The 71,411-nt window shown below is 37.0% G+C and overlaps 5 protein-coding genes and 1 pseudogene across 5 annotated transcripts; 4 read left to right on the top strand and 2 right to left on the bottom strand.

Moving 5' to 3' along the window:
- The first annotated feature begins 1,952 nt into the window (after window positions 1-1,952).
- Window positions 1,953-4,500, top strand: LOC125201668. The gene is made up of 3 exons (XM_048099880.1): window positions 1,953-2,764; window positions 3,626-3,743; window positions 3,831-4,500. Exons 1-3 carry the CDS (start codon window positions 2,007-2,009, stop codon window positions 4,044-4,046), a joined length of 1,092 nt encoding a protein of 363 aa, XP_047955837.1. The 5' UTR covers window positions 1,953-2,006; the 3' UTR covers window positions 4,047-4,500.
- Window positions 4,501-4,621: 121 nt separating this feature from the next.
- On the bottom strand, window positions 4,622-9,528 carry LOC125189074 (probable LRR receptor-like serine/threonine-protein kinase At1g53440). The gene is made up of 24 exons (XM_048086268.1): window positions 9,456-9,528; window positions 9,183-9,354; window positions 8,808-8,879; window positions 8,647-8,715; window positions 8,492-8,563; window positions 8,346-8,417; window positions 8,182-8,253; window positions 8,006-8,077; window positions 7,857-7,928; window positions 7,726-7,797; window positions 7,585-7,656; window positions 7,416-7,487; window positions 7,283-7,348; window positions 7,149-7,211; window positions 7,039-7,077; window positions 6,915-6,964; window positions 6,477-6,841; window positions 6,214-6,409; window positions 6,022-6,138; window positions 5,848-5,957; window positions 5,558-5,768; window positions 5,252-5,489; window positions 5,026-5,176; window positions 4,622-4,963 (listed from the first exon to the last, which is right to left on the bottom strand). Exons 1-24 carry the CDS (start codon window positions 9,526-9,528, stop codon window positions 4,622-4,624), a joined length of 2,910 nt encoding a protein of 969 aa, XP_047942225.1.
- A 3,753-nt stretch (window positions 9,529-13,281) lies between these two features.
- LOC125201567 (probable leucine-rich repeat receptor-like serine/threonine-protein kinase At3g14840) lies at window positions 13,282-19,769 on the top strand. Its single transcript, XM_048099739.1, has 23 exons — window positions 13,282-13,470; window positions 13,574-13,748; window positions 14,962-15,033; window positions 15,135-15,203; window positions 15,334-15,405; window positions 15,488-15,559; window positions 15,663-15,734; window positions 15,819-15,890; window positions 15,965-16,036; window positions 16,132-16,203; window positions 16,281-16,352; window positions 16,486-16,557; window positions 16,673-16,738; window positions 16,823-16,885; window positions 16,967-16,999; window positions 17,096-17,133; window positions 17,213-17,788; window positions 17,937-18,089; window positions 18,158-18,276; window positions 18,360-18,570; window positions 18,652-18,889; window positions 18,967-19,117; window positions 19,201-19,769. Exons 1-23 carry the CDS (start codon window positions 13,389-13,391, stop codon window positions 19,552-19,554), a joined length of 2,976 nt encoding a protein of 991 aa, XP_047955696.1. The 5' UTR covers window positions 13,282-13,388; the 3' UTR covers window positions 19,555-19,769.
- An 839-nt stretch (window positions 19,770-20,608) lies between these two features.
- Window positions 20,609-25,159, top strand: LOC125189068 (annotated as a pseudogene).
- Window positions 25,160-54,404: 29,245 nt separating this feature from the next.
- LOC125201574 (probable leucine-rich repeat receptor-like serine/threonine-protein kinase At3g14840) lies at window positions 54,405-63,298 on the top strand. The gene is made up of 24 exons (XM_048099750.1): window positions 54,405-54,533; window positions 55,160-55,334; window positions 55,533-55,604; window positions 57,759-57,827; window positions 58,139-58,210; window positions 58,295-58,366; window positions 58,450-58,521; window positions 58,614-58,685; window positions 58,765-58,836; window positions 58,973-59,044; window positions 59,123-59,194; window positions 59,286-59,354; window positions 59,722-59,787; window positions 59,910-59,972; window positions 60,054-60,086; window positions 60,163-60,200; window positions 60,326-60,705; window positions 60,859-61,054; window positions 61,358-61,486; window positions 61,631-61,749; window positions 61,837-62,047; window positions 62,146-62,383; window positions 62,474-62,630; window positions 62,736-63,298. Exons 1-24 carry the CDS (start codon window positions 54,452-54,454, stop codon window positions 63,099-63,101), a joined length of 2,967 nt encoding a protein of 988 aa, XP_047955707.1. The 5' UTR covers window positions 54,405-54,451; the 3' UTR covers window positions 63,102-63,298.
- A 6,055-nt stretch (window positions 63,299-69,353) lies between these two features.
- Window positions 69,354-70,106, bottom strand: LOC125189063 (glutathione S-transferase T2-like). The gene has a single exon (XM_048086243.1). It carries the CDS (start codon window positions 70,104-70,106, stop codon window positions 69,354-69,356), a length of 753 nt encoding a protein of 250 aa, XP_047942200.1.
- Between the last annotated feature and the right edge of the window lie 1,305 nt (window positions 70,107-71,411).

Below are 71,411 nucleotides of genomic sequence, written 5' to 3'. Positions count from 1 at the left end.
TTTTGGGTATTAATAAAACTAGTAGTACCAAAAGTGATATTAATATCTTCTCTCATTCTCCTCACTCTTTATACTATTATTATTAATCAATATTATCATTATTATTTTGATATTATAAATTAATAATTAATTTATTTTTTAATATTATTTAAATATATTATAAATTAATAATTAATTTATTTTTTAATATTATTTAAATTATTTAATCATAATTATAGATAATTATATTTAATTATTATAATAATATATTACTATAATAGTAAAAATCAGTAGTAATTAATAAATAATAACTATTATTTTATATTAAATTAATAACTAATCAATATAGTCTTAAACAAAATTTAAAATTGTTAATTGTATTCATAATGATAAAGAGTTGAATTTTTTAGTTAGGTGTTTCGACCCCAAAATAAGTATAAATAATTTAATTAAAAATGCTCAATTAATTTAATTATTTTAAATAATTAATTTAATTAGTCGTTTTGTTATTGATTTATCTTATGAATGCAATTAGATATATGTATAAAACACTAAAAAGAAAAAAGAAAAAAAAGAGAAAAGAAAAAAGAGGAAACATAAACTAAGAAGAAAAAAAGAAGAAGAAAGGAAGATAAAATACTAAAAAGAAAGAAGACAATGATGAAAAAAGAAAGAAGAATAAACTAAGGAAGAAAAAGAGAAAGAAGAAAGGAAGAAAAAAAATCACAAATTCGGTTCTATTTAATTGAAATTTCCAAAAATATACTCCATAACAAAAAAATCACATATTTGGTACCTAGGGTTATTTTTGTCATGAGGTACCAAAAACGATACTCCCTCCGTCCCAAGATAAGTGACTCAAATTCCTTTTTGAGACGTCCCAAGATAAGTGACCTATTTCCTTTTTTGGTATTCTCTCTCTTACTTTTTCTCTCTACTTTATTAACTCTCTTACTTTATTCACTTTTCATTTTACTAACAAAACCTCATTTCCTTAAATCCCGTGTCGAAAATTTTGTGGTCACTTATCTTGGGACGGAGGGAGTATAAAATAAAGATCACGTATCATTTTATGTGTGAAAGTGAAAGATCAAGTATCGTTTATGTAGTTCACTCTAACAAAAATTATACTCCATTAATCCATAATTAAATGTCACATGGCGTGAGTTTTAAGAATTTATTTGATTTTATAAAATAAAGTAGAAAAAATTAGTGAGATGTGGATTCTACTTTTATGGAGCATATTGGTTTTATTACTGTAAAATATGAGTGGAATTAGTTTGTAAAATGTATTTATGTATGGTCCTATTTACTAAATATAGTAAAAATGAAATGAAACATTTATAGGCTAACAAACGAAAAATAAAAAATGAAATATTTTAATAGCAATCTGAGAGTGTATAAACCTAGAACCATATTCCACTAATTTTTTTTCACCAATTTTTACCTTATCCGAGTCCACTCATTTTAATTAATTGTTGAGTAAGGGAGTAATTTAAACAATGAATAATGTGCACGGTGTAAAGTTACAAATCAATAACGTATTAATGGAGTTCCTTTTTTTTTTTTTTTTTAATTATCTGAACCAACCAATTCTTGTTTTTTTAATTGTAATTTGTGATTATTATTTGATCTAAAACTACTTCAAATTTATTTGATCTAAGCCTACTCGTTTGCGTACTTTCAAACCCTTTCATACAATTTTTTCCTAACAATAATTACCCTTTATTTATTTATTTATTAAAACAATCCTTTTATAAAATACGATTACTTTTTTTCCTAACAATAATTACCCTTTCATACAATTTTTTAAATTACAAAACCAATTATTTTCAATTATAGGGTATACAAATGCGCTCACACTTTTTAATCTAAAATTTTTGTTACTTTTAACAAAACAAAACAAAATTAAATAAAAAAATATAAATAGTGTAAAACCCCAGAACACTTCTTCTTCTTCGCCAAAAGGCCCAAAACCCAGAATTTCATTCCACTGCAAATTCTCCAATTCCTGCTATATTTCCTCAATGATTTCGCTCAAAATCATCCGCACTCTTCATGTCACAAATCATACTCTCACCTTCATTTCATCCAATCCTTCCAAATTTACTCATTTCTCTTCAATTCCCCACCGCCCATTCTCGCGTTCGGCTCAATCCGCACAAACCGCCGATGAACAGACTCGCAGTTTCGCTCAACCCTTGAGCGGTTTCTTCAGAAAAGTCCTCTTCGGCAATGAAAGTGCCGACATCAATCGCGCTGCCGCCGAAAATGCGGAGTCGGGGGAGACAATTGTGGCGGAAAAGCTGCGAAAGCTGGAGGAAGAAATTAGGGATTTGAACGAGAAAAAGTGCGGGACGGCGGAGAATCTCGAAATTGTTAATGAAGAGAAGGAAAAGGGGCGGAAATCTGATTCTGCAATCGCGCCGAAGACGAAGAAGCTCAGGTTATCGGCATTGTTTAAGAAATCGAAAAAGAGGTCGAACTCGAAATCAGTGGCGGATTCGAGATCAGAATTGAAATTCGTGGTGGATTCGAAACCGAAATTGAAACCGAAACCGGTTGAGCGAACTGCGTTTGGGATGGAGGATCCAATGGTTCACAGAGAGCTCTCTCCTGATATGAGATTGTTTGCTGAGCATTTGTATGCGAAAGGATACTTGAAGGATGCAAATTTCATGAACCGAGATAGGTTTGATCCGATGGATTTCGAGGTCAGTTACGCCCGGGAGTTTCTGAAGTTTGCTGCTGTGAAGTTTGGGGAAGATCATCAGTATATTTCAAGGTATGTAATTAGTTCAAATCTTGAGCTTCATATAAAGCTACTCTGTTTGATCTGATGAATTCATGAGTTAGTTCAGTTCAGCTTAGTATCAATTGAAAATGCTGGTAAATGGAGTAATTGAAATGGTGTGAGATTGAGCAATGGAATTTTTTTGTAAATGGAATTAAAGATTGGATATTGATGATGATGATGATGATGATGATGATGATGTTGGTTCTCTTATTTGGTGCATCCAGTAATCTTGAGGTTATCAAGTTCGATTTTTGTGTTGTTTTTCTGAATTTCAGGGATATTACGATGCCTTAATGCTCTTCTAAGGTTTTGACGATGTAGTCGGTCTTTTAAGAAACTAAAGATTATGCTTTTGATTACCTTAAGTTGGAATACACTACAAGAGGTATCAAGATTTTCAGTGTTGATGTGAAGGATCTGTGGTTATATGTCATATTTAGTGAAATTTGATGTTATGATTTAGTTGTATGGTGCCAAAGTTTAAGATGCAGTGTTTACTTTTGATCGTATCACTTGCACGCAGAGTAAAAGAGAACCTAAAGAAAATTAGTTTATGTATCTTAAGTGCTGCGATTGGTTGTATGTATTTGCAATTTCGAAGAAGCGAGAGAGATTGATGAACATTTAAATCAACGACTAAAGAAAGTTGCTACTTGGATTTATATCGACTGGTGATCGAGTCCTGACGTGAAAATCTTCAATCATGATTGTCTTAATGCCTCCTTCTCTGAAGAAAATCTCCTTATGTGACTGTTCTACATTATTTGAGCAACTCATTTGAAGCAGTGGATCTGTTTAAACTCATATTTTCTGTCAGAAATCTTATGTCCTTGTTAATTACTGTCACAGATGGTTGTCTGCTGGGGATTTAAAAAAGGTAGCCCTTTTTGGGTGTCCGTCTATCGGGCAGAAGACTGTTTATGATGCTAAACATATTCGCGCTTTCTTCAAAATTGACGAACCCAAGGCAAGTTTCTATGCTATAGCATGCTTAACTTAACTGCTCTTGAACTTTGTTAATTCTGTTAGTTTTTCTTCCTCGTTCTGCCTTTAGGTTTGCCAAGCATGCACGCTGAAAGAGTCGTGCAAGCATTCAAATAAGAGTAATAAGAAACATTCGACCAAGTTATGTTTGGATAGTGTGATGAAGGTCCTCGTCATGTATGCCATGGAATCTGTCCCCCAGAAGTTGATCGTGCCCGAAGATGTCAGGAATTCTGTTAGTCGGTTACTAAAGGAGATAACGAGTCTTTCTCAAGAAAAGCCCTGAGGCTTCCCCGACCATTCGTGCACTGGCATATCAGATAAGTCCAGTTTGATTATATTGCTCCCTTTTTTTGCATGCTGACCGAATAGGAAGTGTAGGATGTTGCACACTACGAATTAGTAGTAGATGCAGTCGGTCACTACACAACGTGACGTTTTCTATAAATGCCGGGTTTCTAAGATATTTGGTGCGAAGGAAACGCAATGGTTGCTATATGTTGAGAGGCCTCATTCTTGTGAGCTCCTTGTGTTTAGATTTTATAGGATTCTTCTTCAACATGCTTATTCAATCTGCAGCTCCACTTTCTTGAAATTGTCTTGTTTCTGTCATGTAAGATAATTAGGTTTTTAGATTTTATTTATCTTAGTATTGGAAGATACATGTGACACTGGATTACCTTCATGTTCACTCCTATGTAGTTGATTGATTGGGATTTGAATAAATATTTATTAAAGTATATGACATTTTTGATAAACCAGGTTTGGAAGGTTTTGGTAGATTTAGATTAATATAAAATCTTTCTAACATCACAAATATAAATTTGAATTTAATGTTTCTAAGAATGCGTTTTCAAGATATCAACAAGTTTGGACAAACAAACCATCCAAGTATTCCCCACTTTCCTCTTTACTAATAGAATGGGACACTGAGCTACCAAACCATGGTCCATCCATTAACAACCCACTTCCCCCGAACGCCTCCTCGTCCGCCCCATCGCACTTGACAGCTGGCGCTTGAACCGGGATTGCACCTTGCAGCATCCCCACCACCGAGCTCATGGAGGGCCTCAGAGTCGGGGAGGGGCTAGCGCACAGCAGCGCCAAGTTCAGCATCTCCATCGCCTCTTCCTCCGAGTACCCCGACCCAAGCCTCGGGTCCACGAGCTCCAACAGACTCCCTCGTTCTTGCAGCACGTACGCCTTCACATTTCAAGAATGTCATCAAATGTAGACAACTACATGAAAAGAAGAAGCTTGCTTACCCAATCAAGAAGGTACAAATACTCCTCTTCTGGCCTAAAACAAGTGTTGCTCTTCCCACTTACGATCTCCAGCGCCACGATCCCGAAGCTGTACACGTCCGCCTTGTCCGTCAGGTAGCCCCTCATCGCGTACTCGGGTGCCATGTATCCTCTGCAAACGTATTTCATATTTTCATCCACATTGAACTCATTCTTGGCAACATGATTAGCTAGAAAGATAGCTTACACGGTTCCAGCAACGCGCGTGCTGATATGCGTGTTCCCCTCCTCACCAAGCTTCGCCAAACCAAAGTCGGATATCTTGGCATTCAGATCTTTATCTAGAAGAACATTAGTTGCCTTTATGTCCCTGTGGATGATCTTCAGTCTCGACTCTTCGTGGAGATACGCAAGCCCCCTTGCAATCCCTAGACATATCCTTTTCCTAGTCGACCACCCGAGGTCCAGCCTCTGTTCCGGACAACCTTAAACGAACAACCATAGAGTCACACCACCACCAACAACGATATCCACCCGGGAAACACATACTTACCAAAAAGTGCCCGGCCGAGACAGTTGTTCTTGAGGTATTCATAGATCAATATCAGCTGGTTCGCTTCGATGCAGCATCCAAAGAGCCTGACAAGGTTAGGATGTTGCAAGGCCGATATCATGCCCATTTCATTTAGGAATTCACGGTTTCCTTGCTTTGACCTGGACGAGAGCTGCTTAACCGCGATGGCTGTGCCATTCGACAGGGTACCCTGAGAAGGAAGCGCTCTTTGTTATCCCTCACTGTCGTCACAAGGAAAGAACAAAAGGCTTACGTACGTATTTACTTACCTTATACACAGGCCCGAATCCCCCTTCGCCTATCTTGTTAGCGTTATCAAAGTTGTTTGTAGCTTCTTTGATCTCTTTTAAAGTGAAGTAGCCATCGAGTCCTCGGAGTTCTGCATCAAGTAACTAATGATGAACTTGCAAACGCGGGTAAGCGAGAGACTGCAGTTTTATTACCTTTATCTTCGCCTCCTTTTCCTCCGACAACACACAAAATCAACAGCACGGCCGCAGCAGAAGAGAGGACGATTCCAGTAATGGCTGTGGCAGTTACTCCGGTGCTAACATCAAAATCTGCAAGGAACGAAAAGCCAGTCTCGTGATTATGCAGAGACGAAATGTGGACCGGGAAGGGTCTGGATTACGTACTAGGCGTCACAGCGATAGCAGATATCAACGGTCCATATACGCCTCTGTCAGGAATGGCGGTCGTCCCTTTTCCTCGCCAGTACAAGTGGATCTCCAACGTGCCACCGTTAACGAAGACATCAAAGTCTCTATATATACCTTTCCTAACACCCTTAGCTTCCTCTGCTATGTTGAAGTCCGTCAAAACCACGCGCCCCTGCAATGGAAAGTCGGTATAATTGGAAACGAAGCCAAGAATTCGAGAAAAGCAGGACACGCCTTACTTGTATCGCCACATCAAAAATCCTTCTCCCGTTGCTGCAAAACTTGGAGTCATCGGAGAAAATTATTTCAGCGAAATGGAGGCGTACTCTATACATTCCTTTGCGCAAGCAAAGGCCGTAGTACTTAAGTGAAGAAGGCGAAAGACGAGCTGTTTCATAAATTGATGCGTTCTGCGAAAACATTGGAGTGTTGTTTTCCGCAATGAATCTCCCCCTGTCGTTTCCTAAGTAAATGCCAGTGCTGCTGTATGCCCATTTATCAGTGGATTCAAAGTGCGATGGACCTGCATCGATTGCGTTCTCTTCGTATTCATTTCCTTCGAAGTTAACCTTTACTCCTCCGCAGTTTATGAATACCGAGGTGTCTGGAAATACAGCGAAAATGAGTAGTCGAACATGGAGCCTAACTTAAGTAGTTACATGAGCAGAAGGACTTACAGCCGGGGTTACTCGCACAATGAAGGTCTCGTTTCAAACACCATAACGTTCTGTAAAAATGGTTCATTTTCGCGTTAAAAACAAGAGAACTGCCACAGGCAATAGGGAATCAAGAGGAACTCACGATTTGCTCGATGTATTTGAATGGCTTGCAACTAAATTTCTGCAGACACTCAAGGTATGTTAGTACCTACTGTTAAAATGTTCGAATCAGTTATAGAAACGAGAACGTACACAGTGGAAAACTGTCGGCAGCTTCTCACAGAAGGCGTTGTGAAGCTGTTGTACGATACATCCCTGCAGTTCGTTTGCTCGTTTGTTAGTTAGTTATAAATTTCCGTTACTCTCGATTTTGATATAAGTCTCACATATTTTGTCGGCTATTCATGATCCAAGCAGGTATCTCTCCCGTCAGCAAGTTGTTAGACAAAAACCTGTAAACGAACATAAAACATCGTTAAGACAGAAAAAACAGATAGGAAATCGTACTAATATACGTACATGAATCTCAGTTTTGCTAACTCTCCAAGCCTGCCTGGGATTTCTCCATTCAACATGTTGAAACTGAGGTCACTGTCAAATATAATTGGATTTTTATCAACATTTTTCTGAAAATCGGACACGAAATGATCTGATAAGTACTTCTGATGTGAGAAGAAAACAAACTTACAGAGTGTCTAGTTGAGTCATGTCTCCTAAGTACTCAGGAATCGTGTCGTTGATCGAGCAATTTCTTAAAATCCTGCATCACGTCGACGTGAGCATCACTACCGCTGAGAAAAACTTAATCAGTAGAAAAATATGTACTCACAAATAAGCCATGGCTCTCATCCGCTGCAAATTGGGGAAACTCATGGCTGTTCCCTCAAGATCGGATATCCTCCTGACGATAAACGATTGTTACAATAAAGGAATCAAGAGCAAACAGATAAAAGAACTTACAGATCTGTCAAGTTTTCCAAACACGATATTGCTGCAGGAATAGGACCCTCCATCGATGTCCCTTGCAAGTCTCTGCAACGATGAATCATACCTAAATAGTAAATACCATAAAGGTCCGAGTGAAGATTGGTCGAAAGAACCAGACTCACAATCTCGTAAGTTGGCTCCACTTTCCAATGAAATCGGGTATTTTCCCCGACATTCTGCTCCCGTCTATCCTACTGCGAAGAAAACATCTTGCAGTTTAATCTTAGTACAATGTCAAAGTTCAGTCTGCAAAGAAAGTGGGCTTTTTCGTGTTTTGGCTTATTCTTATATAACTTACAAATCTGTCAAGTTCCTTAGATTGCCAAATGTCACCGGTATAGTTCCACTGAAGTTGTTCGCAGAAAGCATGCTGCGAAAATCAAGAGACGAAGACAGATATGATCAGTACTTTGCTACTAGAATGGTTTTGGATGCTTCATAAATTATGATCAGAATTCTTACAGCCTCTTCAGGTTCCTCAAACTTCCAAGATTCTCCGGTAGATTCCCTTCGAGCAGATTATCTTCCAAGATCCTAGATTTCAGACAATGACAGATACTTGAATCTGAAACATTCTTACACATAAAGTAACTTGCATTTTCACTTACAGTTCTTTGAGAGTGGTAATGTTTCCGATTTCAGCCGGGATTTCACCACTAATATGGTTTCCAAGAAGGGACCTGTGATGAAAAAACTCGGTATCCAGGCTATGGCCGTGGCTGGCAGAATTTCTCGAGGTAGGAAAAGAGGGATAAAAACTTACAACGTTGCAAGTCGAAGCCGGCCAAATATTTTGGGAATCGATCCATATAGGTAGTTTAGAGTGAGATCTCTGTAGTAGAATAGTACTATAAAGATCGAATTTGAATGCATACACGATGACCAAGTACATCAAATGTCGAAAATTCAGTAAAGATGTCTCACAGCTCTTGCAGATGAGGGAGTTTCACAAACTTCTCGGGCAAAGTTCCTGTCAAGTTGAGACCCCTCAACTGCCTGCATACGTGAAACGAGAAACTATGATCAAATGAGGCAGAGCCATCTAACATAACAGCTAGCAATTTGGACAATTTGGCATTAAGTAACGAGAGAATGGACTCGATCCGTTGCATGTTTCACTGTACGAATCAATGTACGTTCAATCAGATGTCTCAATACACGGGAGATTCGTTCTAGAAAGCATATCAAGACATGGCTAAACCTCCACATATATGAATTTTTCGATTTTGTATTATATTGCATTATAACTTTTTACAACATATATACAAGTAATGAGCATATAAGATAGCAAGAACATACATGTGAGTAACGTGGCATACGGTGCTATTGTTAAACGAACAGTCGCACACCACACTGCTGTACACATTCCTAACCCCTTCAGTGAAGTTAAATCCACCATGGCAAGAGCTTTGATTTACGTAGTCCCAATAAGTGTTTTGTAGCTTTGAGGATATTGTCTGAAGAACATCAACTGCACCAAGAACTAGCATAGATTAGAATCCAATTTGAGAAAAAAATGTTATGCATTAAAAAATCAAATTTTATAGTATTTTGTAAACAAGAGGATTTTGCCTTCATCTTGAGGCAGAAGTTGGGACTCAGAAATCAGAACTAGAGTTGCAAGAACGAGAATAATTTTCTCCATAGACTCCTCAAGAAAAGAGGTGGCATAGAAAAGAAAAAATCGAAAATCTCTGTTATGGTGTCTCAATTTCAACTTTTGTACTACTAGTTTTTAAGTAATTTTTCTTTAATTTTAATTTGTCATGTTTTAGCAGTATGATTTTTTATATGTTGGTTTGAATTAGTATTTGATTATTAGGATTACTTAATCCAGCTACATAATCTTATCAGTAAAAGTCAAATTTCAGTGATAACTATAGGACTCATAATGTTTTTTTTTGGTTGAAATCCACTTAATTTTGAATAAATTATGGATGTTGTTTCTATTTAGTGGCATTTCGTATTTACGAAATCAGTAATAAACTATTGGTAAAATGGGAGATTTTGTGGCTAGAAATCCAGTTTAGTTGAATAAATGTTCTTAGTTAATGATTAAAATTAGTTGAAAGTTTTGAGAAATGAATACTAGCTAGTATATTCTCTATCATATGTTTGGAAAACATTAATTAAAAATCATTGTGATTTTTGTTTCAATTTTGTTTCTATCACGTATTAGTAAGATGACAAAAATAAATAAATAAATAAAATATGGTTGAGGCATTTGTGGAAAATATTTCATAACCTTTCGAAATATAATATTTTGACCATGAAAATGCAAAGAAATCAACACGAAAAATAAACCTCCCATAAAGTTTATAGCCCATATTTCCTTATAAGATGGGCATTAAATTTTATTCCCTTAATATGTTTCTTACTAATGTTAATATTCATTAATAGAGTAATATTTCGAATTATTTTGGAAGATTTTATTTAGTTCTTTTTTCTTCCTTTTATCGATGGGAAATTTATGTAGCTTTAAATCTTAAAGTAAATTCGAGATATTAAAATTCAAAAATGGATGTTTATGGGTTTGGAGAGAGAGTGGTGGGATTTATTCGTTTTAAACCAATAGACCTTATTATTTACATAAATATTAAAATTAATACTCCCTCCGTCCAAAAAAATAGGGCAATTGAAGTATGACACGAGTTTTAATGTAGAATTGGTAAAGTAAGAGAAAATGAAAAAAAGTAAGAGAGAAGGAGAAAAAGTAAGTGAAAAGTAGTATTAGTGGAATGATGTGTAGGGTTATTATTTGTTGAAAACTTTCCATAAATGAATGTGCTCTATTTTTTGTGGACAACCAAAAATGATAAATATGTCTTATTTTTTATGGACGGAGAGAGTATGGTTTAATCAAAATTGATGCTAGTTGTACTCTCTATATAAATACAAATTTATATTTTCCAATATATTATTTGGATAAATTAAGGACAAGTGCCCATTTTACTCATCTAAATCCAATCTATCATAAACATCAAATTGAACAATCAAGAGTTTTACAATTAAAATCAAATAATTGAGCAAGTGGAAGAATTTAATTGCATAGGTGAGTTTGCCAACAGGTAGTCAAACATGTAACATGTATTCGATTAAAATACTTTTGATATAATAGTGCACTTTATTCAATCAGTCTGCTGTAGCCTGTATGTGCAAGATGTTAATGATTATTTATATATGCTATAATATAAAAATAATAACGAATTCAGGAAACAGATATATATGCTATAATATAAAAATAATAATGAATTCAGGAAACAGAACTTGTAGAATCCAGCATAGTAAAAAGACAATGGTGAATGTGGTGACTTTGGCCACTAGAGCAGGAGCGAACGCAAAAAAATATTATTGTAAGGACTATATGTTCAAATTTTGGATGATACAATAATTTTCTTATATTTTATCATTTTGGTAGGGACTTTTACACATTATAACACACAAAATAATAACAAAAATTATAAAATTATACAACTAAAAAAAATAAAAAAAATAATTTGGGAAGGGATAAGCCCTCCCTCGTGCCTATGTGTTCCGCCAATGCACTAGAGTCTGATCAGACAACGATTAGTGTAGTTTTCTTATATCACTGATCGACAAACTTGGATTAATTAACTCTCAAATACACCTATATATGTCTCAGTATAGAAATGTACTCTCTCTATCCACGAAATTACAAAAACTAGAACACATTGTGAATGACAGATGTTTTGTTGTGAAATTGGTAAAGTAAGAGAGAAGGGAAAAAAGTAAGAGAGAAGTAGTGTTAGTGGAATATGAGATCCATATTATTAGTAAGATAGAAGAGAAAAAAGTAAGAGAAGGAATTAAAAAAGTAAGAGAGAAGTAGTGTTAGTAGAATGTGAGGTAGAGAGAAGTTGTTGAAAACTTTCCTTTTTTAAATGTGCTCTATTTTTCGTGGACAACTAAAAATGACAAATGTGCTCTATTTTTCGTGGACAACCAAAAATGACGGAGAGAGTAATATTTTAAATAAAATCACTTAATGGTAAAAAGAAGTCTATGTCAACTTTTTTTCATCGAAATTTCCAAACATTGGAAAGCCAATCTTTCAAACATATTCATATATGAAAACTAAATCTATCTTTTTTCTAGTTTACTCGAATTCTACTTAAAGGTGCGATTTCATGCATGCACACTAACACTGTTTACACTATTGCCTTTTTGCATTTTATTTAAATAATTATGTATAAGACCAAATTTCACACGCAAAAAATAATTAATGAAATTCAAAACTTCTATTTCTACATAAGTTGGTTCTGAAGTCAGGGAAATTTCACTAGAGATATAGAATTGACTAGCTGAGAAGCATATTACTGAGTTACAGATGAGATTTTTTTTATATTATTGAGATTTTCTTCCTAAATTTAAAGTCTCAAGTCTCAACACATGTAAAAAGTAAGATGAGATTTTCTTCTTAAAATTATTGTCTGAACACATGTAAAAAAGATTAGACAAAGAGTTTGGAATCTTGAAACTAAGTCAAGTCAATGTTATTTCCTTTTCTTTCAAGTCAACGTTTGTGTTCGAATATTTTAATGTGGCCCTAACTGGCTAAAATTTGAATAATATGATAAAAAAATTGTAATCATGTGAGAGTAAACAAGTTGACAAGAATTTGCTGTAGTTCAGTATCTACATTATATAGATGTGGATGGTTAAACTTAAATCGAAAGAGAATCACAAAAAATAGACTGAATTGGAATTAGCTTCGCAGTTCAGACTACTCGATTCACATTTCACTGTTTTAGAATCAGACAATTAAACAGTGATTTCCATTTAAAATGGAGAAAAACCAATAGCGATGCGCAGACTTAAATGCCAAAACTTCCAAAACTTATGTTGGGTGATTTTGATTTAATTATGTTGATATTGAGTCTTGTAATTTACGACCAAGCGTGTATCAGTGTATGGTTACTAAATCGAACCCGACCATCTATTCTTGTTTAGAATCAGAACCATCATAAGTTGACTGAATTAGAATCAGATTCGCGGTTATGATAGATTGATTTTCATTTCACCCGATTCAGAACCGAACAATTAACAAGGCAATTTTAATTTAAAATAAAAGAAAACCGGCACTATTCTTAAAGCTAACTTTTTGTTACCGTACATCGCCCATGGTACCGTTTGCTTCCGTCATTATCCAAATTCACAAATCTATAATTAAAATTATTATTTATTTGTCGTATTATTATTTTTCTTGATATTTGAGATCAAAGAAATAAACAACTACGTGGTAGCTACCAACTCGTTTGACAAATTTAATACCCCATCATTTTTCGCAATATTAATTCATTTTTCCTTATAGTAAACGCGTATATATAATTATAAATACACTTAAATATAGCAACTGGCCAACTAGACTTCTTCTCTCTTCACTTGCATATTTATCTTCTTCTCAGCTCACACCCATTCCTCTCTCTCTCTCTCTAAAATCTAAGTCTAAGCAAACATGATAAATTGATTCCACATTTCTTCATAATGTTGTGTTTTTGGAGGCTTATTGCGTTGATTTGGTTTGTGAGCTTAGTTTCCGGAGCAGCGGTTTTGCCTCCTGATGAAGGTTGATGCATACATGGACATTGTGTTTTTGTATATTTGAATCTTAATTATTGAACATTTTGGTGAATGATTTTTGTGAAAATTGTGTTTGTGGATTTTGGCAGTGGAATCGCTGAGGGTGATAGCGAGGAGGTTGGGGAAAGGGGATTGGAATTTCAGCGTGGATCCATGCAGCGGGTTGTCGGGCTGGGCGACCCCGAACCCGATTAAAGGCAGTGAAAATGCAGTGACTTGCAACTGCACGTTTGACAATAGCACCACTTGTCACATTACCAGCATGTGAGTTTTTTTTAAACGCATTAATAGTAGTCTAAATTATGAAATTTGATCAATTTTGATCTAACTCGTAAGATTTGAAAACATAAGTTTCCGTTTTCTTTCATGTCTGTGTATAAATTGATGTTGTTTGATTAAAACCAGAAAAAGAAATGAACGAGTTCTTGCAATATTTGATAAATGAAATAGTCGTTTTGAGTATCACCAAGAGACCCGTTCTGTACATAAAATGAGATAATTGTGAAAAATTATTTTTTGTGATTTAATATTTTATTTTAAAATTTTGGTAAGAAGTTCACTGAATCTGAGCAAATTTTGTGATCCGAATAACTATTATTCATTTTATTTAAAAATGAAGGGACTATTAATTTTAATATTGTGTTCTAGGAGAAAAAGGTAGGATAATATTAATTTTTTTCCTTATAAAATTTGATTCGGATTAATATATTTTACTTTGCAATATTTTTTGATAAAGAATTTCTCAACTTATAATTTCTCTTTTGAATTTGCAATATTGTGTTCCTATTCCTAACCAAAAATTGAATTATTACTGTAGAAATTCAGAATATGTCACAGGCCAAAGACAATAATAGTTTCTCTCTTTCTATCTGTTTTCAGCTGCATATTCTTTAATATTGTTGTCTATTTTGTTGCAGTTAATGGACTGAAAATTTTGATTAAATTAATATTTTCTAAATCTAGGTGCCTGTGTTAGGTTGTGAATTTTTCATATTCTACATCAGCAGTTTTATAGTACTATGAATAATTCTTGAAGTCGATATTTACATAAAGAAAAGAATAAAACTTTATGTGCTGTCAAATGGTCCATTTGGCCAAACATCTCTTTCCTACTTATGTCAATTATATTAAATGCATTGATAATTTCTACATTATTCTTTTAGTACTAGTACTGTAATAAATTTCAATAACTTTAGCTGTATCAACACCATAATATCGAAGTGAATTATTGTTCAAATTTATTAAAATATCTTAATTTGAAAAATATACCCAATAATTGAATTATTGTTCCATTTAATTAAATATCCTATGGTGGCCCAATCTGAGCCTGCTATTATAATCATCATATAGCCTCATAGGTCATAAATTAATAGTATATGTCAGAGGTCATAAATTTTCTATAAAAGGTTATATTTCCAGAATTATGATTGTCAATTAAACATTTTTTTATTTATATTTTTGGCCCAATAAAATGCAGAATTCTGAAGGCCCAAAATCTGAATGGATCAGTCCCACGCGAGTTTATTAGGCTCCCATTTCTTCAAGAGATGTAAGTACTTTACGAATTAAAATTAATTTTTAATTCAACATAAAAAAAAGTACTAGTAACTAATTTAACCGCCGAGTTTCAATTGCATATTTCTTCCACAGTGATCTCACTCGGAACTACCTCAACGGCACCATCCCCCCGGAATGGGGCTCCATGAAACTCGTAAACATGTACGCTCTTTATCTCTCTTTGCGCGCGCACACACAAACACACATTGATGTTTGGATAATCAATTGAATCAATATTTGCAAATAGGAGTTGGATTTATGTTTAACTAGTGATGTAATGTTATATATGCAGTTCTTTGATTGGAAACCGTATCACTGGTTCGATACCGAAAGAGCTCGCCAACATCACTACGCTTCAACAACTGTAACATTTCTCCGCCAAATTTGTGATTTATTTGATGAATAGAGTGTTTGCATATGATATTTCTAATATTCAAAAATTGTAGTGTTTTGGAGTACAATCAGTTGTCTGGAACTATACCTCCCGAGCTCGGGAATCTTCCTCTAATACAAAGACTGTAAGGCCTATGCAAATTCATTTCCCCCTCCCGCCTTCGTATTTAGATGGTTTATCATATTAATCGCTTTTTTTCTCTTTTTTTCTATAATATCATCGTGTAGACTATTTACCTCCAACAATCTAACCGGAGAATTACCCGCAAGTCTAGCAAAACTGACCACTTTGACAGACTTGTAAGTTTCTTATCATTTTTATTCTAGTAATCTCTTGATACCGTGCTTCAGTCTTTGACATATCGAAATGTTATTCCGATGCAGTCGTGTTAGTGATAACAACTTCATAGGAAGCATACCGAATTTTGTCCAGAACTGGACGAACATGGAAAAACTGTAAGGGTTGATCAGCACTTACATTGATGTTACCATCTCATCATCTCTTGATATAATGTGTCGTTTGATTACAGAGTGATTCAGGCTAGCGGTCTATCTGGGCCGATCCCGACTGGTATTGCTTCCTTAACCAAAATGACTGACATGTAAGTATAGATTATGATATATTATAAGATGATTAGGATGACATTGAGAAGAACTCATAGGATTTGCGTGTATTCATACGATTAAAAATGTGCAGGAGAATCAGCGACTTGACTGGAAACGATTCAAGTTTACCGTCTCTTAGTCCAATGAAAAAGCTAAAGACACTGTGAGCGTGATTTTGTCATTGCTATCTCATATCGTATTCATTGCTTTTATATGACTCTGGTGGATCTTGATATGCAGGATATTGAGAAGTTGCAACATTGTTGGGACATTGCCGGATTATATTGGAGATATGACGACACTCAAACTTTTGTAAGTAAAACTTGTTCTGCCTGCTTAAGTCTTCTCAAAACTTCATAGCTCTATTTGCCAGGAAGCGTTTGCATGTAACGGGATAAATTATCCGTGCGTTCTTTAACTGATTTGTTATTTTTGCTTTGTGCAGAGATCTAAGTTTCAATAAACTAACCGGACCAATTCCCGAGAGCTTTATTAGTCTATCAAACACGGACTACATGTAAGAGTCTCGATCTACAACCATTACTAGTGCATTTACTCATCTTGAATTGATCAAACCGTTATGAAAAATATATAACACTATTAATCGCTAATTCAACATGCTCGTGCTGCAGCTATTTAACCGGGAATTCTCTAAGCGGGCCACTGCCAGCTTGGATGCTCAAAGACGGGGACAACATGTAAGACTCCCCCACTCTTCTACGCACTTCTCTTTTAACCGACGAAAAAACAAATTCGTTTAAAATGTCTCAATTTGGATGCAGTGATTTGTCGTACAACAACATTACGTACGAAAGTTTACCAGCAGAGTGTCAGCCGCGTAAACTGTGAGATTTCTAACCCTTATCTTTACGTGGAATCTTATAATGGGATCGCTAATCTACTTTGATATGATGCATTCTTTCCAGAAACTTGTTTGCCAGCTCGAGAGGAAACACCAAGTGAGTTTCATGATTTTGTAACATGCACAACTCTTTTGTCCTCGTTCGTATTTTGTTTCTGTTGAATCTTACGTGTTGGCAATATCATCATGGCAGTAGCGCTGTTTCCTGCTTAAGAAGCAGTTGTGAACGAAGTAAGTGATAATGCAAATGATATACTATTAATTTCTTGTAGAAGCGAATGTTGAGAATTTCGTCTCTTGTTCGTCTCAGAGTATTATTCGCTTCGCATAAACTGTGGAGGAAAACAAGACGTGGACGACAAAGGAACTAGCTATGACGACGATACAAATTCTGGTGGGGCCTCGAATTTCTTTCGTAGTAGGACAAACTGGGGATTCAGCAGCACTGGCCACTTCTTGGACGACGATCGCTCCAGAGACTCCTACACGTGGCAAAACGCCTCAAGCATATCCGGACAGAACCAGAAGCTGTACACGGATGCACGCCTCTCTCCCCTCTCGTTGACATACTACGGATACTGTTTGATAGATGGAAACTACACAGTAAACCTCCACTTCGCGGAGATCATGTTTACGGATGACAGAAAGTATAGTAGCCTCGGAAAGCGTATATTTGATGTCTACATTCAGGGGAAGCTGGTCCTGAAGGATTTCAACATTGAACTTGAGGCAGGAGGAGTAAACAAGCCAATAACGAAAAACTTCACTGCGGTTGTTACTGATAATACGTTGGACATTCGCTTCTATTGGGCTGGAAAGGGTACGAACGGCATGCCTGTAAGAGGAGTCTATGGTCCTCTCATTTCAGCCATTTCCGTCGATCCTAGTAAGTTGTCTATTTGAATTTAGTATCTACAGTATTGCATTTTTTTCGATAGATACTAAATTCAGACATTACATGTAGATTTTCATAGTATGACATTTAGACTATGTTTTCACTTCATCTGAACTTTCCCAATCTCAAATCTGTTTAGACTTTACGCCCCCGTCTTCGTCAGAAGGTGGAAGTAGCATTTCTGGAGGTGCTATAGGTGGTATAGTGGTAGGAGTTCTTTTTGCAGCCGTTTTGGTTCTAGGCGTTCTCTGGTGGAAGGGTTGTTTTGCACGTAAAGATTCGATGCACGATGGTAATTACTAACCGGACATAGTCTCATTTCTTCAGTTGACATCCTTGACTTATTTGTGCAATTCTCAGATTTGAAGGGTTTAGACCTTCACACTGGATCATTTACACTAAGGCAAATCAAAGCTGCCACGAACAACTTCGATCCTGCTAATAAGATCGGTGAAGGTGGTTTTGGTCCTGTATTCAAGGTAATATTACTTAACAACAATATCATTACCATTAGCCTTACTCTTCATTTCTGATCTTTGTTTACTGTTATCTCTTTGTAAAGGGTGTTTTATTAGACGGTACAGTCATTGCTGTGAAGCAGCTTTCTTCCAAATCAAAGCAGGGGAACCGCGAATTCATAAATGAAATAGGCATGATTTCTGCCTTGCAACACCCTCACCTTGTTAAGTTGTATGGATGCTGCATCGAAAGCAACCAGTTGCTGCTCGTGTACGAGTATTTGGAAAACAACAGCCTTGCTCGTGCACTATTTGGTAAGCTCTACAACAATTCTAACCTCAACGGATCGCGCTTTTCTAGTTTCGTACTCGTGTATATAAGCTATGCATTTGCAGGTCCGGAAGATCTGCAATTGCATTTGGACTGGCCTATGAGGCACAAGATCTGCATCGGTATAGCACGAGGCTTGGCCTACCTCCACGAGGAGTCGAGACTGAAAATTGTGCACCGTGACATCAAGGCCACGAATGTGCTCCTTGACAAGAACCTAATGCCTAAGATATCTGATTTCGGACTTGCCAAGCTTGACGAAGAGGATAATACTCATATAAGCACGCGCGTCGCTGGAACTTTGTAAGAACCTAATTAATTTGATGTTACAAATTTAATCAGGGTAAAAAATTAATAAAAACATTAATTGATTTTGACAGTGGATACATGGCTCCTGAATACGCGATGCGAGGCTATTTGACCGATAAAGCAGACGTATACAGCTTCGGAGTAGTTCTCCTAGAAGTCATATGTGGAAGGAGCAACACCAGCATGAAGACCAAGGATGATTGCTTCTATCTTCTTGATTGGGTATTTTTTTACAAAATTGAACTTTTCTCGTTACGACTTTATTTATTATTCGTGGAATAAATTCATCGATGATCGTTTCACAGGCTAATACGTTGAAGGCGAAAGGAAATCTGCTGGAGCTAGTGGACTCAAGGCTGGGATCAGACTTCAACAAAGAAGAGGCGATGACGGCCATCAACGTGGGGCTGCAGTGCACGAATGCGCTGGCTGCGGAGAGGCCAAGCATGTCGACCGTGGTGAGCATGCTCGAGGGGACAGTAGGCGTTCAGCACTTCGTCTCAGGCACGAATGTGTCGGTTGGGAAGGAGGGGGCTGATGAGGTCACGGAGGGGCAGAGTATATCCATGGACGTGCCGTGGACCGGATCCTCGACAAATACTGCTGATCTGTACCCGGTGACTGTGGATACTGAATACTGGGAGAAGAGAGATCTCTAGAGTTTTGAAGTGTTTTCTTGTTTCTTATCAACTTTGTATATTTCTTGACTTTTTTTTATGGCTTTGTACTATTTTTTACCTTCCCTTGTTGGTGATGTGTAATTAGACAATTTTCTTATTTGTCACATTACTGTATGATATAGGGAGTTGTTACACACTTGATTAACCTTATTATTTGAAGTTGAAGTTGAAGAAAATGTTGCAAGTATTATTAATTCCCATTTTAATTGATATTTTTTGTTGTTTGGTTTGGATGAAGATGAATATATGTTAAATTATACTGTGACAAGTATTGTAGCACTAGTATTTACAGTTGGATTGTATCACTAACTACTGTCACACGATACCTCTAGCTAGTGAACTTGAGGGCGAAATATCGCGGTTCCTTTAATTTTGATAAATTAAATCTCATATAATTTATAAATTAATTTACAAGAACACAGAATCAATAAATTCACAAGAACAAACACTGAAAAACTTACAATAAACACATAAAATTTGATTTATGTCGCCGGCCATGTGTTGAATTTCTTGACTTCTTTTATAAGTACTATATTTTTATATTTTTTTTATTATGTGAAGTTTAAGTTGAAGAAAATATGTTGTATTATAAATCCATTTTGATTGATCTTTTGTTTGGGTTTGGATGAAGATAAAATGATAAGTATGTTAAATTGTAATGTAACCAAAATTGTATTCATGGTATGATATTACCTCCAATGACAAGAAATGAGTTTGATTAGGTCATAGTCCAAATCCATAAAATCACAATTAAATTTATTAGTCGTATTAAGCTTGTATATATATATTTATATGAGATCACTGATGTACACAAATACGTGGTCGCTACCAAGTACTATTACCAACTCGTTTGACAAATTTACTACTCACTATTAAATACTACTAGTAATTTTCAATCATTTTCCACAATATTTATTCATTTTTTCCCAGATAGTAAACGCAACTGGCCAATTTTCTGTCCTCACTTGTTTGCTTATCTTCTTCACATCACACCCATGCATGATGCATCTCTCTCTATGAAACATAAGTATCATTTTCCAAAAATTGACTCCAATTTCTTCTTCCACATTTTTGGAGGCGTTATGTTGTATTTTTGGAGGTTTATCGCGTTGATTTGGTTCGTTAGCTTGGTTTCTGCAGCACCGGTTTTGCCTCCCGATGAAGGTTGATACATATAGGAATTGTTTCTGTATATGAATATGAGTTATTGATCATTTTGGTGAATGATTTGGTGAAAATATATGTTGAATATGTTTATGTGTTTGTGGATTTTGGCGCAGTGGAATCGCTGAGGGTGATAGCGAGTAGGTTAGGGAAAGGGGATTGGGATTTCGGCGTGGATCCATGCAGCGGGTTGTCGGGTTGGGCCACCCGGAACCCGGTTAAAGGCCGCGAAAATGCAGTGACATGCGACTGTACATTTGACAATAGCACTACTTGTCACGTCACCAGCATGTGAGTTTACGATTTTTCTATTTTGACATTCACAAAAAATAATTTCATTTCTAAAAATGAAAAATTTTTCTTTCATATGTTACTTACTTTTTATAAGGTTTACTCTCAAATTAAAAGGCAATGATAGATGCTTCTCTTAGTATTGTATTTTTAGCTGCAAATTCTTTATCGTTGTCTGAATTTTGCAATTAATGGACTGGGAATTTTGATTATGTTGACATTTTCAAAATCACGTTGCAGTCATTCGCTTGTGAATTTTTCATTTATTTTTTTAGCAGTTTTACCTTTATAGGAGTATGAGTAATTTTTGAAGTCAATATTAATTTACATATGGAAAAGAATAAAATTTCATGTGCCATTTGGCCTAACATATAATTTACTTCACTTTCCTACTTAGGTCAACAGATCTACTTTATTCTTTTCATTCAATAATTTTAGATGTATCAACACCATAATATCGAGTTGAATTCCTTATTAGAAAAATATACCTAGGTTTGGAATTATTGTTTCAATTGATTAAAATATCATTAAAAAATATATATTCCAATTGATTTAAATATCCTAAGGTGGCCCAATCAAAGCCCGCTATTACAAATCGTCATAAACTATGATATTTCAGAGGTCATAAATCCATAGTAAAAGGTTATATGTTTCTAAACTTATGATTTCATAGAATAAATTAATATTGTTATTTATTAGATTAATTGTAAATTTTTTTTGCCAAATAAATTGCAGAATTCTGAAGGCCCAAAATCTTAATGGATCTGTCCCAAGCGAACTTGTGAGACTCCCATTCCTTCAAGAAATGTAAGTAATAGCAATTGATTTTTTACGTAACATCCAATTAAAGTTCATAAACATTAAACTAATAATTATTAATCTCACATGAAGACGTCATTAATTCACAATTAATTTTGTGATTTATTTGATAACATAGTGTTTAAAAATTTGTAGTGTTTTGGAGTACAATCAGTTGTCTGGAACTATACCTCCCGAGCTTGGTAATCTTCCTCAAATACAAAGACTGTAAGGCCTCTGCGAATTGCTTCGTATTTAAGTGGTTTGTCATAGGTTAGCTGATATATCGTTGTTTTTCTATAATATCGCCGCGAAGACTATTCACCTCCAACAATCTAACCGGAGAATTACCCGCAAGTCTAGCAAAACTGGCCACTTTGACAGACTTGTAAGTTTGTTTTCATATTTATTCAAGTAATCTCTTGATACCGTGCTTCAGTCTTTGACATATCGAAATGTTATCCGATGCAGTCGTGTTAGTGACAACAACTTCATAGGAAGCATACCGAATTTTATCCATAACTGGACAAATATGGAAAAACTGTAAGAGTTGAAAAAACATTTACATTGATGTTTTGGATATTTCACACCATCTCTTTACTGATTAGCTCTCGATATATCGTGTCTTTTGATTTCAGAGTGATTCAGGCTAGCGGCCTAGCTGGGCCGATCCCTTCTGGCGTTGCTTCCTTAACCAAATTGACTGACTTGTAAGTATAGATTATGACATATTATCATACTTTGATTTACATGTATTCATGTGATTCCAAATGTGCAGGAGAATCAGCGATTTGAATGGGAACGATTCAAGTTTACCGTCTCTTAGCACGTTGAAAAGGCTAAAGACACTGTGAGTGTTATGTTTATCATTGCTATGTCGTATTGTATTTCATTGCTTTTATATGACTTGGTGGATCTTGCTACGCAGGATATTGAGAAGTTGCAACATTGTCGGGACATTGCCAGAGTATATTGGAGATATGACGACGCTTAAACTCTTGTAAGCACAACTTTTTCTGTTGGCCTAATCTTAAAACTATGCGTACTCTTTGAATTATTCGCGCCTTTTTTAACTGGTGTGTTGTTTTTGCATTGTGCAGAGATCTAAGTTTCAACAAATTGAACGGACCATTACCCGAGAGCTTTATGAATCTATCAGAAACAGAGTACATGTAAGAGTTTCGATCTACAACCATTCCTGGTGAATTTGCTCATTTACGATACTAATGTTGCAGCTATTTAACCGGGAATTCCCTAAGTGGGCCACTGCCGGATTGGATGCTGAAAGGCAGGAAAGGCATGTAAGACTCATCATAGTATGATTTATTGTGTGTGCTCAAAACGCATGAAAACAAATTTGTCTGAAAATTCTCAAATTTGGATGCAGTGACTTGTCATACAACAACCTTACATATGGAAGTTTACCGGCAGAGTGTCGGAACTCTGAAGTGCTCATCAGTTGTTTTTCAAGTATAGCATTATTACATTTTCAAAAGTATATACTGGCTAGGTTTGTTGTTGTCTGCTTGACAATAGCGAATGTCCTAATTTTTTTTATCAGCAACGCATGTAGTGATCGAAGAAAAGCAAGTGATTGCACTTGCAGAAGCACCTAATACCGGCAGGAAACTGGGGGAGCATATTTTTAGGAGCTACATTGCTGCGTCGTCACCGAGTGAGGCGCTCAGTGCTGCGCCAAGTCCGGCAGTGGAGGCTCCGGGAGAAGGTGGAAGCAGTATTTCTGGAGGTATTATAGGTGGAATAGTGATAGGAGTTTTTTTTGCTGTCATTTTAGTTCCGGGTGTCCTGTGGTGGAAGGGTTGTCTTACACGTAAAGATTCGAAGCACGATGGTAATTACTCTACTGACATAAGTCACATAACCATATTTGTCTCATTCATGTACTTTACATTTTGATACTTATTAGATTTGAAAGGTTCAGATCTTCGCCCGGGATCATTTAGCCTAAGGCAACTCAAAGCTGCCACAAACAACTTTGCTGATGCTAATAAGATCGGTGAAGGTGGTTTCGGTCCCGTATTCAAGGTATCATAATATATATTGTTACTATCTAGCTGTACTCTTCATTCATGATCACTGTATGAATATTCCTGATCAGTGTATATTGTTATCTATTTTCTATAGGGTACTCTATCGGACGGTACAATCATTGCTGTCAAGCAGCTTTCTTCCAAATCAAAGCAAGGGAACCGCGAATTCGTGAATGAAATAGGCATGATTTCCGCTTTACAACATCCAAATCTTGTTAAGTTGTATGGATGCTGCATGGAGGGCAACCAGTTGATGCTTGTCTATGAGTACCTGGAAAACAATAACCTTGCTCGTGCATTATTTGGTACGTTAACGTTATTTCAACAATTACTTCGATTTTTTTTTTTTATCATACTCAATTACTTCATGTTTCATAACAGGTCCAGTAGAACACCAATTGCATTTGGATTGGCCAATGAGGTAAAAGATATGCGTCGGGATAGCAAGGGGTTTGGCTTACCTCCACGAAGAATCACGGCTGAAAATTGTCCATCGCGATATCAAGGCTACTAACGTGCTTCTTGACAAGAAATTAGTCCCTAAAATATCTGATTTTGGGCTCGCGAAGCTGCATGAAGAAGACGACACCCACATAAGCACGCGCATTGCAGGAACGTTGTAAGTAGTTGTCTCTATTTAGAATATTCAATACAAAAACTATAACTATTTGTTATATACTTATATAGTACTTGATTGTCAGTGGATACATGGCGCCCGAGTATGCAATGCACGGCTATCTGACAGATAAAGCAGACGTGTACAGCTTCGGAGTCGTCGTTCTGGAAATTGTCAGTGGGAGGAGCAACAGAAGCATCAGACCGAAGGAGGATAACTATTATCTTCTTGATTGGGTAACATTTCTTTTTCATGCAAAGGAACACAAATTTAGCTCTTTAAAAATTATATCCATCATATAAATGAAAAAAAACTTGGATTTCTTAACTTCACTCAGGCTATATCCTTGAAAGCGAAAGGGGACTTGTTGGACCTAGTCGACCCGAGATTAGAGTCGACCTTCAACAAGGAAGAGATGGCGAGAGCTATCAATGTGGCGCTCATTTGCGCGAATGTTGCAGCTGCGGAAAGGCCGAGTATGTCGGCTGTAGTGAGCATGCTCGAGGGGAAAGATGGCGTTCCTAAGTTGGCTTCCGAGACGAGCATCTCAGTTGATAAGACGAGACCCGGGGAAGTGGAGATGGGTACATTGGACGGGGAGGGTGATTCCATGGATGCGCCGTGGAGTGGTTCTTCAGCTGATCTCTATCCACTCTCCGAGTAAGGAGTTACGGCCCAGTTACACTGGGCTGAATTAAAGGCTCATAACTCATAACGCATAACCCCTATTCTTTTTAAAATATGAGTCTTATTTTTATATATTTATTTTATAATGGAATATAATAGTAATGAGTTTATAAAAAGGTGGGTTTACTCACCAAAGGAATTAGAGAATATATATCTTAACCAGCCAAGGAAATCTCTCTCGAGAATTATTTTGCATATTCTATTTTGAACAGCCAAGGAAATCTCAAACGGCCAGATAGTCGCCGTCGTTGTCGTAGTCGTCATGTGCCAGGATGAAGATTTTAATTCTGTGTTTTTTATTTAAAATATGGATGAGTATTCGTAATTTTTTTTCAAACTTACATCATTTATATATTTTTATTCTATATTTAAGTACATTTCTCAATATTATCATTATACAGTAAAATTATTCTTATCTCAAATTTGTGACACAAATTATAATAAACTGATAATTTTGTAGTATATCACAATTTTTGTTTTAATAAAACTCACTACTATTGTTGTACATATTTATTAGTATTAAAGTACATTTTAATTAAAAACCCCATATAATGATATTATTTCATATTAAAATTTTTTTTACACTCCCTCCATCCACCAATAACTGTCTCATTTGTCATTTCGTTTGTCCCTCCATTTGGTAATGGACTACACATTATTTTCCATTAGTTTTATCCCATTCACACATTATTATAAAACTATATTTCATCTGTTCCATAAAAATATGTGCATATGAAATGACACGAGAATTAAAGCACAATTGATAACATGAAAGAGAGGAGCAGAAGGATAGTTAAAACTTAAAGTAGTGTTAGTAGATAGTAAGACCCATATTATTATTAGTATTTAATGAGTTGTAATGGTGGGTCATAGTAGTATAAGTTGTAAATAAATTGATATATATGAGTAACTAGTTGAGGACAACTTTCCATGAATGGAAATGACCATATTTTATTGGAGGGACAAAAATGGAAAGTGCACATATTTTTATGAAATAGAGGAAGTATTAAAATATGGACTCACATTCCACTATCTTTTTCCATACACTTTCTATTATATTTCTTAAAATCTGTATCAACTCAAATCAAGTCTATTATTCATGGATGGAGGGAATATTTCATAACTTGAAGTAAATAAAATGGGTCAATAGAGTGTGATCTAGTGTGAAAAAAACTTTACAATATAAATCAATGAGCTTGTGCATTTGAGGTTGGTGGCATGGTTTTCCTTTCTCTCTCAAAAAGTTAAACGATTTAAGGAGGTGGTCAGAAAAAAGACAGAACCCATAGCTCGGCGTTAATTGTGACGTTCTGAGAGCTTGTTTGGTTCTTTTAGACGAACTGAGGAATGAATGGTCGTCAGTGAGCAGTTTGTTTTTGTGTTGGTGTTGTCTTGATAATTCTTTTTTTTTTTTGTTGGCTTTTTTGTTGAGACCTTTTCTTGGGTTTCCTAGTTTTTGCTTTTTGGTCAGGTTTTACTCTAAGTTATTTGTTTGTACTTGCATTTATTTTTCTAATTATGTTCTCAATATCATTTCTACACTCATTTCTTTTAAGTTTGAGCATTTCTATTTATCAAAATGACAAAAATCAAACGCGTGTTTTCAATTTTTGTTAAAATGAGTAAATGGTGATAGTATAATACAGTAAATATCAAAGGGTTTCTGTCAATAGTACTATTCACGCGTTTATACAAAAATATCTCTCTTTCAAAGCTAACCCTAACGTCAAGAGTAAGCAAGAAATGGTGCTTTTTAAGAAAGAATTAATTAAACAACATGGTGCTTTCAAAATCTTACCTTTTGTAAGAGGAATTATAATCTTGATTGTTAGTAAAATTATTTTATACCTATTACATGTAACTAAGTACTCCATCCGTTCCATAGTAATAGAGTCATTTTGTCATTTTTTTGGTATGTTCCATAGTAATAGAGTAATTTCACTTTTTAGTAAAAGTCAACACATTTTTCCACACATACTTTATGCTCTCTTCATTTATTTTCTCTTTATCTCTCTACCTTCTAGTTTTCTACTTTACTATTCCTTTACTTAACCTCACCTAACACAATTTTTCTTAATTTCCATACCGAAAAGAACCGTCTCCATTACTATGGAACAGAGGGAGTATGAAGTTTGCATTACATGCTTGCTGAAAAATGAGTAAATACGTAAGTAATTTTGATTATCACAAAATCATTATTTATATTTTGTTAAATTAACGACAAATTATCAAATAAATTAACAATATTGTTAAATTCGGGCCAGTACCATATATTTTTCAAATAACAATAATAAATCACAAAATTTGAAAAATTCACAATTATCAAATTCAAAATTTCCCAATGGCCTTTATGTGTACAAATTATAATAACATGTCGTATATGCATGTACCAATTTAAATAATGTAAATATTTTTCTTTAATTTCTTTTTCCTTTCTATTATTGCAAATAAAATTGGCAGTATCAATTTTCTCCCCGTTTTCTTACTCTTACCTAAACACTTGCTCTCTCTTACTCACTCTATTTTAATTCCATATTAATTTAATAAATAATTACACTTATTAGATACTATATCATTTTCAATTCGCACAATCTCATTGGTGTACATATAAGTATTTGTGACAACTGTAAATTTTGTCTCGCATTGACTTAGTTCTCATCTATACAATTATGAATAACTCTCCCCTGACCCCTCTTATAAGGCCTCCTTTAAAGGAGGCCAATGATCCATTTCTAATAACACTGATCAAGTCAAGTCGTCTCCGTGGGTCGTGGGTTTTGCTCCATGCCTTTGATTTTTCTAGCATGAATTTTGTCATTTAGCATTTTCACTTCTCCATCAAAACGTCGCGTATTTAAGCCATGAGTGTTGTCGGGTTTTCGCAAGTCTTGCTACAATTCCCTCATTGATTACGAGTGCTTATTCCAACATTTTATTTCAATATCCTACTTATAATGCACGTTGTTAGAAGAAATATCACGTAAGATCTGGGAAATTATATGAAATTGATATGGAAGAATATTGTGCCTTATATAGAATAACAATTATTGTAAATTAGGTTTACCATATGTAGAGACACTCTAGCCTATATATTCTTGTAATTTATGTATCATTGGCAGACTGAATAAAACAACCGATTCTTCCCATTGAATTTCTACATGGCCTTAGAGCAGATCGATCTTGGCTCAGAAAATTTTCATCATAGCCGATAATACCTATTTTTCCACCCTTTAAGCCCAGAAAACAGCCCCTACAACCGAAAATGTCAGACACAGAAGACACGAAAATTGATCCAGAACAGATAACGAGTTTGAGGAATAGCAAAAGCATCACAGTTGCGTTCAATTTGAATGGAAGAAACTACCCCCTTTGGTCTCGATTGATCAAACTAAAAATTGGAGGCCGAGGAGCCTACTCATACATCAGGAACGACCCCCGGAACCAGGAAGCAAAGGGTTCGATGTGTGGGAGGAAAACGACTTGGTGGTGTTCTCGTGGATCGTTGACAACATCGAGAACGATATCGTCGCCGACTTCGCGCATCATCTGACCACCAAAGCGCTATGGGACAGCCTTGCCGTGACCTTCGAGAACAAGGCCGATAAATACCACATCTACGACCTGGAAGAGAAAGCAGTAAACATCAAACAAGGAAACCTCGATCTGGAAACTTATTACCGGAGAATCCACGGTTTGTGGATCAATATCGACAGAAGCCAAAAACAATCGATTAGCTGTTGTGACAAGGGAATCGATCAGTTTCGAACACACTCGAATGAGAAACGATTGATCAAATTTCTGACCGGGTTGAATCAGGAATACGATTCAATTCGAAGGGACATCTTGAAGGAGGAACCGATCCCATCACTAGAGCAAGCCTACGGATGGGTGAAGACAGAGGCGGCTCGACGTAAAATCATGCCACCGGCATCGTCCTCACCCACCGGAGAAGCCAACGGTAGCAACGCCGATTTGTCATTTGGGGGTGAAATCGGACTCGGGCTCGCAGCAATCGGACAGAACTCCAACCCCCAAAACCAGCGCCCACCGTACCGCGACGCTCCACCGCGTCCCTCCGCCGCCAGCCAATCGGGAAACCCACGCCCCGACACCTCCAAATTGTGATTCTCACACTGTGGAAAACAGAAGCAATCATGGAAGACGTGCTTCAAACGGGTAGGATACCCAAAATAGTGGGAGGAGCGACAGAAATCGAGAGCAGAGGCGGTGGCGCAGGCGAAGCTCGCCGTGGAGGTAAACCACGATGGAACACCACGGCGAATTGACGGGGGAAATCATGGAGAATCAGGTGGATTAGGGGTGGCGGGGCGTCAGGAGGACCAACCCGTCGGCGGCAACGTGAGAGGCGCCGGGAATTTCGCGGAGAGGACGACTGGAATTGGCGGAACGGTGCAAGGAGGTAACGGGTTTGGGTTAATCCCAAACCTTAATTTAAAACTTGCATATTTTCAATTAAAACCCCCTAGAAATTAGAAATGTCGAAAAATACCCCATGTTGTTAATATTCGCCCCCCTGACTGCCCGAAAATTACAATTGAACCCCAGACAGGTCGAGAATATTATATTTGCCCCAATTATGTGTCTGAAAATCGTTTTGAACCTCTACAAGAAACTTCCGCTGCATTGCATGTTCATAATGTGATTGATAAACATTCTAAAGGTTGGATATTTGATTGTGGGGCAACTGATACCATGACTCTGGAAAGGGATGATTTTATTACTTTTGATAATGGGATGAAGTCATATATTAGAACAGCCAGTGGGGAACTAATTACTGTTGAAGGATCAGGCACAATTGAAATTTCACCTACACTTAGACTGATAAATTGTCTATATGTTCCTACTTTATCTCAGAGAGACTGATGTTCGTTAGTCATGTGACTAAGGAATTGAATTGCACGCTCCTAATGCACCCCAACTTTTGTATTTTGCAGGATATTTAGACGAGGAGGATTCTTGGGCGTGGCACTGAGAGACGAGGACTCTATTACGTGGATGGGATAGCTCAACATGGTAGTGCAATGCTGGCTCACGGATCCACGAAACAAGAAACTTGGCTCTGGCACCGAAGACTAGGACACCCTTCTCCTGGTTACTTTAAATTGCTTTATCCGAACCTTTCAATTTCTTCTGATTTTTCATGTGAAACTTGTGTTTTGGCCAAGAGCCATAGACAGTCTTTTAAGCCTACAAATACTCATGTGAAATCCATGTTTTCTTTAGTACACTCTGATGTTTGGGGTCCCGCACCAGTGGTGGGCGGGAATGTTTTTCGAAACTTTGTGATTTTTATTGATGACTGCACTAGAATGACATGGGTTTATTTTTTAAAAAACAAATCTGATGTGTTTGATAGATTTACCTCGTTCTTTAAATTGATTGAGACGCAATTTCATACCACTATCAAAATCCTTAGGTCAGATAATGAGGAGGAATTCGTTAACAGTGCTATGGCCCAATTTTGCAAAGAAAAGGGAGTGATCCACCAAACCTCGTGAGCCTATACACCAGAATAAAATGGGGTTGTCGAGTGGAAAAATAGGACAATCCTAGAAATGACCCGAGCCATAATGATTGAATCCAAAGTCCCGAAACATTTTTGGCCAGAAGCAGTTGCTACATCCATCTACCTCATCAATCGCCTTCCTACAAAAATCCTGAACATGAAAACCCCCCTTGATTCCCTATCCAAACAAGCCAAAATACCCGAACACTTGAACCTTCAGCCCAAAGTCTTTGGTTGTACCGTCTATACTCATATCACAAAACACGAGAGAACTAAACTATCACCTTGTGCAACCAAATGTGTCTTCGTGGGGTATGGAGTGAATCAAAGAGGCTATAGATGCTATGACCCATCCACTCGAAAAATCACCACTACCATGAACTGTAATTTCCTAGAAACCGAGTTTTTCAATCATACCCACCTTAGTAGTCAGGGGGAGAGTGGTCCGAATATTTCTGAGGACTATCTAAGTTGGGTTGTGCCATTGTCAAGCTCCTCGATTGGGGAACTAACAGATCCATTGGTAGTCGTTGCCGCCGAGCCCCTCTCACCACAAAAACCCTCTCATCCGCTCCCAAACGATCCTCTTTCGACGATATCTGAGGTAATTCCTGAACCGAATGTTGTTGAAAGTACAGTTATTATTGATCTATTGATACAGTAGCCCAGGAGGAGGATAACACCGTGGACGGAGACACCGGAAAATATGTGCTTCCTTTCAGAAGTACAAGGGGGATTCCAGCGAAACGATATTCCCCCGAAAAGATAGGGAAGAAGAGCCGCTATGGGGTGGCAAACTTTGTGCAAGGAAATCTGACTAAAATGGCTCGAGCTTTTGAGGTAGCTCTATATGAAGAAAAAGAAATCCCACAGACAGTCGAGGAGGCAATGAAGCATAAGAAATGGAGGGAAGCCATGCTTATTGGCAATGAAGCATAAGAAATGGAGGGAAGCCATGCTTATTGAAATGAGGGCCCTATTGAAGAATAACACGTGGATTAAAAGCAAATTGCCCGAAGGATCTAGAACTGTCGGATGTAGATGGGTGTTCACGATAAAGAGAAGGCCAGATGGGACAATAGACAGATACAAGGCTCGACTCGTGGCGAAAGGATACACTCAGACGTATGGCGTGGACTATGCTGAGACATTCTCTCCGGTTGCTAAGATCAATACCGTGCGGGTGTTATTCTCGATTGCTGCAAATAAGGATTGGCCGCTCCACCAGCTTGATGTGACAAATGCATTCTTGCACAGAGAGTTACCCAAGCCAGTATTTATGGAACCACCACCTGGTTTCATAGGAGAGTTTGTAGATGGGGAAGTTTGTCAGCTCAAGAAGACACTATATGGGTTGAAACAGTCGCCTCGAGCGTGGTTTGGAAGATTTACTGAAGTGATGAAGAAGTACGAATATGAACAGAGTAATGCAGACCATACTATGTTTATCAAGAAAAGAGGAGGAAAGATCACATGTCTGATTATATATGTAGCCGACATGATCATTACTGGAGATGATGCGGAGGAGATAGTCGAATTGAGGAAGAACCTATTCTATGAGTTTGAAATAAAGGAACTTGGTCTCCTCAAATACTTCTTGGGGATAGAGGTACTGAGGTCAAAGAGGAGAATCTTCATAAATCAGAGAAAGTATATACTTGACTTGTTGGCCGAGATAGGGATGATCGATTGTAAGCCCGCAGATACTTCTATGGTGCAGAATCATGGATTGCAAATAGTGGGAAGGAGCAAAGTCGACCGACAGGGGGAGATATCAGAGGTTAGTCGGGAAACTTATCTATTTATCTCATACTAGACCAGATATTGCGTATGCAGTTGGAGTAGTAAGTCAGTTTATGCATGCACCGCAAGAAGAACATTGGGAGGCGGTTTTGAGAATCGTGCGATATCTGAAAGGAACAGCTGAACATGGACTTATGTTTGAGAAGCATGGGCACATGGAGATACATAGTTTTACTGATGCTGACTCGGCAGGGAACCCAAATGATAGGAAGTCGACTGCCAGGTATTTCACATTTGTGGGCGGGAATCTTGTAACATGGAGAAGTAAGAAGCAAAAGGTAGTAGCGCTTTCTAGCGCAGAGGTAGAGTTTAGAGGAATCAAAAGTGGACTGAAAGAGGTATTATGGCTGCGAAGACTGATGACGGAATTGGATCTTCGACCTGCCCTTCCTTGTAGATTGTTTTGTGACAACAAGACGGCCATTAGTATCTCGGAGAATCCGGTGCAACATAATAGAACCAAACATGTGGAGGTAGACAAGCACTTTATCAAGGAGAACATTGAAGTAAAAGTGGTGGAAATGCCTTATGTCAAATCTGAAGATCAGTTAGCAGATATCTTGACAAAGGAAGTGAGTTCGACGTCATTCCAAGAAGTACTATGCAAGCTAAGCATTGGGAATTTCATTACTTAGCTTGAGGGGGAGTGTTAGAAGAAATATCACGTAAGATCTGGGAAATTATATGAAATTGATACGGAAGAATATTGTGCCTTATATAGAATAGCAATTTTTGTAAATTAGGTTTACCATATGTAGAAATACTCTAGCCTATATATTCTTGTAATTTATGTATCACTAGTGTTAACCCACGTGCGATGCACGATAGAATATTTTTTTATCATACAATTTTATATTGTTAATTGATTAATTAAAATAAGAAACAATATAATTATATAAGATTTAAAATAGAAAAATATACTACTATATAATAAAAATTCAATAAATATATACTCCTCAATTCATTTTACACCTAAAGACATTAAATTAAACATATTTAAACTGGAATTAAGACAAACACAATTATTTGGATAATGCTAAAGAGACTATATTAAGTGTTGACATTTTAAAAAAATATATTTAAAACAGTCCTTTATATTTCTCTACTAAAAATAATAAATTGTGTAAAGATGAAGATAAATACTATGTATGCTTGAGTTAAGGATGTGCCAATTCTTACCTTTCTAAGAACTGTAAGAAATATTGGAATAAAATTCAGGAACCATACTCTAACTATTGTAATCAAAGAAAAAAAACAACAATAAATGAAATGAAAATTACAATGAAAATTAGTCAAGAAAAATCCTCTTTCCGCAAGACAAATTACATCACGGTTAGTGCTCTCGGATTGACGTATTTTTTCCAAAGATGAAACGACTTCCTCCTAATGTATATAACATCTCAAACCTCCTAGACACCTATAAACTTGATGGGGCTCCAAACTCAAGCAAAACAATGTTCCTAAAATATGCAATAAAATATTGAGAACTTGAGAGAGAATGGAGAATGTTTTGTTAGTATTCATCAATAACTCTATGTCTCTTATAGGTACAAAATTAGTACTACATGAGAGATCATGAAATTAAAACATCATAAATTATAAAATCAAGACATTATAGGTTACAAAATTTGTTAAATGCACATTATTCTATTTAAATATATATTTGTAACCACCAATGACTCATTGTAGTGCTTTAAGAATTAGTCAAATGATCATTAAAATATCTAAATAAATATTCATGAGATTTACTTAAAATATTCAAATTGGTCCATAACTTATAAATATTTCAAAATAAGGACAAAACATATAAATATTTCAAAAAAAGGCCAAAACTCGCCTTTTATATATGTATAGATTGGCAGACTGAATAAAACAACCGATTCTTCCCATTGAATTTCTACACACGTGTTTGTATAAATATATGTTATTCCTAGTACATATAATTAATCTGATGTTTGAATTATATGATTGCTAAAAAGTTAGTTTATGGGGTATAATAATTAATCAATAGTGACAGAGTGAAAATATAAATTATAGTTTAATTTGTTTATTTGAAAAAACTCGATGTACACATATTTCATATTTGTAAGTAAGAAATTAGGAGCATCAAAATCAAAATAAAAATCAATTATTATATATGGTAGTAATCTATATGTTATTCATGATAACTGTATAGGCAACATGATATAAAAGATAAAAGGATAACTGTATAGACAACATGATATGAAATAAGGTATAATTAAATACAAAATCTTACTTTAATGATAGTTGGTGTTAACATGATATGAAATAAGCTATAATTAAATACAAAATCTTCATTTAATGATAGTTGGTGTTAGATGGCCGAGAGAAAAAATTTCCTAGTCTAGACATACCATTTGGCATAGTGAATTGGTATGCCCAACAAATAATTATTTGATAAATGGAACTCTAAAATAGTAATATTCCAACTATGCATTGCTTTACATGGAAATAGATTGATGTAAATCTAAATTCAATTATTACTTTAAACTATGGAAATTTTCCAAATTGTTTTGAGCTTGTCATATACATACTCCCAATCTAATGGGAGTAATATATTCATATAATTATACATGTACCTATTGAGTTGTGATCAATGTCGAACCCTTCTTAAAGACCGAACTAGAGACCAAATTACATCCACCCATTAATCACATCTAATGGTTATTAATAATCACATATTATTTGATTTTTTTATTGATAAAAGGGTAATTTTGGAAGATCAAATCTCTCTTTCTCCATCCTTCCATCATCTCACCGCTGCCTTCCCTTTGCGACGCCGATGCTGTCTCGGAGAAGGTCTCTCTACCGCTGCTGTTGGCGTTCAGCCGCCATCGCTGTTCAGTTTGTTGAACAACCAACAGTCTGCACTTCGTCGCCTCGCTCCAGGCTGTTCGTCACTGAGCAGCACTCAGCGCTACTGACGTACGGTGTTCGTCTCCATTGCAGCACTCAGCACTACCGCCGCCACCGCTGACGCTTCTCATATCCCCGTCGCTATCATAGCGGTGTTCGTCTTCATCGCTTTGGCGCCGCCGCAGCTGCTCAATGTCGCTTTTGAAAGATCGATACTACAGTTATTAGTTACCGTCCATACATATGGGTGAGTAGATTGATTATATGAATATGTATATTTATATTAATGCTAAGCCTATGATTAATAATCTTCACCGAGTGGTGATTAATTATGTTTCCCAGATTAGGAAAGATTTTGGATTAATGTTTCTTTATTGATTTTGGATTAATTTTCTTGTTCGTCGTCCGCTTTGGAGCAAGGTGTGTTTTCCAGGTGCATTGTATATGTGTTTACGCGAGAGATATGAAATTAAATGCCAGATTAATTGCATTCCTCTAGTGTCTAGATCTAGACACGTTTGGTGCTTTATATGATGAAGTCTTTGTATGGTTATTCTGAACCTATTTATACATATAATGAACTATATTCACTAAATAATGAGCTAAATGAACCTATGTGATGAAGTAATTTCGATATTTTATTGAAATATAGTAATGATAAAAAAAAATTAATTGTGTTAAACGTTAAACGATAGTAATGAACTATATTCACTAAATAATGAACTAAATGGACATAGTGATGAAGTAAAATCATCTCAAAACTTTAAATTAACGCAACTCTCCCGATTTTAATTATTTTTTCGCAAAAAATATAGTATCAAATTAAAGATAATTTTATAAGGATTCCAACGAGATCTCTGATAAGTCGTATTTTAAGCCTTGGTTACTGGTCAGTATATCGTAAAATGCATGTATTATCTGCAAAACAGTTGCTCAAGTGTGTGCAGGATTAAGGGATCCAAGTCAGTAGGAGGCGATTCGAGTGACGCAAGTGAAAAGAGCGCTAGAAGGGTGCAATACTGACCAGGATGCATGCCAGAGAAAAGGCTCGAGATGGAGAAGAAGAATAGTTGGGATGATCATTAACAAGGGCAGAAAAGTCAAATCGTGAAGGAAGTCTACCCTAAAAGCAAGGGCAAGCCTCCCTATAAAAGAAGCCACTTGGAGAGAGAAAAGGAGTTCAGTTCGGAGTTCGCAAGTTCGGTTCTCATACACACTTAGTAGAATTCTCTCTAGAAGATCAGTCCTTCAGCATTATCCAATCTCTCGTTCCTCGCCACAGCTATGGTCACTTGACGTCCAAGAGTCTGCCGGAGAAATCATCGTTCTACCGTTCCAGCCAGTTTGCCGTAGTAGTATAGCAGTATCATCGCCCGGAGTGGCAAAACAATCGTTATTTTGCTTTCTAGTTTAATCTTTACCTGTTTTCATCATTGGATTCGTTGCAAACATTTATCGTTGTTGCCTTTTGAAGTACTTTGTGAAGATCCAAACGTTTAAGTTATGAAGTTTCTATTTCGTATGTCGCTTTGGTTCGAGTTTGCTTCATTCTGCCTAGGAAAATTAGATCTAGTCGTTGCTTTTAATTTCTAAGTGTTTTCTTAGCTGGAGTTGTTGATCTAAGGTTGTAGTTATGTTTCAGTCTGAGTTTTCGTGCGTGAGCCTTTTGTTCTGCATTGTAATCATCACCTTGCATGTTAGTCAGTAGAGACAGTTTACAATTTCAGCTGTTCATCTTTAGTTAAACACTTTTAATTGATGGATCTTGAGTTTGAAATTATGAATCTGAGTTTAGCCATGGAGTTGTGTTCATATGATTTCTGTTAATGCTTGGTGAAGAAGAAAACGTCAAAATCAACTTTAGCCTTGGACCACTTTTACTTTTTGAGTTACTTTTGCTTTTGTCCCCCACTTTTCAGTTGTACCTTCCAGACCTGTCAGAAAGCCAACCAGCCACCAGATATACCTTGTTGTCTAAATTTCCTCTTTTGATAACTGTCTACTTTTCACATACCTCTGAGATACCCTGTCCCCTATTTTCACGAACACAACCACATGCCTGTTATTTTCATACCTACTAGTCAGTAGAGTACCATCTTTATTTCTTGCCTAGGTAAAGTCTCAACCCAAGCGTGGTAGCTAACCAAAAACACCCAGGAATGTCACCGCAGTTATCCGAACGTGTCCATCCTTGTGGGATTCGACCCTTACCTCCATTATACTAATCAGTAGAAGTGGGTTGAGGAATATTTGTTTGATACCAGGTTCCGGTTATCGTGCCAATGACTCAGCTAGGTCGGGAATCTCGTTCGGATCAGTTGGATACACTTTAAAAATATACGTTGACCGTGGAGACCTGCGCATTCATTAAAATGGTGCCGTTGCCGGGGATGGATGACGTTCATACCTGTTATTGTGTGTGATCTTTTTGGTGTACATACTGTTTATAATTTTCCTTTTCTTTTTATTTTTCAGTTTATGAGAAGTGGCTCGGCTCCTGGCCAGTGGAGACCAAGGATACTTCCCCGAGGAACGATACTCGTTACCACTCGTTTTGGCCTGTCGACAAGACTGTCCGACCTAGACACGAGCAGCGACGAGGAGGAAGAAGATCTAGAGTACCAACTCCCGGAGCTTCCACTCCAACCAGTAAGAACACTAGTGAGAATGGCTGACCAAGGTGAGGACAATCCCGAGCTCGCAACACTTACGCACATGCGACGGAGATCCCCACAGGCCATAGTGGTCACCCCAGGCCAGACCGCCTGTGATGTGAAACCCCACGTTATTGCAATCCCTACCGACGTACGTGGGAAGAGTTACGAGGGACCCTACGAATTCTTAAATGAGTTCTGCAAAATCTGTAAAGCGCAGAGGCGGCCAGCAAGAGCAAGCGAGGATGATTACAGGGTGAAAGCCCTACCTTTTGTCCTAAAGGGAGAGGCCAACACTGGTTCATGCGCCTGCCAGCCGACTCCATCAATACATGGGCCGATTTCAAGTCAGTTTTCCTAGCCGAGTTCTTCCCGTCTTCAAAGACAAGTGCATTGAAGAGGAAGATATCATGCATAAGGCAAGAATACGATGAGACCTTGAGTGAGTACTGGGAGAAGTACATGAGTCTGCTGGAGTCATGCCACAACCATCGCATGAAGGAGATAGAGGTGCACCACACCTTTTATTAGGGGATGAACAAAGAAACAAAGGATCTGGCGAATTCATCATCCGGAGGCGATTTCACACAGTTGAGAGTCAGTGAAGCCAAGAAGGTTTTACGCAAGCTGTTTAATGCAAAAAAGACGTACGACAACGCAAGAGATGGGTACAGCAGAGAGAGGGTAGCAAGTGCTTCGGCTACTGACCAGGAGGAAAGGATGGATTTGAAGATGGAGGAATTAAAGAAGGAATTGCTAACTGCAATCAAGTAGAACACTCCACCACCTTCTCCGACTGGAGGAAAAGAGGCCTCAGAACTACCATATAATTAGCCGGACAACTCGCCAGATGTGGAGCAAGTAAATGCCGCAGGATACTACAATTCGAATGGCAATTGGGTTTCGGGAAAGTAGGGGGATGCACCATGGAGTCATCACCAAATTTCCGATGGGGAGAGGGAAACCAGAATCAATACAACCAAGGTCAAGGTCCTCAAAATCAGCCCAACCCCCAGCTGAACCAAAACTTCAACCATGGCCCAACGAATCCTGACCACCAATCTAACTGGGCAGGAAGAAACCAGCAAAATCAGAACCAAAACACCCAAAACCAGAATTCAAACCCAGCATATGTACCACCCCACCAAAGAAACTAGCAAAATTACCAGAACCAAAACCAATCCCACAACCAAAACCAAAATCAGTTTCAAACCCAGAACCACTTCCAAAACCAGAACCAAAACCAGCACAACCAAGACCAGTACAACCCTCCTGCCCAGTATAACCAATACCCACCGAACCAAAACCAACAAAATTTCCAAAACCAACAGCAAAACCCACCACCCCATTACAACCAGCACCAAGGTTCAAGTCAGCCCTATTACCCAAACAGGTCAAGGAGGTCTATGGAAGACATGATGGGGGAGATGATCGCATCACAACAGAGTATCAAGAATGAACTGCAGTCCAATCACGAAGCAGTGCAAGGGATGCAAAGTGCCCATAAGGAGCATAGGGCGAATATGGATATGATGAACAGGCAGCTGGCCCAGCTCGCAAGCTCTGTGGGAGAAATGAAAGGGAACTCAGGGAAACTCCAATCTACAGTCCATGTACTCGAAAAGGCAAACGTGAGTAAAATCACATTGCGGTCCGAGAGAGCCTATAGTGGACCTCAACTCGGAAAGCCTACTGGGGAATCTAGTGGAGTAAGGGTGCTGAACGACACCATCTCAGTAGAAGAGCTCGAAAAGCCTCTACCTCAGATGGAGGATCCATTTTTTCTAAATGAGGAGTCTGCTGAAAAAAGAAAGGCGGTAGAAGCACCACTTGAGAGCAAGCAACCTGACGAGACAATACCCACCTCGGGACCTCGAACCCAGGAGACATCCAAGGAAAATCCGATAAAGCTTGTGGAAGAAGCTAAAGGTGAGAAACCGTTTCCATATCGGTTTGTTACGAAGAGGAAGAAAGGAAACCCTGTGGATTTCATGTCAATATTCGGAAAGCTGGATGTCACCATACCATTCCTCCAAGCCATGAGACTGCCCCCTCTGGGGAAGTTTATAAAGGAGTTCATAGCCGGAAAGGCCCAAGAGGATGGAAAAATCATGGTGGAAGGGATAGCATCAGCCATTGTGCAAGAGAAACTACCACCCAAGAGAGCCGACCCAGGTATGTTTACTTTACCCATAACAATTGGAGATGTAAAAATCGAGCATGCAATGTGTGATTTAGGAGCATCTATCAATGTTATGCCGTTATCCATTTATAATCGGCTGAAAGGGTTAAAGTTGTCAAATACTAGGGTGTTGATCCAACTGGCTGATACGTCATGTATAAATCCTGAGGGTGTGGAGCCTTACAGACCTGGTGGGGATAAGCCCAGATGTCTGCATGCACCACATTAGGCTGGAGGAGGGAGCAAAGGCACATAGAGATTCGCAGAGGAAGGTGAACCCAAACATGAGGGAGGAGAGAGACCTGAACGAAATGGCCAAGAGGCAATGGTTAATGACGGATGATGAGTTCCAATCAGTTTTGAGCAAGAGAGATAGGATCGTGGTAAACCCTAAAGGGGTGGCTGAGGTACTGGACCTCGCATCCCAGGCAGTAGGAAGAGGGGAAACAACCAAGGGAGCAGATGAGTCAGAGGGGGTAGTCCACCAATCCATGGAGGAGATGACAGAAGAACAACCCGAGAAAGCTGAAAAACTTGAAGAGGAGAGACAGGAACCAGAAACATAACCAGAGGAAGCCTCAATAGTGACTAAACCGAAGCCAGTAAAGAGGAGGCTAGTGTTGAAGAACGACCCCAAGGCAGGAAGGCAGAAACCCCAAAGAGTGTCACAAAGATGCTTAGGAAAGTGGAAGTCCAACAAGGCAGGAGCAAACACAACAGCAGATGCAATGGAGGTCTCTAGCGAAGACGAAAAGACTACTCCTACAAAACCTAGGGAGCAGCCCTCGAAAACTAGCCAGGAGGACACACAAATGGCAACAGGGACAGTTTCTTCAACGCCGACTGACCAGAAGGAAGAAGCTGACAAGGTGGCTGAGGGTCTGGACCTCGCATCAGAGTCGAGTAAGTCGGGAGGAGGCGACAGGAAGTGATACTAGCACCCGCGTGGTGACCGAGCCTACCACCCAAGAGGACATTTCAACACAAGCCGACGAAGAAGCACAGGCAATGGAAATCGAAGACGACAAGTACATCCAGGAGAGAAAGAGAAAAGGGAAAGCCCCTGCCAAGACGAAGCAAGTCGTAAAGAAACAGCGCACAGGCACTGCCGGCATAGTGATCAGAGAGAAGGAAGAAAGACGGAGGTTAAGTGACAGCGACTACACTTCCAGCGAGGAGTCTGACTCAGAAAGTGACATCTCTCTAGAAGGGGAAGAATACCATGAGCAGCAGCTCCCCGACAACCACCAAGAACTAGTCCACCCTCCAGTAGAGAGGATTGTGTACCGGTGGTGGAGGGTAGAGCTCACTGATTAGCTTATGGAGGACATGAAGCACTACAACACCAAAAAGCTTCAAGACACATTCGACGACAAGGAAGATAGCAGCAAGCAAGTCAAATGCAGAAAGGTACTCCACATACCCTCTCTGGATGAGTTATCTGTTCGTGATTCCTTCCTAGCCAGTATGGAAGCGTTGGGTTTTGAGTGGCTGTTGGAGAATAGGGACCCAGAGATATCAGTGAGATTAGCGAAGGAGTTCTTTACTACGTTTAGGTTCCAAGTCACAACGGACCTAGACGAGGTGTCAATTTCCTTTAGGATATTCGGTGGAGAGCTGTCCATGAGTCTGATCGAATGGACCGTGCGACTAGGGATGTGTAGTCTGGAGGAGGCTATAGGACTAGAATGGAGAAGCCGAGAGAGGGGGTACCGAGGAGACACGTAGACTTCGAGCCCCAGGAAGCCTGCGAGGAACTAACCACCCCGCTGCTGGCCAATTCACATCCACCATCTCCAGATCGACCCATTTCAGCAACCCCATGCTCAAACTAGTACAACTCTATTTAGGGTACAACCTACTGGGCCAGACAAACTCAGCTGCCAGGACATCTATGACTGAGCTATACCTAGTGTGGTGTGCGAATCGTTGAAGAAGGCTACACTTGGGATTCTGGACAGCCTACCAATGCTACCTGATAGCTACCCACCCAGCTAGAAACTTGTCCCTCTACAACATACTAGGAGCCTTTGTGCGCAACAACATCATCATAACAGAGGCAGAAGACCTATCTCCGATGTATATGGTCGACTCTCCTGGCCTGTTTGATATACCCTTCTTCGTCCGCACAAACGTGGTATACTACCGAGAAGGAGTACCCCAGTTCTACCCAATAGGAGTAGCACCTAGTGGAAGGGCACAACAGGGCCAAGGGGGGCAAGCTGGGCAAATTGAACAATCGCAAGGGTTGAGGCAAGAAAGTCTGGAGAGGGCGGTAGCCAAGCTAGCAGAGGAGAACAAGCAATCACGAGCAGAGATGGCGAGATTGACTAGCCTGATGGAAAGTGTACTCAAGGAGTTAGCGAAAGAAAAAAAAAGCACCGGAGCTGGACCAAGTGGCCATGGAGGCCATGATGATTCACCAACTGAACCCAAAGAGGACGAAAATGATGAACCGGAGGAGAACCAGACAGAAAATATTGAGGAGGAACCCAATGAATCACCTGCACAGAGCACTGCCCCGAGGAGGAGCAGAAGGAATGTTTGACAAGGCACCCCGCCGACCAGTTAGTTTTCTTTTTAATTTTTTTAGTTTAGTTTTTTTTCGTTATTTCTTTTTACTACTTTTGTTGTTTAGGTAGAATTATATGTGTGTCATATGTGCAAACCCCATTCTAACACTTAGCCTATTTTATAGTCTAAGTGCGAGAAGAAAAGGGTTTGCTACTTTGTGTTATGTTCATGTTTTTTGTGTTTTGTCATATGCATGTTAACTCACACTTAGCCTACTGTGTAGTCTAAGTGTGAGGAGTTTATATGTTTATATAGCATGTTTCGTAATATTTGATTCTGTTTTGTTAATTCTATGTGTGTATCTGAAACTCTCCCACTTAGCCTATTGCATAGTCTAAGTGTGAGAAGTTTTTTTATATAATATGTGCTGTTATAAATGTGTGTCTATCATACTAGTCATTCCCATTTTTCACTTCACAGCCCGTATCTGGGGCAGACACTTGTGAAGGGAGAGGGGGGAGCAAATGGCCAGTATGACATGTGTAAATGTGTTATGTGAGTCAGTTCATGTTAATGTTTTTAGGGTTTGTTTAGGTCTAGGAACTATGTGTTATGTGTTTTTTTTATGAATGGGCTTAAAACTCAACTGCCTCGAACTGGCGATGAGGGGAATTGAGGGAGATAAGGCATGCCGGAAAATAGAAACCACCCCCTCCAGTAACCCCTAGTCAGTATAGATGATGCAAGTATGAAGGAAAAACTCATCCCTTAGGTTAGACATGAAAGCCCTCTTAAAAGGTGAGTTAGAAGCCCAAAGTGGAATTGATTTCCACTAAACACTGAATAAAAGAAGAGTGGCTACCACATGATGTCTAGGGCGAGGTGACCGCGTGTAGCAAACCCTGAAGGCAGTAGGAAACCCCCCCACACAAAAAAAAAAAAAAAAAAAAAAAAAAAAAAAAAACCTACCCTTAGAACCCCATTTTCTAACCTGATCTATACCCCGAAATAACCCATCAGCCACTGGAACTGTGTGTGCACAAGGCATAAGGCAAGGAGGCAACTGCCCAGGAGGACATACAAAAGGGACCAGCTGAAGAAAAGAAAAGCAAAGAAAGAAGGAGAAAATCAATCTGGAAAAAGATTCCAGATCCAAAAATAGAAGAAGGTATAAGGGTGGCGAAGCCACAGGAAAGAAAACCGAAGAAAATGGTCTCAGATACTTGACCACAAAAGACAAAAGGAGGAAGAAGGAATAAGGGTGGCGAAGCCACAAGGAAGCTACTGACCAGTTGGAAGCCAATGTCAGAAATTGTCCAGCCGAAGAGGAAGCCCTAGCCAGAAGCCCAAATACACACAGTTCTCCTCATCAAAATAAGTAGTTAGTTTTTGAACCTTAGAGCCTTAGGAACAACCACCCCAAACATTACAAACCAATAGCCCCGTTACAAGCCTTAGAGACCTTCAGGAGCTGCACGAGAGATCTGAGTCCGAAGCATTTGTGGTTCAAGCATTGAGAGAAAACAGTCCTAACATCCCCTGTGAGGAATGAGTGACTGAGTGAACCCAGTGTTTGGCCTAGGATTGGGTGATCCTGACAAGCGGATATACTGACTGGGGAGGAAAAGGGGGGCGGTGGAAGTTCAAGGCTGCCTAAGGTCGGATTGCACCTGATCTCGAGGGGAGGGATGGTTGAAAATATAGCATGTTCTATGTGTTTAAGTTAATTATATGTGTTATGTGTTTGTGTCGTTGTTGTTTTCTTTCGTCAGAGTCTTGAGTCTAGTTAGGTAGAGTCGGTCAGGGGGAGTAACCAGGCTCGAATGCGACTTATTTCTTTTTGTTTATCTTCACGCTTGAGGACAAGCATGTGGTAAGTGTGAGCCGTTTGATAAGTCGTATTCTAAGCCTTGGTTACTGGTCAGTATATCGTAAAATGCATGTATTATCTGCAAAACAGTTGCTCAAGTGTGCAGGATTAAGGGACCCAAGTCAGTAGGAGACGATTCGGGTGACGCAAGTGAAAAGAGCGCTAGAAGGGTGCAATACTAACCAGGATGCATGCCAGAGAAAAGGCTCGAGATGGAGAAGAAGGATAGCTGGTGATGCACTTTTTATTTGCACTATAAATACCTGCAAGTATACAGAGTAGGTAAGTATAGCAAAAGGTTAGTACCGGGTATCGAACACGGGGAAGATATACACAAAGTGTCTATCTTCTACTAGAACTCAATTACTATCTGGAGAAACAATAATTTTTGAAAACTTTTGAAAACGGTAAATATTAAAACAGTAAACAACTAAATGCAAGCAAATCACGGAGAGAAAAGTATAGAGATAAGGGGAATTCCAGGGATGTGCTTTCACTTTTATGGTTATACAAATTCCAAACTACAATACCCTAGCACAGTTAATACTTTGAAAGGACGAGTCACCTAGCTTATGCTCATGCGATACAAACGTTGATTACTAACATTAGGGTTGTCAATCCTAACACGTAACTCCAAAAAGCTCCTAAGACCCTTGAAAAGTCCTCACTCTCAATTAACAGTGCCGTTTTAAAGGAAGCTAACTGTAGTGTCTACTAAGTGGATCTAACTCGCTAGAACTCTGTCACAGTTATGAAGCAAGTTGTATTGAATCATACATAATTGTGTCACTCAATTATGAAGCATCATGATTAACTTAGGGAAGAAACAAAGTAAAAACAAAACGGATATTAAATAGAAAACGGAATTGTATAACCAAAGTTGCTACTAACACATCCCTAGAATCCTATGAGTTTAGTTACACATGACTGAATAAACTAAAAACATAAATTGAAGGGAAAACAATTTGAACATAAAACTAAAGCAAATAAAACCCGTAGGTTGAATCCTTGTCGGTTCTTGATGTTCTTGAAATCCTTCTCCAACTCCTTGCACGATTGAAGTACTCTAGCTTTTGATCTCTATGAATGTTGCAAGTAGTCACTCTCTTTCTCTATGAATGTGTTCTTGTTGTGTAAAACTCTCTCTGATGTCTGTCTTGATGAAGCTTGAGGTCCTATTTATAGGGGAAGATTATTCCTCATCATAGAAGGAAAAGATCTTTAAAATTTGGTAAATCTTTGAGCAAATCTAGGGCTGGTCGGATTCGCCGCCTTTCTCCGGCGGGCCGCCGCACCTTGGCCGGCGGTCGCCGCGTTGGAGTCCAGAGACTCGACCCTTCGGTGGCGGACCGCCACATGTCCTCCGGCGGTCGCCCGGCGAGACTCTTCTCCTAGCGTAAATTTCCGAGGCGGGCCGCCACATGGCTCTGACTTCCGGGCGCCGGCGGTCGCCGTACAACTTCGCGGCGGTCGCTGGTCGCCGTCTGACTCCAGATTTCCAGACTATGCGTTTTTACTCCCCTTTTCGGCTCGAATATGCACATTTCTCACAAAACACGTTAAAATACCAAAATGTATAGAATATGCAAATAATGGACATGTAGAGTGATTTTGATATAAAAAACGGACCAAATAATGGCCTTAAAACAGTGCAAAATCCGGGCGTATCAGCTGGGATGATCATTAACTAGGGCAGAAAAGTCAAATCGTGAAGGAAGACTACCCTAAAAGCAAGGGCAAGCCTCCCTATAAAAGAAGCCACTTGGAGAGAGAAAAGGGGTCGGTTCGAAGTTCGCAAGTTCGGTTCTCATACACACTTAGTAGAATTCTCTCTAGAAGATCAGTCCTTCAGCATTATCCAATCTCTCGTTCCTCGCCACAGCTATGGTCACTTGACGTCCAAGAGTCTGCCGGAGAAATCATCGTTCTACCGTTCCAGCCAGTTTGCCGTAGTAGTATAGCAGTATCATCGTCCGGAGTGGCAAAACAATCGTTATTTTGCTTTTTAGTTTAATCTTTACCTGTTTTCATCGTTGGATTCGTTGCAAACATTTATCGTTGCTGCCTTTTGAAGTACTCTGTGAAGATCAAAACGTTTAAGTTATGAAGTTTCTATTTCGCATGTCGCTTTGGTTCGAGTTTGCTTCATTCTGCCTAGGAAAGTTAGATCTAGTCGTTGCCTTTAATTTCTAAGTGTTTTCTTATCTGGAGTTGTTAATCTAAGGTTGTAGTTATGTTTCAGTCTTAGTTTTCGTGCGTGAGTCTTTTGTTCTGCATTGTAATCATCACCTTGCATGTTAGTCAGTAGAGGCAGTTTACAATTTCAGCTGTTCATCTTTAGTTAAGCACTTTTAATTGATGGATCTTGAGTTTGAAATTATGAATCTGAGTTTAGCCATGGAGTTGTGTTCATATGATTTATGTTCATGCTTGGTGAAGAAGAAAACGTCAAAATCAACTTTAGACTTGGACCACTTTTATTGTACCTTCCAGACCTGTCAGAAAGCCAACCAGCCACCAGATACACCTTGTTGTCTAAATTTCCTCTTTTGGTAACTGTCTACTTTTCACATACCTCTGAGATACCCTGTCCCCTATTTTCACGAACACAACCACATGCCTGTTATTTTCATGCCTACTAGTCAGTAGAGTACCATCTTTATTTCTTGCCTAGGTAAAGTCTCAACCCAAGAGTGGTAGCTAACTAAAAACACTCAGGAATGTCACCGCAGTTATCCGAACGTGTCTATCCCTGTGGGATTCGACTCTTACCTCCTTTATACTAATCAGTAGAAGTGGGTTGAGGAATATTTGTTTGATACCAGGTTCCGGTTATCGTGCCAACGACTCAGCTAGGTCGGGAATCTCGTCCTGATCAGTTTGATACACTTTAAAAATATACGCTGACCGTGGAGACCTGCGCATCATCAATCTCAATTGCATATGTTCCGACGATGTTCGAGTGATGAAATTTGATAAATTATATTTCAATTTTCGTGCATGTTGATAAACAGATTTTATCAACAAATGCAAAAAAATCTCAATGTAGTGTATACATAATCTCAATATTGTGCAAGTAAAATATCAATAAAAATGTGTTGATATTTTCTTGTCCTTGTGTTGATATTTTCATGTCATACTGTAGATATTTGTAATACACAATGTTGATATAAAAAAACATCCACGAAAATTATCATATGATAACATAATGACGATATTATCATTTTGTTGATATTTTGTCTACTATTTATTGAAATTTGTGAGCTTTAATCTCATCCACTCATTTTGAAATCAAAGGGTGTAGATTTAGTCTTGGTTTTGTATTATGGTGTTATAAGAAGGGGACCCACTTGAATTAAACCTATCTTTAAGATTACTGAGGGATCCATGTCCGCAGGTAATGTAAAAATAATACTCCTATTACTAGTACTCCCTCCATCCCATAAAGATAGTCCCACTTTGACCCGGCACGGGTTTTAAGAAATGTAATGAAAAGTAAGTTGAAAAAGTTGGTGGGATGTGGGTCCTACTTTTAAAGTATTAGTTTTATAATAAAATGTGAGTATGAATGAGTTGGTGGAATATGAGGTCCACTACCAAAAATGGTAAAAATGAAATGGAACAAACTTTGTGGGACGGAGGGAAATGGGAAAATGAGACAATCTTTGTGGGACGGAGGGAGTATTAAAAAAGTACTATATCTGTGAGACTGACTAAAATAAAAAAAAAAGTTATTAAAAAGATGGAAATGGGAATTATCGACGGCAAATCCATCGGTAATAACCATGGATTGCCCACCATCGGTAAACCATCAAGTTTTTTTAGTGTGATTTCTATCACGAAATTATTTAGACAAAAAAATTACATTAAATTCAATTGTTTTATCAATCATAATCATGTAATATCGTTTAAACAAAAGAGTACATCATATGATACATTTACATTATTGTCATTAAACCCAGTGGCGGACGCAACTTAGAACAAGGGGGTACGACTGTACCCCCAAATTTTTTCTAAACCATCCGCCATAGCCATTAAATCCATGTTCAGCTGTTTGAATTGGAAGAAAATAAGTATCGCATACTGTTTTTTTTGAGTTTTCATTTTTCACAGAAAGGGGGAGGGATTAGGGGAAAGTGAAAGAGAGAGAATGGACGCGCCTTTGCATAAGAGGTGGGGGCCACTTCTGATTTGCTAGTTGGTTCTGATTTGTGTAAAGTGTGAAAATTTTCTATGTGGAAATAATAATTTCTTATTTTAATTTTTATATTTTTATGAATTTGAAAATATAAGGGAATACTAGATTGTAAAATATAAATTATAAATAGTATATATAAATTGAATTTAAGAATGATTTCATACTTTATTCTATCGTTATTGAATTGTATACATAAAATTGACTAGCAAAATATGAATTTTACTATAATAATCTATATAATACGATTTTTTATGTGTTTCTATACACATAAATCACTATTATAAAAAATAAATAAATATTGCTTAAATATATTCATATCAAATTTAAAATCTAACTAGTAGTACTATATTAAAAAAAATTCCGATCATCCAACTCGATTGCTTTTTAACGAGCATTAATATCATGCACTGAAGATGACTTGAACTGCTCTAAAATTTTGCAATGGTTACTCGTACTTCAAGGTGTCTGACTCGCTATAATATTTATCGTACCCCCAAACCTAAAATCTTGGATCCGCCACTGATTAAACCAAATAAACAAGTAAGATAATAAGCACACGGACTCTAATATTCTACTTCGGTTGTAAAAACAACTAACGTGGAGTTCAAATGATTTAGTTTTTCTCTTCGATCTGAAAGAAAAATGAAATATTTCAATTACGACATAAGATGAGTTTGCGACGAAACTAGTCAGAACACTCGAAAGTCTAAACACGATTTTCTGTATATAAATTACTCTTTTCATCCACTATTAGGAGTCCCACTTTATCTACTTACTAACACATGGACGACTTACTATTTATAGTAAAAATGAAAAATGAGACTTGTTATCCCAGCAAGACTCACACACTTTGATTATCTCACACACTCTTAGTATGAACAGTCACACACATAGAACACACACTAGAATCTTGATGAAAAATTAGAGAGGATTTTCTTGGAGAAAGGGATTCTCTTTATTGACTGAATTCTGATCTACAAGATACAAAAAAAGGCCGAGCTATTTAAAGTTGGCACAAGAGTGGTAACCGCCACTAACTAACAAGAAACAAGAAACAAGAATCAAGAGCCTCAAACGGCTAGTTTCTAACAAACTAACTAACTCCAATGGCTAGTTTCCAACTTGTCTCTTCTTCTATTATTTCAGCATTTATCCTTAAGATTCTAGACTAAGTGTGAACTCTAATCTTACAAGACTCCTATTAATGGGACTAAAATCCTTGGATTTCTTCCCTTCAACATTCACATTCCAATTTTCATTCATTTTTTCTTCACTCGGGCTATTTCCTTAAAAGTGAAGAGGGACTTATTGGAGCTAGTCGACCGAAGATTGGAGTCGACCTTCAACAAAGAAGAGATGGAGAGAGCTATCAATGTGGCGCTCGTTTGTGCGAATGTTATAGCTGCAAAATCATAGAAATTCATGGGTTACATTCTAAAACCAATTGGTGATAGGAGGAGAGGCCTACAAGACTTTATAGTGGATTTAGTTGTTTGTGTACACTAATGTGGGATATTATTATATTTATTTTATGTTTCAAATGCCAAAAATCTCCCTTAAATCCTTCAAGATGAACCTTGGAGGGGTTGGACTTTTTTTCTGATAGATTGGACCACTTGCCCATTTTTATTTATTTTTCGATCGGTTGAACCATTGGCCCAAATTTTAGGCCTAGATATACTGTTGGATTAGCCATTTTTTCGGTTTCAACTCAGATATACTGTTGAGTCAGTTAAATTTGGCCCACAATCAGCGATCCGCTCTGTTGCAATGATTGAAATTCATGGGTTCCATCCTAAAATCAATTGATATAAAAGAAGAGGCCCATAAGATTTATATAGTGGATTAAGCTGTTTGTGTATACCCAGGGACGGAGATAGCATAGGCCAAGCTGCCGCTCCAGGCTCCGGCGGGGGCTTGGCCGGTGCTGTCCTCCCATATATGCCTGTAGCATTTTCGAATTTTATTTACAGATATGAAGGAAGAAGATACCGAGGGGAAAGAGGAGAGAGGTGTAAAGAGGAATAGAGTCATAGGCCTAGGGACCAGAGAGAGAGGAAGTTTAAATCCCTCTCTTGATTTGTGTGATAGGAATAGTTGTAATTTCAGTTTAGTGTGATAGTTTACGAATATTTTACTATTTGTTCTCCATCTTTAAAATTGTTTTAAGAATTAATTACTCAATTAAAAAATTTATTTTAATTAATATAATAATATCTCATATTAATCAACTTATTTATAAATTTTTAATTCAGAACTATTAGTCTAATATTTTATTTCTGGTCTATCCGTCAAATATATATTTATTTATCCTTTATTAATTTTGTTAAATTCACAATTTACTTATATTTATTATAAAATACTATATAAAACAATTTACATTTTACTAACATTTTCTACCAATTTAAATTATATTATTAATATTTGAAACTGAATCAAAGTAGGACAAGTAATCGCGGATGGTTGGAGTACTATAATTATGTCAAACTAATATTTTAACAACTCAATTTGCGAACTATTAGGATATGCACTTTGGGTTCGACACGAGTTTTAATGCAGAAGAGGTAAAATAAGAGAGATGTAGAGAGAAAAAGTAATTAAAGTATTATTAGTGGAGAATGAGTCTCACCTCATTAGAGAGAAAAAAATATCCAAAATTGAAAAATGCATATTCTTATAGGACGGATGGAGTAGTATATTTGTATGGAGTAATATTTTCTTTGAATTTGCAAATCGAAAATCTTAGATAGTTAGATACACCACTAATCCACTATGGACCACTAGAGAAGACAAGCCGCTACAGTAGATTCTAGGAACATCGCGCATCCTACCGTATTTGTCATTAAATTTCAGCACCGGCTCATTTCAAGTTCTGGTTCCGTCCCTGTGTATACCGATATAGGATATTGTTATATTTATTTTATGTTTCAATTGCCAACACAGAAAGGCCAAGTATGTCAGCTGTGTAGTGAGCATGCTCGAGGGGAAAGATGGCGTTCCAAAATTGGCTTTCGAGACAAGCATCTGCATCTTAAATTATAAGACGAGACCCGGCCGGTGAAGTGGAAATGGGTACATTGAGTGGTGTGAGTTAGTTTATAGTATAATCTTTTACTATAAAATGAAACTATCTTGCTGAATTTTGCTTGAAGATGTGATCAATGAATTTGCATTTTTTGTGTTGTGACATACTGATATTTTCTCATGGTTGTATATAAGATTTGAATTGATTTAGTTGTATAAAGCTGGGTTAGATTTTTCTCTCATTGTTACTAGGCTTCCTTTTTATGTATAGATATGTTTTGAATTTCATAAGGTGGAGTAAATAATTTGCAAACTCATAAATGCTTTAGATTTTAGTATACTAGTACTCTCCTCCCGTACTCACATTTTAAAATTGTTTATATAAATTGTTAAATAAAAAAGTAAATTTGTAGTAATTTTTTTTGAATTTGTCATGAGTTCATATTGTATATTTCTATCATCCCATTCGAATCTCGTTTCTTTTGGACAGCGCTCCGTCAAAAAGCTCTAAGATCAAGAAATACTCCCTCCTATCCATAGTAGTGGAGAAATTTTTTTTCGACACGGAGATTAAGAAAAAATTGTGTTAGGTGAGTTAAGTAAATGAAGAATAAAGTAGGAAATGAAAAAGGTAGAGAGATGTAGAGAGAATAAAGTAAGAGAAATAAAGTAGGTGTGAAAAAATATGTTGACTTTTACGAAAAAAGGAAATGACTCTACTATTATGGAACGTACCAAAATTGAAAAATGACTCTACTACTATGGAACGGAGGTAGTACAATTTTTGTGGCTATAAATCAAAAGGTCTCATCGTTTACATTTTTTGAAATTAAGATAAAATTAAAATTAAAACATTAATATTAATTAAAAAATGACAAGACCAGAGTAGACTTTGAGTCGACGCTTTTTCTTTTTCCTTTCCGAAAATTGAAGGTGGACCAACCTTAATAAGTGCTAATAAGAATTTGAACAAGTTGAAAGAGATCATTATCATATGACTCAACAAAAAGCATTGTGTTAACACTATAGTTACCGACAACACAAGTGCGTAATTATGTTTCATGTTCAATGACAGGAAACGTCTTTTCTCTCGTTTTCCTATGGTAAAAACATGAGCTAGAAAAAGTCTAGAGCTACTTAATTACTTTGGTATACAATTTTAGGGCGGGGAATTCGGCCGGTTCGGTTCTAACCGATTGGTTCCGCTGTGGGTGTGCGCACATTTGATAGAGTTGGTTAGGACCTTCTTCAGTCGGTCATTTCCGACCAAAGAGTTTCGTTACTTGAATTTGTCACCAATGGTTACCAAACACTTTCTAGATTTAGAAAACAAGTCATTACTTGACGAAGTTGATCTAAATCTCGTCGCTGAATGACATAAATGAATGGCTGCACGGAATGCAGAGTTCCAGTAACGGTGACAACAATGACTCTGCAAGCAGTGGCGGTAAGGCCATCCACAGCAGTGTCTCTTATCCGTCTCTTAACCGTCTCATCTCTTCACTATTCATGGGCCCCACTGTACTTTTCACTCCATCTCTTAACTAAGAGATAACACCCACATCAATCCATCTCTTAACCATCTCATCTCTTAACTATTCATTCAATTGCATTTTTCATTTTTATTTTCAACAAATCCAATTAATAAAAAACACACTTCATTAAATAAAATAAAATTACAATTTAAAATCCTAAAAATAAAAAAAATTACATAATTAAAATCCTAAAAAAATAAAAACACACATAATTAAAATCCTAAAAAAATAAAAATACACACCATTAAAAAAAATGGAGGCAAAGCGATTGTTCCATTAGTTGACGCATTAGCTCAAATGGATCCATGAATTGATTAAATTTGGGAGAAGAAAAATGTTTTGAGATGAAGAATGTAGTGTGTTTGAGTGAGAATAGAGAGTTTTTTATGGTGGATAATTTGTGGGAATGATTTGGTATTTATAGAAGTGATTTGGGGCTTTAAAAAAATATAAAAAAAATTAAAAATTTGTAAAAAACGGCTATAAACGGCTATAAATGGCTAGTATAATTTTTGAATTTTTTTTTATATATATTTTTTATTTTTTTGAATTTTTTCTGATTTTTAAAAAAAATATAAAAAAAAATCAATTTTAACGGATATAAACGACGCCCACTCGCGGGACGGCGAGTGGGCGTCACGCACGAACCGGAGCTCGCCACGTCGCCCAAGCGCGTGGCGTCTCGTCTCGCCGGGAGCCCCTTCACTAAGAGACGTGGGACGAGATAGAGACGGGATGGGGACGGGATGCATCCCACAGCGGCGTCTCTTATCCGTCTCGTCTCTCCGAGACGAGATAGAGACGGTTTTGTGAACCGCTGTGGATGCCCTAACATGATAATGTCAGAAAGAAAAAAAGAAATAGAGAAAAAATAGAATATATTAAAGCGCACCACCATAATAGTTGCTTCACTTTAAGATAGTTAAAATAATAGTTGACCATAAATTTTATTTCTACAAGTCGTCTACTACTGTATATATACGTTTATTTCTTTAAAACTGGCGAACTAAATTTTTCTCTTCACTTGCTCATCTTCTACCACATCTCTTCTTTCTAGTTTCTACTTCTTCATTTTTGGAGGCTTAATGTCATATTTTTGGAGATTTATTGCGTTGATTTGGTTTGTGAGCTTGGTTTCTCGAGCAGCGGTTTTGCCTCCTTATGAAGGTTGATACATTTGTACATATATAAATCTCTATTATTGATTATTTTGGTGATAGTGTGTTTGATATGATGAAATTGAAATTGTGTTAGAATAATTCTATTTAACGGAATTTTAAGTTATAATATTCTAATTCGTTTATGAATTCTTTGTTTGATAACATTAAAAAATGTTGTAGAATAATTTTCTAATTCCAAATTATTTGTTAGATAGGTAAAGAAATTTATCAAAATTTGACATTAGTTTTTAATTAAATATATTTTTAAATTTTATTTATATACATTATGTATCTTTTTATTATTGTCTGAGCAAGTGTATGTATTGTGTGTCATGTGTGTGCAGAGTATGTATACGGGTTGTGTGCAATTTGTGTATGAGAAATGCCCATTTTTCAATTATTTGAAATTCCGGATATTTACTTTAGTTTTAGAATTAAAATTGTAAAATTAAGAGAATTTGGAATAGAAAATCAATTTCAAATTCAAATATTTTTTTTTATACCAAACAATTGAATTAGAAATAAAGGCTACAATTCCAAATCCACACCCTCAATTCTATGGTATCTAGCGTCGCTATAATATTTTTGGTGAAAACTTGTTGATTATGTGTTTTGGTTTTCAAATTTTGGCAGTGGAATCATTAAGGGTGATAGCAAGGAGGTTAGGGAAAGTGGATTGGGATTTCAACGTGAATCCATGCAGCGGGTCATCAGGTTGGGCGACCCAGAATTCGACTAATGGCCATGAGAATGCAGTCACTTGCAATTGCACATTTGACAATAACACTACTTGTCATGTCATAAGCATGTAAGTTTTTTGTTTTTTGTTTTATTCCGTCAATTAGACAAAAAAGAACAGTACTATATGGTCAAATCCTGGTTTGTTCTATAAATATCAATTAGAAAAAAAATATGATCTTTGAATTTGTTCACAATTATTAATATTTAAACCAATATTATTATATAAGGAGTAGATTAATGGTACTTTTTGCCGAACAAAATGCAGAGTTCTAAAGGCCCAAAATCTTAATGGATCGCTGCCCCGCGAATTCGTCAGACTCCCGCTCCTTCAAGAGATGTAAGCATTATTAGATGGTGGGTGGAAAAGCACTGTTGAGTGGGGCCGCCTTCACCGACCGACATGCTTGTTCCACACGCACGAGCCCAGAGCACGTGGCTCTTCACGTGCACTGTGTTATATTTCTCTCATACTTAATTAATTGTGCATTAAAGCCATATCATTCTAAAAATGTTTATTTTTATGAAACGGATAGAGTATATTAGTATTGCATTACGTAACCCATGAAATTAAAAATTAGTACTCCCTCCGTCCCATAATAGATGACACACTTGGAGATTGATACGAGATTTTAGGAGATGTTGTTTTGTGTCTTAATTGGAAAGAAAAAATAATATATTTATCTTAATGTGAGAGGGAATTTCCAAAAAAGAAAATGTGGCATTTTTTATAGAACAAACTAAAAAAGAAAGTGTGACATCTATTAGGGAACGGAGGAGTACTAGTATACATAAATTTTGTCCTTGACTTTAAGCTCAATTAACATGAAACATGGATATTTAGGATAAATTTTGAAATTTATAAGTAGATAAAATTTAATATTTCAGTCCAGACAAGTCTACTATCCACCAATAGGCTGACCCAAATAATTCTCCTTTCAGTTTTTATTAAATGTCCCTATTTCTTTACTTTTAATTAGTGTTTTAAAAACCGGTTTGGATCGGCTGGTCGGACCGGTCCGGCCGCGAACCGGTACCTCTCCGATCCAATTCACCATATAAAACCGGTGGAGTATTGAACCGTTTTGGACCGGGTGAACCGGCCGGTTGGACCAGAAATCGGGAACCGGTCGTAAATTTTTTTATTTTTAAAAATTTTTAAAAATCAATTTAAAATAAAATTTACACTAAACTTTCATTTCATATTAACCCGTACTTGTAATGGGCCTATGAATTTATAAAAACTAGCTTAAAAAAACATTTGTGTCTTTCTTTATAGATGTATTCCACAAGATTGTTCTTTCATTTTTCAATGTGGGATGAAAAGCTTATTTTATAGTCATCTTTTACAATCTTTTGCCTTTACTTTTTCAATGTGGGATATAGTTTGTTTTGTTAATATGTACTACTTCATATTATATCAACTATCTTTTGCCTCGGGTATCCATATCCGACGTATCGGGTATCCAAATACCCGACTCTATACATGTGTCAATAATTAATAAAAAAATTAAATTTTATATATTAATAGAAATATCTAAATTGACTAATATCTTTAATGTTTCATTTATTTTGTAGTATAAAATTAAAAAAAATGGATCACTTTCATTTTAAAGTATAAGATTATATTTAATGCAAAATGGCTAAACCTAATTTAAAATATGCTTTAAATAATAAATTGGATATTCGGGTAATACCCGATACCCATTCGGGTTATCCAATACCCGATTTATCTTATATTTCAATATCCAATCCCATACCCAATCCCATAAAATTGGATATTGGGTATCCAAATCCGGCGGATATCAGGTCGGGTATGGGTAAATCCAATACCCGATATCCATATTCCCACTCCTAGAAATGACTCAATTATTTTGAAACTTTCCAAAACAGAAAAATGACTCTATTAGCATGGAAGGAGTATTTATTTTTCATTCACTTTTCTTCACAAATTCAAATTAATTTCTTTTGAAAATATTCCACCAATATAAAACCAATTTTAACCTGACACGGGTTTTAAGAAATACTCCATCCGTCCACAAAAAATTGACTAGTTTTACCATTTTGCGTTGTCCACCAAAATTAGACTAAATCTAAAAATGGAAAGTTTTCAACCAATACTAATCTTACATATTATTCTAAATGTGGACTCTACAATCCACTATCTTTTTCTTTCATCTCTCTACTTTTTCTTATCTTTCTATTACTTTACCAATTATATATTAAAAATTTAAAACCCCTTGTCATTCATAATCTTGTCTATTTTTTGTGAACGCATGAAGTATAGTATAAAGTGAGAAAAAATGTTAGTGGTGAGTGAAATAAAATTAGTGGAATGTAGAGTCCATTACTAAAATAGTAAAAAATAAATGAGATATTTATTGGTGGACGGACAAAAATGAGAAAATACACTTATTGATGGACGGAGTGAGTATTTGGATTCAAAATTATATTTATATATTTATCATTAAAAGTTTCAATTCATCTTTAATAGTGATCTCACTTGGAACTACCTCAACGGCACCATCCCTCCAGAATGGGGTACCATGAAGCTTGTAATCATGTACGGCCTCTCTCTATCTCTATCTCTCTCTGCGCGCGCGCGCGCACACACACACACACACACGCATTCACTCAAATACATGTATGCAATATGTATGGATGTTCTGATAATCAATTGAATCGAGATTTTGTAAGTAGGAGTTGGCTCAATAACTAGTAGACAATAGTTTGATGATGCAAAGTAATAGCTCAATTTGTAGGAGGGGATAATCAATGTGTGTATGTAATGTGTATGGATGTTCTAATAATCAATTGAATCGAGATTTGTAAACAGGAGCTGGCTTTTTCGACTGATGTCTGTTATATATGCAGTTCTCTTTTTGGAAACCGTGTAACTGGTTCGTTACCAAAAGAGCTCGCCAACATCACCACGCTTCAACAACTGTAGCATTTCCCCTCTGTCAATTTTGTGATTTATTTGATGATAGAGTGTTTTCTGATGCTCTTTCCCCTCTTCAAAATTTGTAGGGTTTTGGATTGCAATCATTTGTCTGGAACTATACCTCCCGAGTTTGGGAATTTTCCTCAAATACAAAGACTGTAAGGCCCTCCCGCCTTCGTATTTAGGTGGTTTGTCATAGATTACTGATTTATGGTTCTCTGCTTTTTACTATCATATAAAGAGTATTTACCTCGAACAATCTAACTGGAGAATTGCCCGCAAGTCTAGCAAAACTGACCACTTTGATGGACTTGTAAGTTTCTTTTCATTTTTATTTTAGCGATTTCATGAAAAGTGTTACCAGTTCTTCAATGTTTAACATATATAAATGCTGTTTCGATGCAGTCGTGTTAGTGATAACAACTTCGTTGGAAGCATACCTAATTTTATCCAGAACTGGACAAATATGGGGATATTGTAAGATTTGATAAACATATACATTGATGTCCATCTATTTACTGATTAGCTCTTGATAGACTTTCCCTTTTGATTTCAGAGGGATTGAGGCTAGCGGTCTAGCCGGGCCGATCCCTTCTGGTATTGCTTCCTTGACCAATTTGACTGATCTGTAAGTATGAATTATGATATACTATTATCTGGCTCTTTGACATTTCATTTTATTTACTCAATTCATAAAAAAAAATAGATAGAAATTGAGAAGCACTCTTATGATTACTTGCATTCATGTGATTCCAAATGTACAGGAGAATCAGTGATTTGAATGGGAACGATTCAAGTTTACCATCTCTTAGTCCATTGAAAACGATAAAGACACTGTGAGTGTGATGTTTGGCATTGCTATGTCGTATTGTATTTCACTGCATTTATATGAGTCGTTGGATATTGTTATGCAGTATATTGAGAAGTTGCAACATTGTCGGGACATTGCCAGAGTCTATTGGAAATATCACGACACTTCAAATCTTGTAAGTAAAACTTACTCTGTCATACATATATTTATAGAAGCACTGTAATGATTCTAAGGGAGTAACAGAATAAATTTTTTATGTTGTGCAGGGATCTAAGTTTCAACAAATTAACAGGACCATTTCCCGAGAGCTTTGGCCTATCAAAGGCAAACTACATGTAAGATTTTCGATCTACAACAATTTCTGGTGTATTTACTGGTCATGATTTCGAATTGATAAAATTGCTAAATGAGCAACCTTAAACAAAAATGTTGCATACAGGGGCATTGAAGCTCCAACGAACAAAATGATGCGACTCGATTCAATTTAACTAATTGTCTTAATATTTCAGCACAGTCAGAGGAGCTACTTTGATGTTTACTCTGAATATATGTTGATTTTACCCACTACCTTACTATGTATGACTTTGTTCAGCTGTACATCTCATTTCTGTAGGGTACAAAATTACTTTTCATCGATCTTTTTTCCTTTTCCAACAGCATAAAAATACTATTCATTGCTCATTGAAGATGCTCATCTTGCAGCTATTTAACTGGGAATTCCCTAAGTGGGCCATTGCCAGCTTGGATGCTGAAAGCCGGGGACAACATGTTAGACTCCCAGCCTTGCTCTTCTTCATGCTTCTCTTTTAACTGGATGCCTACTTGTCATTGTGTTAAACAATGTGTGTTCAAACAAATTTGTTTGAAAAGGTCTCAAATTTTTGATGCAGTGACTTATCTTACAACAATCTCACTTCTGGAAATTTGCCAGCAGAGTGTCAGCAGCGTAGCCTGTGAGATTCGTAACACTTATGTTTACGTGGAAACTTTTATTGGATTGCTAATCTTACTTCAATATGATGTATTCTTTCCAGAAACTTGTTTGCCAGCTCGAAAGGAAAGACCAAGTTAGTTTCTAGATCTTTTTCCTGTTTGCGTTTTGCACCTGATGAATCTGACATGTTGTCAATATTGTCATGGCAGTGGGGCTGTTTCCTGCTTAAGAAGCAGTTGTGAACGACGTAAGTGATAACTCAATCATTTATTTAAGATTCAGATCTAAACTGTTTATTTATGTGTTGGTGCAATTTAAACAGTTATTTTTTTTGATAGTATTTAAAAAGGTTAATCTCTTGTTTGTCTTAAGAGTATAACTCTCTACGCATAAACTGTGGAGGAAGACAAGAAGCGGACGATAAAGGATCTAGCTATGACGATGATACAGATTTGGGTGGGGCTTCGAATTTCTTCCAGAGTAGGACCAACTGGGGATTCAGCAGCACTGGTCACTTCTTGGATGACGGTATCAACAGAGACTCCTACACCATTCAAAACACCTCGGTTATTTCCGGACTGAACCAGAAGCTGTACACGGATGCACGCCTTTCTCCCCTCTCGCTGACCTACTACGGATTTTGTTTGTTTAATGGAAGCTACACAGTAAACCTTCACTTTGCGGAGATCATGTTTACTGATGACAGAAAGTATAGCAGCCTCGGAAGGCGTATATTTGATGTCTACATTCAGGTACTTATCTGAACTCCACCACATCCTAGAGGCTCTATCTATACGGAAATGTACGGAAAGAATAACCACTTACCGTGGATTCTTTGCTTGTAATATTTGGTTTCCGAAAAGTTACTATCAAATACCTGATAGTTCTGATATCAAACTATTCAGGGAAAGCGGGTGCTGAAGGATTTCAACATTGAACTTGAAGCAGGAGGAGTGAATAAGCCAATCACAAAAACCTTTACTGCGGTTGTTACTGATAATACCTTGGACATTCGCTTCTATTGGGCTGGAAAGGGTACACGTAGCATTCCTGGTATGGGAGTCTATGGTCCTCTCATTTCAGCCATATCAGTCGATCCTAGTAAGTTGTTTATTATTCTATCCAGTAGTGTATTCAGTATTTACAATGCTCGGAAATTTTTTGATCTCTTCATTGAAGCCAGTAGAGTTTGGAAACATATCTACACATCACATGTAGATTTTCATAGTACGACATAAGCTATTATGTTTCCAAGCATGAATTCTTCTATGTAGTAAAATTTATTTGAGTTTTTGGCCTTACCGATTACATATAAGCAACATATTGACCATGTTTTCACTTCATATGACCTATCCCAATCTCAAATCTGTTCAGACTTTACGCTCCTGTCTTTGTCATTGTCAGAAGGTGGAAGCAGTATTTCTGGAGGTGCTATAGCTGGTATAGTCATAGCAGTTCTTTTTGCAGTCATTTTGGTTCTAGGCGTTCTCTGGTGGAAGGGTTGCCTTACACGTAAAGATTCGACAAACGATGGTAATTACTCTACTGGATATAACCATATTTTTCTCATTCTCTCAAATGACATCTACTATTTTGTAGTAAAGAATTTTTCATGTACTTTACATTCTGGTTTGCAATAGTTTCATGTTCTCATGACTTATTTGATTCCATTCTCAGATTTGAAGGGTTTAGTCCTTCACACTGGATCATTTACCCTTAGGCAAATCAAAGCTGCCACAAACAACTTCGATCCCACTAATAAGATCGGTGAAGGTGGTTTTGGTCCAGTATTCAAGGTAACATAAATGAACAACGTCTTTTTTCATTAGCCTTACTCTTTATTTCTAATCTTTGTTATGTTTACCGTTCTCTCTTTTTTAAAGGGTGTTTTATTAGATGGTAAAGACATTGCTGTGAAGCAGCTTTCTTCCAAATCAGCTCAAGGGAACCGCGAATTTGTGAATGAATTAGGTCTGATTTCTGCTTTACAACATACCAATCTTGTTAAGCTGTATGGATGTTGCATTGAAAGCAACCAGTTGTTGCTTGTGTATGAGTATTTGGAAAACAACAGCCTTGCCCGTGCACTATTTGGTGAGCTCTACAACAATTCTAACTTACGGATAGAAGATAAAATGGCCATGTTAATATAGTTTTGTACTCAGGCATAAAAGCTATATATATGTTTGCAGGGCCAAAAGAGCAGCAATTGCATTTGGACTGGCCAATGAGGCGCAATATCTGCATTGGTATAGCAAGAGGTTTGGCTTACCTCCACGAGGAATCAAGGCTGAAAATTGTCCATCGCGATATCAAGGCTACTAATGTGCTTCTTGATAAGAACCTAATCCCTAAAATTTCTGATTTTGGGCTCGCGAAACTGGATGCAGAAGGCGATACCCACATAAGCACGCGCATTGCTGGAACTTAGTAAGCACTCAATTGATCAATCAGTACACGTTTTCTGCTTTAACTATTCAATACAAAAACCAGAACTTATATGCCATGTATGATTATCAGTGGATACATGGCGCCCGAATATGCAATGCGGGGATATTTGACAGATAAAGCGGACGTCTACAGCTTCGGAGTCGTTGTTTTGGAAATTGTCGGTGGGAGGAGCAACAGCATCAGTGGTGGCAGGTCTAAGGAGGATAGCTTTTATCTTCTTGATTGGGTAACATTTTACTCATTTTCTCTTTTTTATACTACAAAGGAATACAAATTCTGTATGTGCATGGTTCCTCCCTTTCAACATATACGCTCTTTTTTCTTCACTCAGGCTAATTCCTTGAAGGCGAGTGGGAACTTGTTGGAGCTAGTTGACCCGAGATTAGAGTCGAGCTTCAATGAGGAAGAGATCGTTAGAGCTATCAATGTGGCACTCATTTGCACGAATGTCGCAGCTGCAGAAAGGCCAAGCATGTCATCTGTAGTGAGCTTACTCGAGGGGAAAGATGGCGTTCCAGAGTTCGTGTCTAAGTCGAGCATCTCAGTTGATAAGACGAGACCCGATGAAGTGGAAATGGGTACATTTAATGATGAGGGTCTCTCCGAGGAAGCGCCGTTGAGTGGTTCTTCAACTTCTGCTGCTGATCTCTATCCAATTGAGCCGGATACAAACTACTGGGAGAAGAGAGGTTTTTAGAGTTATTAATGCCTGGGGCTGAAATTCTTGGGTTCAAGACCACCGTAATAAATAAGGGGGAAAAAGAGAGGGAGGGGGGGTTGGGGGTAACTTTCAGTAAAAAAATGAAACTACCTTGTTTATGTTGTGACGATTTCCATGTTTTCTCATAGTTGTCCATGTAAGATTTGATAATGAAATTATCATGTTTTGTGTTATGACATGGATTCTCATAGTTGTCTATATATAAGAATTCACTTTAGTGGACTAGATGATAGTGTACAGTAGGGTTTAGGAAGTTGAAGAGTCCACTCAACAGCGCTTCCTTGTTTGATAAAAATGATGAGATATGAAAAGATACGTAAAACAAGATAAGAAATGCGGGTTTCATGTCAAGATATGCAAAGATATGATTTTTTTCCATTGTTGTTTGATAGAAAAGAAATTATCTAAATTTGTATTGTATATTAAATAACATGGCTTAACTTGACAAATTGATGAGATGCATAAACATGGTTAATATTATAATTTTGTTAAGGTTAGATAGAGCACTTGTCTTATATTGGGCTTTGAGGTAAGCTTAACATTGATATCAAACAATTAGAAATGTCCATATATAATTCTCTATCTTGGTATTACTAACTTATCAAACACGTAAATGAATTATTTAGTTTTTTCTGTTTCAAATTGATTGATTATGTGGCATAAGATAAACGGTTATGTTAAGTGATGACCGATTCGGGTCCGAGTTTATTTGTGAGGGACCAAATAATAAAAAAGATAATGTTATGGACCAAAATGATAAAATGACCATATGTTAGGGACCACATTTGACCTTTACTCTAAAATGAAAGAATATGATTAAAATGCAAACAATTAGAAAAAAAATATTTATTTTTTATATTATGTAAAAATGTATAAATTGTGGACAAATTAGATTAATAATAATTGCTGAGAGAGCAATTTTTTAAAAATTGTACTCCTCCTGTCTCAGTCTAACTGACGTATTCATTTTTTTTTTTTTCCAACCTAAGTGAGACGCTTTCTAGTTTTGGTGATAATTAATTCACTTCTTTCTCACATTATTCTTCTATCTCTCTTATTTTATTCTCTTTTACTTTATTAGCTCACTCTTTCTTCTTTATTCTCTCTTACTTTACTATTTGCAATTTAATTCTCTAAACACCACTATCTAAATTCCTGTGCCAAAATAGAAATGTTTCACTTAGGCTAGGATGGAGGGAGTATTACAAAATTGAAGGATAATCAAATAAGTGAGTAAGAGTGGATCTAGTTAACTATCATAAACATAATCATACAAAAAAAATAAGTATTTTATTAAAATGGATTATTTTATCAGTTGTATCTTATCATTCAAATTAAGTCATCCAAGAATGGAAATCCATTAACAAAAATGACATTTTTGTTCATAGATTTCCATTCCTAAATGAGTTATCACTCTTATATGACCTTAATAATACATCATATTACACATTTACATTATTGTCATAAGTCGAATATATAAGTGAGAGTTTAATAAAAAAATCTGTTTTTGTAATTGTTTATATAATAGGTTTATTAGTCATCTTCATATGGGCTTCCTTTTCTATATAATGAATATTTTCTTAAAAAGGTTTAATGGTCATAAAAATAACAAAATTCGGCAGGCTTGCTTTTTACTTTTTAATTATTACTAATTCATTTCGTCAACTATTATTAGTCTTTTTGTTCACGAATAATATGCAGTAATGCAAAATTTATAAATTTATAATTTTATAAAGTATAAGAGAAATAGAGAAAATATAATTAAAATACTGTTAAAGTCTTAATTTTGAGAGAGAAATAAAACAGTAAATAAATTTTGTGGCTGATAAAAAATAGAAAAACATAGTAGGGAGTAGTAATTTTTAGTTATAGCTTAATAAAAGTAGCTAATACATGTTTGTATGTATTACCCAAAATGCTGTAATATAGTATTCCTTGCGTTCCAATTAAGTTGAGTCGTATTTTTTTTTTGGATGTTCCAACTAAGTTGAGTCATTTCCTTTTTTAACAAAATAAAACATCCAAACACTCTTATTTTATTCCATCACCTACTCTACTCTCTCTTTAGACCATGTTTTGGAACCATCCAACCCAACCCAACCATTCACTTTTTCAATATTTAATTCATTTCTATCTCCTCCACATTATCTTCCACATCATCAATATTCATCCAACTTCCAACCCAACCACACCTATTTTCATGGTTTATCAATGACCACCCAACCACACTATTATACATTTATTTTTATATCATTTTTTAAATAATGATATTATTACATGAATATTTATTATTGCATAATAAAATTTATAAAAAAACACAATAAATGACAAACTAAAAATTATAGAGACAACACTTAAAAAAATATAAATTACAATAATTAAAATACGAAATTGAAAATACATAATAGGTACTCATACATAAGATGAAAAGTAGACATTCAATTGGAATTGCCGAATTTCGCCGATATATGCTCAACCAAATCGTTTAGCAGAGCTTTATGAGCGTCTCTGTTTTGAAGTTGGGCTTTATTTTTCATGTAAGAAGCTAAACTCGCGATAAGGCTAATTTCATGCATTGGTTATGTGGTAAAATTCTGTGATTTCCTGGGTCTAACAAGGTTTTATAAGCCAGGTGTGAAAAATGAGCTGGCGGGAAAAATGAGCGGAAGAAGGAAGAGTTACTAGACTGAGGAGCATCAAATTGGAGGGTAAGTAGGAATCACAAGAACAATCTAGAAGCTCTATCCAATATAAATAAGAGCATACGCCCAACATGAAGGGAGATCACGTTCCATTACTCTTTCGGCTCTTAGCTTAGTTTTCCACTTCTCTACACACACATTTACGGGGAATTGTCGCGGGGGATCACGTTCCATCACTCTTTCGGTTCTTAGCTTAGTTTTCCACTTCTCTACACACACATTTACGGGGAATTGTCGCGGGGGTTCACGTTCTAATTTGATTGTGGTGCAACACCGTCTCTACGGAGGCGAAGAAAGAATTATTATTTGCTTTCCAGTTTACTTTTCGTACTTTCCGAGTCCTCGCTGTTCGAGGCTCGGCTCTGTTTTGTTATTGTCGTCGAATACTTCATATTTTGCAATGGATATCGCTACTTTTGTTCCGTTTACCTTATTGCTGTGTTGTTGGTTTGATTTGCTGATTATTGTTGGTTGATTTGAGTTTGGAGTTTGGATTGTGTGGAATTTGTTGTTGATCGGTTGAATCTACTTAAATATGTGAGGATCGGAGATGGAAATGATTTTTGATTGTTGTGGATGGCTTGGATCCGGAGTGAATTAAGCGTCCTGTGGCTGGATCTATTTACTTGTGCTTGATTATGATGTTTAAATTCTGCATTCTAGTTTGCCTCGTCTAGTAGTCGTAGATCTGCATTAATTTTACTTGTTCATTGTTTTTCTCGGTTTAATTTCGTTCACCCTGTTTCGATCTTTGTTTTGCTCTGCTTTTCACTGGTTGTTTTATGATAAAAGTTGGAGAAGATGATGTCACTGTTAGTTAGTCCTTTGGTTAGTTATTTTACAGCTTTTCAGATGTACTATGCCATTTTGGGGAATGGTCCTCACGTCTAGTTTTCCTATGTCTAGGTTAGTTTAGAAAGCTGTTCGCTCGGTCTAGTAAATGTTTCGCTCTGTTTTGGTTATTATGTATGCTTTCAAGAATCTGCCTAGATCTAGCTGTTAGGATAGGTTCTTTAATTTCCCAAGTTTAGGAAGTAAGTCTCAACCCCGATAATTGCGTGGCAGCAGCCAAAAATAGTTCCCAGGTCCTTGAACATGTTCACTTGCGCATCTGTCTCTGTGGATTTGATCCCTGCTTCCTTATACTAATCTTAGTTAAAGCGGGTTGAGGGTTTTGAAAGGGGCTAAGGCAGTGATTGTGTGCCCAACGACAGGTAACTCAAGATTCTCTGAGTTCCTAGACCCAGCGTCTAGTGGATTCTCTGGATCAGAGATTTTAAAATTTAAACCATACTTCACTGACCCTAAGCCGACCACTTCAACTCGCGATCCTATTCGTAGAATATATGAAATCATTATTCGCATCTCCACCTTCATTCTCACGACTACTTTGTCCAAGTCGATCTTGAATAAATTCGGCTGTATCACAATAGTTCGAATATGTGCTTCTTTCATCTCCCACTATCATATTGTGCAAGATATTGCAAACAATCATTATTTTCCCCATAATATCATGATCCCAAATAAGACATGGACATTTGATAAAAGCAAAACGAGCTTGCAAAACACCAAAAGCTCGCTCAACATCTTTTCGCGCGGACTCTTTATGTCGAGCAAACAACTTGTGCTTCATCGTTTGTGGACCTGGAATAGATTTGACAAATGCCGCCCATTGAGGATAAATGCCATCAGTAAGATAATACCCCATATTTTTTTCATGGCCATTTACTATGTAATTGACCTTCGGTGCTCGACCTTCCAAAATATCATCAAAAATAGGAGATTGATCAAGCACATTAATATCATTTCTCGAACCTGGAGTTCCAAAAAAAGCATGCCAGATCCACAGATCTTGAGATGCTACTGCTTCCAAGATGATTGTCGGACTCCCGCTTCTTCCGGCATATTGTCCAGCCCATGAAGTGGGACAATTTTTCCATTCCCAATGCATGCAGTCAATACTACCCAACATGCCTGGAAACCCACGTTGTTCTCCAATATGCAGAAGTCTTGCCAAGTCTTATTCGGTGGGCTTTCGCAAGTACTCATCGCCGAAGTTAGAAATTACACCTTCAACGAACTTGATGAGAGATTTGTGAATGAATTGTGCGCTCATTCTCAAATATTCGTCGTGCAAGTCGGCCGCCGGCCCGTAGGCCAATACCCTCATCGCTGCTGCACATTTCTGAATGGCAGACATACCAAGCCGACCAGTAGCATCACACTTTTGCACAAAAAAGTTGTCGGTCTCGACGAGCTTGTTCATTATTTTTTCGAACAAAGGTTTACGCATGTGATAGCTTGTTCAGAAAAAATCTGGAGGATACATTGGATCTTCAGCAAAGTACTGCTCAAAAATAGTATCATGACCCTCCTCACGTTTTCTTTCAATGTATCTCCTTCTAGCTCTAACCGTTTGGGTTGTAGGTTGTGAAGACATGGTTGTTGGCCAAATAGCTATATCCTTGATTAGTTGATCGAGTTGCTGATTTTGTTCAACAATTTTTTCTCCCCATTCATTGTCTTCAAGAAGATTGGAAGCTTCAAAATTAAAACTTGATGACATTTTTTAGGGAGAGTTGGTTCAATAATTGTGAGAGGATTTGTGTGTAATTTTCGTGAAGCATATAGGTAAATATATAGAAGTTATTTGTTGAGCATAGGCTTCCACTACTATCATTTATGAGCACATGGGTTTTCCTTGGATTCTACTACCACTTGTTAAAAAAATGACTTGTAAATGTAGTCAAACTTTGATTTTCGTGATCACAAAGGTTTCTATTGGATTCCACCACCACTTGTAAGTGGAAAATGACTTGTCATGTAGACATACGTCCATTATTCTTGATCACATGAGTTTCTATTGGATTCCACCACCACTTGTGATGGAGAATGACTAGTCATGTAGTCATATTTTGATTTTCGTGATCACATGAGTTTCTATTGGATTCCACCACCACTTATGAGTGGAAAATGACTTGTCATGTAGGCATACTTCCATTATTCTTGATCACATGGTTTCTATTGGATTCCACCACCACTTGTGATGGAGAATGACTTGTCATGTAGTCATACTTTGATTTTCGTGATCACATGGGTTTCTATTGGATTCCACCGTCACTTGTGATAGAGAATGGCTTGCCATGTAGTCTTACTCCATTATTCTTGATCACATGGGTTTCTATTGGATTCAACCACCACTTATGATAGGGAATGACTTGTCATGTAGTCATACTTTGATTTTCATGATCACATGGGTTTCTATTAGATTCCACCACCACTTGTGAGTGGAAAATGACTTGTCATGTAGGCATACTTTCATTATTCTTGATCACATAAACTGGAAATTACATAAGCAACATAAATTAAAGGTTACATACTAAGCAACGGAAATTGGAGATTACATACTAAGCAACAGAAAATAAAAGTTACATACTAAGCAACGGAAATTGAAAATTACATACTAAACAACAGAAGTTGAAAGTTACATACTAAGAAACATACATTGAAAATAGATAAACTACGATCACTTCCCAAACAATTCTGCTATTAGAGCGCGTTTCAGATCTTCTTCTTCTGGAGTTAAGTCCCTCCTAGCCATCAACGGAGTAAGGATAGCTGCCTTGATCTTCCGTTCCTGAATATCACATTCCCTTTCACGTGTGACTCTCATTTCACGCAGTGCTGCAGTGAAATCATTAGGAATTGTATATGATGGTGTTGCAACTTCTTTGCCTTTTCTTTTAGCCTTAGCTTTAGCCTGATCTCTCCCAATAGGACGTTGCAATGTAGAAGAACGACTCTCAGGAGTGGAGTCGATTTGAGGTCCTCCTTCTTCACTAGTCCTCGACCTTTTTGAGCTCCCACGACTTTCTTCAAGACTATCTTCATCTGGCTGGAAACGCGTTGAACCAGTGCTATTCAATTTCAATTCCCACTTGGGATTGTATCTCATCACCTCCTCAAAAACCTTATGGTGAGTAAACTTGTTCTTACCATACAGTTGTTGAGCGGTTTTCTCAATGTCCTCTTTAGACTGGCCACTCGTAGCTCGATCATGCGCATGTTTGTATGCACCAATCCACTTTGAGACATTTGCATTGATTCGTTTGTAGTGTTGTCTCAATGACTCCATACTTCTTGGTTGGCCCATTGTTGGATTTTCTTTTCTTGTTTGCTCATACAGATCAGTAACATTGTACCACAAATGGAAATTAGTTTGGTTGGTGCCAACAATTGCATTTGTGCTGAAGAAACACCAAGCAGACACTAATACCATGTCTTCTTGCTCATTCCAACCATGTGGAGTGTTTGAAGCACTCGTGTTGGTTTTTTATTTGTCTTTGCTTGACGGTTGGTTTTGAAGTGAGCTTTGAAATTGATTAGAATTCGGAAAATCATCAAAGCCTAGGGAAATAATCTTGGGAAGGATCGAAATTTTGAGAGGGATTGATGTTTTGGGAAGGATTAAAATTTAGAGAATCGGAGAATATCCCATCATCCTCCATAGTATTACAACAAATGAAACAAAAAAAATATGAAATTGTATCAAACAAGGAGGATTATAAGGGGAGAAAAGATGATTTTTTTTAATGCAAAACTATAGCAAATGTGGTCTCTATTTATAGAGGAAGAAAAATTATGAATTTTGATATAATTTTATAATTTTTTAATATAATATATTAAAGATATATAAATTTAAAAAATATATATATCAACCAATGAGATTGTGCCAAATGGCACAATCTCATTGGACGATGGAAGAGAGACCGGGCGGTTGGTGTTTGGGTGGGAGAGACCGCGGTGGGTCAGGAGAGAGGGCTTCTATTCCATTTTTTTTTAAATATGGGGTGAGGTGGCGGTCGACCCACCCCACCGATAAACGTAGTCTCATCTTTCCTATTTTATTTATCTCTCGCATTTTTCTTTACAATTTCTTAATTCCTGTGTTCAAAAGTTGAGTACCCAATATTTTTATAATTGTGTGAGGGAAGCATGAGATGATAGAGTAATTATTAGAGTAATTAAACAAATTTTTTGTTTGTGGAATTGTCATTTCTTATTTCAGTCATTGTTTAAATTTTGTTATGTTTGAATGGATGAAAGTTCCTCTTTAGATAATTTTATTTCATGCGATAAATAAAATTCTAAAAATGTTTAGAGCGTATATAAACGAATCTATATTTACTTGAGAAATAAAAATTTAAAAGTTATAGAAAAGTTTTGTTAATTATAAAACCAAGGTTTGTTGAGTCGAGTAAACGAATATCGAAGGAGAAGGCTCTGGAAGTCAGGAGACTAAAGGTCTCTCACACAGAAACACACTTCCAATCCAACGGCCAACATGTAAGATCTGAATGGAGTGCGACTTGGCGGTCATCCGGGCGAGATCAGCCAATTGGGCCACACTAAGACATTGGGCCATTAGCAATTAATTGCAAAGCCCAAATACTCAACAATATCAAGGGTTTCTGTCAATAGTGTGCACGCGTTTGACCACGAATATCAAGCAGTCACATCTTGTACAGACTACGAATCAGCCCTTGAAGTAATATTGACCATGACAGAGTCATACTCAGATCCC

Source organism: Salvia hispanica, chromosome 1 (assembly GCF_023119035.1).
Source record: "Salvia hispanica cultivar TCC Black 2014 chromosome 1, UniMelb_Shisp_WGS_1.0, whole genome shotgun sequence".
NCBI classification, from domain to species: Eukaryota; Viridiplantae; Streptophyta; class Magnoliopsida; order Lamiales; family Lamiaceae; genus Salvia; species Salvia hispanica.
This window is presented reverse-complemented; position numbering and strand designations above follow the sequence as displayed.

What these genes read in the sequence shown, in the direction of transcription:
- LOC125201668 (XM_048099880.1), top strand. Translation starts at nt 2,007, where the DNA reads ATGATTTCGCTCAAAATCATCCGCACTCTTCATGTCACAAATCATACT. An exon ending in GATCATCAGTATATTTCAAG is followed by an intron (nt 2,765 to 3,625) that starts GTATGTAATTAG and finishes TTACTGTCACAG; the next exon opens with ATGGTTGTCTGCTGGGGATT. An exon ending in TCAAAATTGACGAACCCAAG is followed by an intron (nt 3,744 to 3,830) that starts GCAAGTTTCTAT and finishes TTCTGCCTTTAG; the next exon opens with GTTTGCCAAGCATGCACGCT.
- LOC125201574 (XM_048099750.1), top strand. Translation starts at nt 54,452, where the DNA reads ATGTCATATTTTTGGAGATTTATTGCGTTGATTTGGTTTGTGAGCTTG. An exon ending in GGTTTTGCCTCCTTATGAAG is followed by an intron (nt 54,534 to 55,159) that starts GTTGATACATTT and finishes AAATTTTGGCAG; the next exon opens with TGGAATCATTAAGGGTGATA. An exon ending in AAGAAGCAGTTGTGAACGAC is followed by an intron (nt 60,201 to 60,325) that starts GTAAGTGATAAC and finishes GTTTGTCTTAAG; the next exon opens with AGTATAACTCTCTACGCATA.
- LOC125189074 (XM_048086268.1), bottom strand. Translation starts at nt 9,528, where the DNA reads ATGGAGAAAATTATTCTCGTTCTTGCAACTCTAGTTCTGATTTCTGAG. An exon ending in ACTTCTGCCTCAAGATGAAG is followed by an intron (nt 9,355 to 9,455) that starts GCAAAATCCTCT and finishes TTCTTGGTGCAG; the next exon opens with TTGATGTTCTTCAGACAATA. An exon ending in ATGAGAGCCATGGCTTATTT is followed by an intron (nt 7,657 to 7,725) that starts GTGAGTACATAT and finishes GACGTGATGCAG; the next exon opens with GATTTTAAGAAATTGCTCGA.
- LOC125189063 (XM_048086243.1), bottom strand. Translation starts at nt 70,106, where the DNA reads ATGGTATTAGTGTCTGCTTGGTGTTTCTTCAGCACAAATGCAATTGTT.
- LOC125201567 (XM_048099739.1), top strand. Translation starts at nt 13,389, where the DNA reads ATGTTGTGTTTTTGGAGGCTTATTGCGTTGATTTGGTTTGTGAGCTTA. An exon ending in TTAACCAAAATGACTGACAT is followed by an intron (nt 16,037 to 16,131) that starts GTAAGTATAGAT and finishes AAAAATGTGCAG; the next exon opens with GAGAATCAGCGACTTGACTG. An exon ending in CCTTGCTCGTGCACTATTTG is followed by an intron (nt 18,571 to 18,651) that starts GTAAGCTCTACA and finishes ATGCATTTGCAG; the next exon opens with GTCCGGAAGATCTGCAATTG.